The sequence below is a fragment of the Rattus norvegicus genome, chromosome 2 (assembly GCF_021556685.1).
Source record: "Rattus norvegicus strain SHRSP/BbbUtx chromosome 2, alternate assembly SHRSP_T2T, whole genome shotgun sequence".
Taxonomy (NCBI): Eukaryota; Metazoa; Chordata; class Mammalia; order Rodentia; family Muridae; genus Rattus; species Rattus norvegicus.
This window is the reverse complement of record NC_141535.1, coordinates 33,592,484-33,663,356: the sequence shown is the minus strand read 5'-3', so window position 1 is coordinate 33,663,356 and position 70,873 is coordinate 33,592,484. Positions and strand designations below refer to the sequence as shown.

Below are 70,873 nucleotides of genomic sequence, written 5' to 3'. Positions count from 1 at the left end.
GACACAAAAGGGGAAGTCATCCCGAAAGAACAGCAGAGATGTAAGCCCACCACTCGTGTTTCCTGACCTTAACACCATACTGCTGGCTTGATCAATGATTGGTGTGTTGAGTATTTTTAGAAAATGCCTCCATAAGTTCAACCTGTAGGGCATTTTATTAACCACTGCTTGTGGGTAGCACGTTCTAGACTTCTATAAGAAAGTAGGCTAAGCAAGCCATGGGGAAGCAAGCCAGTAAGCAGCACCCCTCCATGGCCTCTGCATCAGCTCCTGCCTGCATTCCTGCATCCCTGTTCTGACTTCCTTCAGAGAGGAACTAAAATGGGAAAGTGTAACCCAAATAAACCCTTTCCTCCCCAACCTGTTTTTGGTCATGGCATTTCTTCATAGCAATGACAACCCTAACTAGGGTAGAAATTGGTACGAGGATAGTAAGGTACTCTTAAGAGTTTATCTGGGGCTGGAGAGATGGCTCAGCAGTTAAGAGCACTGACTATTCTGGAGGTCCTGAGTTCAATTCCCAGCAACCACATGGTGGCTCACAACCATTTGTAATGGAATCCAATGACTTCCTCTGATATGTCTGAGGACAGTGACAGTGTACTCGCATACATAAAATAAAGTATAAAAAAAAAAGAGTTGGGGTTTGGGGATTTAGCTCAGTGGTAGAGCGCTTGCCTAGGAAGCGCAAGGCCCTGGGTTCAGTCCCCAGCTCCGAAAAAAAGAACCAAAAAAAAAAAAAAAAAAGAGTCTATCTCCCCCTGAGGATGTAGTCTCTCCACCCTCGGCAGAAGATGTACTCACACTCTGCCCCTTAAAATATTGTCTTTTGCACATTTAACTGGGGAAATTAATCCTTCACCATCTTTTTCTTAAGGAGATGCCACGCAAGTCAATACTGATGTTCCTCATGACCCACAAGTAGTTACCTCTAGACCTATAACCATAGTTAAGATTAAGCAGGAGGAGCACTCTCACTCTTAAGTCCATAACCCCCAGGTAGGACCCCATGTACTCTCCACTGACAATCCAAAGAGGGACCTACCAGGAGTGCTGCACAGGGCTCAGGAGCCGCAGGGCAACCTGGGATGGGACTCTTCGGGTCTCCATCTGGACCAAGAGCGAAGGCCTTGAACACAAAATCTGCCCACAGAAAGCTGGTCTACCAGGAGTGCTCTTCCTCTTAAGCCCACAGCCCACAAGTGGGACCTCACTTTCTGTACATTGACTGTTCAAGGAGAGACACACCGAGAGCCTACGGGGCAAGGGAGATGCAGGGCGCCCTAAGACAGGACCCTTCCAGTCTCCATCTGTGCCCAGAGCTGGGGTTGTACCACAGTTTTAGAACCCAAAACTTGCCCTGAGAGAGCTGGTCTCCCAGGAGCCCTCTCACTCCTAAGATCACAGGTTCACAGGCCCACAGGAGGGACAAGCTCCAGTCAGAGACAGCAAGACTTAACACTTGAGATAACCAAATGGCAAGAGGTAAGCCCTAGAACCTAAGCAACAGAAACCAAGGCTATTTAGCATCATCAGAGCCCAGTTCTCCCAACAAAGCAAATGCTGGATATCCCAATCCACCAGAAAAGCAAGATTTGGATCTAAAATCAAATCTCATGATGATGATAGAAGACGTTAAGAAGATAACTCCCTTAAAGAAATACAGGAAAACACAGGTAAACAAGTGAAGCCCTTAAAGAGGAAACACAAAAGTCCCTTAAAGAATTACAGGAAAAGGGGCTGGGGATTTAGCTCAGTGGTAGAGCGCTTACCAAGGAAGCGCAAGGTCCTGGGTTCAGTCCCCAGCTCCGGAAAAAAAAAAAAAAAAAAAAAGAATTACAGGAAAACAAACCAAACAGGTGACAGAATTGAATAAATCCATCCAGGATTTAAAAATGGAAATAGAAACAATAAAGAAATCACAAAGGGAGACAACCCTGGAGATAGAAAACCTAGGAAAGAGATCAGGAGTCATAGACGCAAGCATCACCAACAGAATACAAGAGATAAAAGAGAGAATTTCAGGAGCAGAAGACAACTATTCCACAAAATAGAAACAGAGGGAACACTAGCCAATTCTGGCTTTGAAGCCAGAATTATGCTTATACCTAAGCCACACAAAGACACAAAAAAGAAAGAGAACTTCAGACCAATTTCCCTCATGAATATCGATGCTAAAATACTCAATAAGTCCCACAAACCGAATCCAAGAACGTATCAAAACGATCATTCACCATGATCAAGTAGTCTTCATCCCAAGGATGCAAGGATAGTTCAATATATGCAAGTTCATCAAAGTAATCCATTATATAAACAAACTCAAGGAAAAAACCCACATGATCATTTCATTAGATGCTGAGAAAGCATTTAACAAAATTTATCACCCCTTCATGATAAAAGTCCTGGAAAGATCAGGAATTCAAGGCCCATACCTAAACATAGTAAAGGCCATATACAGCAAACCAGTAGCTAACATCAAACTAAATGGAGAGAAACTTCAAGCAATCCCACTAAAATCAGGGACTGGACAAGGCTAGCCTCTCCCTACCTATTCGATATAGTACTCAAAGTCCTAGCCAGAGCAATTAGACAACAAAAGAAAGTCAAAGGAATACAAATTGGAAAGGAAGTAGTCAAAACATCACTATTTGAAGATGATATGATAGTATACTTAAGTGACCCTATAAAATTACACCAGAGAACTCCTAAACCTGATAGCTTCAGCAAAGTGGCTGGATATAAAATTAATTCAAACAGATCAGTAGCCTTCCTCTACTCAAAGGATAAGCAGGCTGAGAAAGAAATTAGGGAAACAGTACTCTTTGCAATAGCCACAAATAATATAAAATACCTTGGTGTGATTCTTTTTTTTAAAGATTTTATTATTATGTATAAGTACACTGTAGCTGTCTTCAGACACACCAAAGGAGGGCATCAGATCTCATTACAAATGGTTGTGAACCACCATGTGGTTGCTGGGATTTGAACTCAGGACCTCTGGAAGAGCAGTCAGTGCTCTTACCCACTGGGCCATCTCTCCAGCCCCCTTGCTGTGATTCTAACCAAGCAAGCGAAAGATCTGTGTGACAAGAACTTCAAGTCTTTGAAGAAAGAAATCAAAGATCTCGGAAGATGGAAAAATCTCCCATGCTTCTAACTATTCCAGAATTGGCAGGATTAATATAGTAAAAATGGCCATCTTGCTGAAAGCAATCTATAGATTCAATGCAATCCCCATCAAAATTCTAACTCAATTCTTCATAGAGTTAGAAAGAGCAATTTGCAAATTCATTTGGAAAAGCAAAAAACCCAGGATAGCAAAAACTATTCTCAACAATTAAAAGAACTTCTGGGGGACTCACCATCCCTGGTCTCAAGCTGTATTACAGAACAATAGTGATTAAAAAAAAAAAACTGTATTGTATTGGTACAGAGACAGGCAGGTAGACCAGTGGAATAGAATTGAAGACCCAGATATGAACCCACACACCTATGCTCACTTGATCTTTGACAAAGGAGTCAAAGCAATCCAATGGAAAAAAAGACAGCATTTTCAACAAATGGTGCTGGTTCAACTGAAAGTCAGCACGTAGAAGAATGCAAATTGAGGGAGGGCGGCAATGGGGGGAGGATGGGGAGGGGAACACCCATAAAGAAGGGGAGGGGGGAGGGGGATGTTTGCCCGGAAACCGGGAAAGGGAATAACACTCGAAATGTATATAAGAAATACTCAAGTTAATAAAAAATAAAAATAAAAAAAAAAAAAGAAGATGCTCTATGTGCTACTACATACAATTTGATATGCCAAGGAAGGTCGATATCCACGGGAGTGGATATTCCCTGAGAAGAAAGAGAGGGTGGTGTCATCAAGGAAGAGGAAGTGAGAGTGAGGGACAGGGAGGAGAGGAGGGAGGGGAAGCTCTCATCAGGGTGTAAAATAAATAATGAATTAATTAATGAAAAAGAAAAGAAAATTGACTTTCTAGGAGCCATTAATTGGCAATAACTCCGTGGTGAGACATGAAGGTTTGTTTGACTCTCCTCACCATGCTGAGATTTAGTCTATGTTGGGTTCTTCGTGTCTTGTGCATGTTCTCACAGTCACTGTAAGTTCATATATGTAGATTCTCTGCTCACACAGAAGATGTGTAGTCATCCACAACAGCAGGCTTTCAGTTTTCCCCCTCCCTCTTCTTCAATGCCCCCTGAAACTTGGGAGGGAGTTCTGTAATAAAGATGTTTCATTTAGGGGCAAGCATCCCACAGTCCCTTGTTCTCTATACCTTAAGTAGTCGTCTGTCTCTGTTAATCAACGTCTACTGAAAATAGAAGCTTTGCTGATGAAGCCTGACCTCATCTATGAGTATAACAATAAGGCCATCAAAGTTAGTCCAATACTATGTCCATTTAGTAGAATAATAGCAGTAGGCTCTCTTCCAGGGCCAATGACCTCTGTAGCCACGGATTCTTTCCCTGGCAATTGTGTCATTTATGGGTTTCATCTTGAAGAGTAGGCTTAATTCTAATCAGAAAGTGGTTGGTCATGGCATTGATTTTCATGCCATTATTGAATTAGTAGGCATGTCTTGCCAGGCCAGTTGATAATCTAGCTTTCATGTTTTCCTGTTGGATTAAGATTGGTGTTGTCAGGGTAGGGAAATAGGAGGGAATGTGTGGGTGAGGGAGGGAGCACCCTCATAGAGGTGGGGGTGGGATGGGATGGTGGGTTTCTGGAGGGGAAACTGGGAAATGGGATAACATTTAAAATGTAAATAAAATGCAATTTAAAAAGATTGATGATTAGTTTTCTCCCCTGAGGTCATGGTCTCCTCTCTCTCCAGATTTGTGTGTGTCTTCCTCTCTCCTTCTTTATGGGTGTTCCCTTCCCCACCCTCCCCCCATGCCGCCCTCCCTCAATTTGCATTCTTCTACGTGCTGACTTTCAGTTGAACCAGCACCATTTGTTGAAAATGCTGTCTTTTTTTCCATTGGATTGCTTTGACTTGACTCCTTTGTCAAAGATCAAGTGAGCATAGGTGTGTGGGTTCATATCTGGGTCTTCAATTCTATTCCACTGGTCTACCTGCCTGTCTCTGTACCAATACCATACAGTTTTTTTTTTTTTAATCACTATTGCTCTGTAATACAGCTTGAGACCAGGGATGGTGAGTCCCCCAGAAGTTCTTTTAATTGTTGAGAATAGTTTTTGCTATCCTGGGTTTTTTGCTTTTCCAAATGAATTTGCAAATTGCTCTTTCTAACTCTATGAAGAATTGAGTTAGAATTTTGATGGGAATTGCATTGACCTCCACAGAAAACCAGATACACTGAAACTAATAGAAGAGAAAGTGGGCAAGAGCCTCAAACACAGGGAAAATTTTCCTGAACAGAACACCAATGGCTTATGCTCTAAGATCAAGAATCAACAAATGGGACATCGTAAAATTGCAAAGCTTCTGTAAAGCAAAGGACACTGTCAATAGGACAAAATGTCCACCAACAGATTGGGAAAAGGTCTTTACTAATCCTACATTGGATAGAGGGCTAATATTCAATATATACAAAGAACTCAAGAATTTAGTCTCCAGAGAATCAAATAATCCTATTAAAAAATAGGGCACAGAGCTAAACAAAGAATTCTCAACTGAGGGGTTGGGGATTTAGCTCAGTGGTAGAGCGCTTGCCTAGCAAGTGCAAGGCCCTAGATTCGGTCCCCAGCTCCGAAAAAAAGAAAAGAAAAAAAAAGAAAAGAAAGAAAGAATTCTCAACTGAGGAATAATGAAAGGCTGAGAAGCGCTTAAAGAAATGCTCGGGGCTGGAGAGATGGCTCAGCGGTTAAGAGCACTGACTGCTCTTCCAGAGGTCCTGAGTTCAATTCCCAGCAACCACATGGTGGCTCACATCCATCTATAATCAGGTCTGGTGCCCTCTTCTGGCCTGCAGGTGCATACATGCAGGCAGAAAGCTGTATGATGTATACATAATAAATAAATAAATGTTTAAAAAAAAAAAAGAAATGCTCAACATCCTTAGTCATCAGGGAAATGCAAATCAAAACAACCTTGAGATTCCACCAGTCAGAATGGCTAAGATCAAAAATTCAGGTGACAACAGGTGCTGGCAAGGATGTGGAGAAAGAGGAACACTACTCCATTGTTGGTGGGATTGCAAACTGGTACAACCACTCTGGAAAACAGTCTGGAGGTTCCTCAGAAAATTGGACATAGTACTACCTGAGGACCCAGCTATACAACTCCTGGGAATAAACCCCAAAAATGCTTCAACATATTACAAGGACACGTGCTCCACTATGTTCACAGCAGCCTTATTTATAATAGCCAGAAGCTGGAAAGAACTCAGATGCCCTTGCACAGAGGAATGGATACAGAAAATGTGGTACATCTACACAATGGAGTACTACTCAGCTATTAAAAATGATGACTTCTGGGCTGGAGAGATGGCTCAGCAGTTAAGAGCTCCGACTGTGGGGTTGGGGATTTAGCTCAGTGGTAGAGCGCTTGCCTAGCAAGAGCAAGGCCCTAGCAAGGCCCTGGGTTCGGTCCCCAGCTCCGAAAAAAAGAAAAAAAAAAAAAGAGCTCCAACTGCTCTTCCAGAGGTCCTGAGTTCAATTCCCAGCAACCACATGGTGGCTCACAACCATTTGTAATGAGATCTGATGCCCTCCTCTGGTGTGTCTGAAGACAGATACACTGTGCTTGTATACATAAAATAAATAAATCTTTAAAAAAAAAACAAACAAAAAACCAAAAACAAAAAAAAACAAAAACAAAAAACGATGACTTCATGAAATTCATAGGCAAATGGATGGAACTAGAAAATATCATCCTGAGTGAGGTAACTCAGTCACAAAAAACACACATGGTATGCACTCACTGAGAAGTGGAAATTAGCCCAAAAGCTTGGAATACCTAAGAAAAAATTCACAGATCATATGAAGCCCAAGAAGAAGGAAAATAAAAAAGTAGATGCTTCAGTCCTTCTTAGAAGGGAGAACAAAATACTCATGGGAGAAAATGCAGGGACAAAGTGTGGAGCAGGAATTAAGGAAAGGCCATCCAGAGACTGCCCTACCTGGGGATCCATCCCACATGCTGCCACCAAACCCAGTCACTATTGCTGATGCCAGGAAGTGCTTGCTGACAGGAGCCAGATATGGATGTCTCCTGAGAGGCTCTGCCAGAGCCTTACTAATACAGATGAGAATGCTTGCTGCTAACCATTGGACTGAACAAGGAGACCCCAGTGGAGGAGTTGGAGAAAAGACTGAAGGAGCTAAAGAGGTGTGCAACCCCATAGGAAGAACAACAGAATCAACCAACCAGACCCCACCAGAGCTCCCAGAGACTAAACAACCAACCAATGAGTACACATGGAGGGACCCATGGCTCCAGCCACATATGTAACAGAGGATGGCATTGTCTAGTCAATGGGAGGAAAATCCCTTGGTCCTCGGGGGTTTTGGGGGGGACATTTGAAAAATGGTGTGATGGACACAAACACATTTGAAGAGCCTTGTTGCCACCCTTCTCCTTGTGCCAGACCTTAGGGTTGGAGACGAGGTTAGCTCAGTTAGATGAACTTAAAACCAATAGGTTTAATTGGGTCCTGAAGAAGCAGGAGCCAGGTGGCAGCACTAAATTAACAAAGGCAAGGTGATCACACTTCTCATAACTATTAGAAGGTGTGGACTTATTGGAGGAGGTGTGTCACTGTGGGGGGTAGGCTTGGAGATACTTATCCTAGCTACCTGGGGATGCTCGTCTGTCCTGGATTCCTTTAGCTGAAGATGTAGAACTCTCAGCTCCTCTTGCACCATGCCTGCCTGGATGCTGCCATGCTCCCGCCTTGACAAGAATGGACTGAACCTCTGAAACTGAGCCAGCCCCAATTAAATGTTGTCCTTGTAAGACTTGCATTGGTCATGGTGTCTGTTCACAGCAGTAAAACCCTGACTAAGGCAAGCGGCATAGACAAAGCATCGCCCATAATCACCTGACCCATAACAGTCAGCACCGGCAAGGTCACTTTTATGATGACATGACTTGTATGACCCTTTGGTACTGGCTTACAAGCAGGGTGTTTCTAATCATGAAATAGATAAGAAGCCCACTGAAGTTTTGTCTGATTAGCAAAAATTTCTCAAACAAATGAAAGGAAGATTACGGGCTGGAGAGATGGATCAGTGGGTAAGAGCACTGACTGCTCTTCCAAAGGTCCTGAGTTCAAATCCCAGCAACCACATGGTGCTTCACAACCATCTGTAATGAGATCTGATGCACTCTTTCTGTGTGTCTGAAGACAGCTACAATGTACTCATATATAACAAGTAAATAAATCTTTAAAAAATTAAAAAAAGAAAGGAAGGTTACAGGTTGGAGAGACAACTCAGTCATTAAAGGCTAGGCTCACAACCAAATATATGAGTTCAGTTTCCAGCACCCATGGCTGTCTCTCCGGCCACCTTAAAAAGAAAAGAAAAGAAAAGAAAAGAAAAGAAAAGAAAAGAAAAGAAAAGAAAGGAAGTTTACATTGGATCATGGCAAAAAGAGAATCTCAGTCCATGAACCAATTTCCTGATTTTAGCTAGTTTGCAGACCCAGAACTCTTTGAATGAAATGATGGCCAAGGTTCCCTGAGGAAGGACCTTGGTAAAATACCTGACAGTTTTCCTCTTAGCCTTTCCCCAGTTCTTCCCCCAAAGCGTAAGTACACTGGGGAAAAGAGACAATCTGACTTTCCGGAGTCTATTGGATGCTGGTTCTGAATTGACACTGATTCTGGAAGATCCCAAGAAACACTGTGGCCCTCCAGTTTTAAAATAGGGGCTTGGGCCTGCAATGTCAACCTGAACAAGGGGGCACAACTGAGGAAGATTGGAGCCACTGAGGTCACCATGACCAGTGAGAGCGAGTCCGTCTGAAGAACATGAAGAAGCAAGCGACTTTGTTAAGTAATGGGTTCCTTCGTTGCTGCCTTCCCCTCAGGTAGCCTCTCTCCCTCTGTCCACTCCTGGGGGTGAGGGGGTTACCTCTTTCCAGTGTTTTTAATTCCTGTGGAGCACACCCCCAAAGTATTAAAAGTAGCTTTATAACTCAATGATAATAATAATAATAATAATAATAATAATAATAATAATAATGAGTTGTGGAGGTCAGCTCATTAATGGAGTTTTGGCTGAACTCTGACTCACAGTGGGTTCAGTGAACCCTGAACTCATCCTGTGGTTATGTCCCCAGTCCCAATATACAATGGAACTTAGAAGTTGGTGGATTCTCCCACTGTGTCCCTGGCCTGTGGCATGAGGACTATTATGGTTAGAAAGGCTAAATGGAAGCCTTTAGTGCTCCCTCTGCCCTTAAAACCACCATCACAGCCCCAGAGGAATTTCAGAAATTAGTGCCACCATCAAGAGCTTGAAAGATGCGAGGGCCGTCCCATCTCCTTTTAACTCTCCTACCTGTCCGGTGCAGAGAACAGATGGCTTGTGGAGAATGACTGTTGACTATTGAAAACTAGATCAGGTGGCGACTCCAATCGCAGCTGCTCTTCCAGATGTGGTTTCTGTCCTCTCTCGGATTAACGCAGCTCCTGATACACAGTCTGCAACTATCAATGTAACAAATGTCTTTTTTTCTCAGTGCCTGTCCATAAGGATCACCAGACACAATTTGCTTTCAGCAGCAAAGGCTTTAGTATACCTTTACAGTTTTACCTCAGGGATAAATTAACTTTCCAGTCCTGTGTCATAATTTTGTCAGAAGGGATCTTGATTATCTGTCTCCCCCCACCCCCCAAATATCACACTGGTGCACTGTATTGATGGAATTATGCCAATGGGACCAAATGAGCAGAAGCTAGAAACCACTTTGGAACACTTGATAACCCATACATGCATCAGAGACCGGGAAATAGATCCAACCAAAATTCAAGGGCCTTCTACCTCTGTAAGTTCTTACAAGTTTAGTGGTGTAGGGCATGTGGAAATATTCTTTCTAAGGTAAAGAGTAAGTTATCGCCCTGGCCCCTCCCACCACTGAGGAAGAACACAACATTTAGTGAGCCTGTTTGGATTCTGGGGACAACACATACCTCACCAGTTCATTCACCAGGTGACTTGGAAAGCTGCAAGCTTTGTGTGGGGCCTGTAACAGAAGAAGTCTCTCCTCCAGGTCCAGGCTGCTCTACCACTTGGCCTACATGATCCAGCAGACCCGATGGTACTTGAGGTGTCAGTGGCAGGAACCAAGAAAGCCTTTGGGACTCTGCAGCAAGGATCTACCGTCTGCAGACAACTATTCTCCCAGTGAAAGATAGCTCTACTAAGGCCTGCTATTGGGCTATGTGACCTGCGCTGCCTATCATGAGCTGGGTGTTATTTAGCCCACCAAGTCATAAAGTAGGATGTACACAGCAGCAGTCTATTATCAAATGGAAGTGGGGGACTGGCAGGTCCTAAAGGCACAGCAGGTTACGTGAAGAAGTTCAAATGCCTATGGTTTCTACTCCTGTTACAGTGCCATCTTCTGCCAAGCATGCACCTGTGGCCTCATGGGATATCCCTATGATCTGTTGACTGGAGAAGAGAAGATTGGGGTCTGGTTTACTGACAAGGCTGCATGTTATTCAGGTACCACGCAGAAGTGGACAGCTGAAGTCTCTTTTTTTTTTTTTTTTTGGTTCTTTTTTTCGGAGCTGGGGACCGAACCCAGGGCCTTGCGCTTCCTAGGTAAGCGCTCTACCACTGAGCTAAATCCCCAGCCCCGACAACTGAAGTCTTAGAACCCCTTTCCAAGACAATACCGAAAGACGCTGGGCAAGAGAAATCTTCACAATGGGCAGAACTTTGGCCAGTACACATGGTCATACATTTTGTTTGGAAGAAGAAATGGCCAGATATGGTAATTGTTCACTGGTACATAGGCTGTAGACAGTGCATTGACTGGATGGTCAGGGACTTGGAAAGAGCATGATTGGAAAATTGGTGAGAAAGACATCTGGGGAAGAAGTGTGTGGCTAGATCTCTCCAAATGGGCAAAGGATGTGAAGATACTTGTGTCCCATGTATGCTTATCAAAGGGTGACTTCATCTGAGGAGGAGTTCAGTGGACAGCCAGCCTCTTTCCCCAGCCATTCCTGTTACTGCCCAATGGGCACATGACCAAAATGACCACAGTGGCAGAGATGGGGGTTAGGCCTGAGTTTGACAACATGGACGTCCACTTACCCAGGCTGACCTGGCTACAGCTGCTGCTGAGTGCCAACAGAAGAGACCACCACAGAGCCAGATATGACACCATTCCCCAGGGTGAGCAGTCTGTGACCCGGTACCAGGTTGACCACATTGGACCACTTCCTCCATTAAAAAGAATGCTTTGTCCTTACTGGAGTAGATACTTATTCTGGTTGTGGATTTGCCTCTCCTGTATGTAATGCTTCTGCCAAAACCACCAACCACGGACTTTCAGAATGCCTTAAACTCTGTATTCCATGACTGGCAGGAGTTGGTTCTTTCCTGCTATATGGATTCAGGTTGTCAGGCTTAGCAGCAAGCCTCCTTATACCCCTCCCCCACCAGCCAGCTCACTGGCCTAAGAAAAAGCTTTGAAAAGTCAGTTGGCAAGCCATGTACAGTGGCACTCACCATTCAAGCCAGCACTCAGGAGGCAGAGGAAGGAGGATCTCTGCAAATTTGATGCCAGCCTGACCTACAAAGTTCCAGGACAGCTAGGGACACCTAGAGACTCTGTCTGAAAATGAATAAGCAAATAAATAAATAAATAAATGACTGATGACATAAATAGACCATAGTGACAGCAACAGCATAACTAAGGGTTACAACGCACTGTGAGCATCATGTTTTGATTAAAAACAAACAAACAAACAAACAAATCTTAACTAAAGATTGATTATTTCTTGGACAGAAGGAGACCCAGAGAGTGTTGCAGGATATTTGATCACATTGTGAACCTCAATATTGTGCTATTTGCTAGAGAAAAAAAAAAGTTTTCTAGTTGTGGTACGGCTCAGCCCTTAGCACACCTTTAATCCCTCTGACTGGAATACAGACACTCCCTTAGTACACACCTTTAATCCCAAACAATGAAGGCAAAGTTAGTTGGTAGAAGGAAGCACCTGTGTTTGAAAGTGATGTTTAATTGAGTGGTGGACAAAGTGATGAATCAGGGAAAGATTTGACAGAATAGGATTTGCCCAACTCTCACAAGAACAGAAAAGAAGGGGAAGCTACTTGAGGAGCCGTGAAGGGAGAGAGGCAGGCAGTTTTACCAGGAGAGTTTTACAGAGACAGGCTAAAGAGAGAACAAGCTGGGGTTGGGGATTTAGCTCAGTGGTAGAGCGCTTACCTAGGAAGCGCAAGGTCCTGGGTTCGGTCCCCAGCCCCGAAAAAAAAAAAAGAAAAAAAAAAAAAAGAAGAAAAAAAGAGAGAACAAGCTAGACGCAGGTGAAGATAGAATGAGACAGAGAATGAGAAGGAGCCAGAGGATTAGAACAGATTTCTAAGAGTTAGTCTGAAGCCAAGCAGAGCATTTCAGAGGCCACAACAAAAGCCAGACTGAATTGGTCAGCTTGGAGAGGAGTTTAGCCAAAACAGCTGAGTTGAACCAGCCCACGTTCAGTAAGAACAGAAAAGGCTGAGCTTAGTCAGCAGCAAGTCTCAGAGGCTGAAACCATTCTGGGCCTAGATTAGATCCTACAGAGGCTAGAAGCTTCTAGGACTAGGCCTAGGTTAGCAGATGGAGTGAGTAAACCTCAGAGATGACAATTACATGAGGTGAATAAAAGTCACATGGAGGAGAGAGGAGAGAGAGAGAGGAGAGTTGAGAAATGGTTGTAAATGTATAACTGAATGTGTGTATATCTGTGTGTGGGTATGTGGACGGATGGACAGTCACAGGTAGGGCATTAGATCCCTGGACTTACAGATGAGGTGCCGCACATGGATGGTGGAAACCAAACTCAGATTCTCTGGAAAAATAGCATGTGCTCCTAATCACACAGCCGTCTCCTCAGACTCTAGATTTTACTTTTCAGAAATTACTTTTATTTTTACCCATGTGTATGGGTAGGTCTGTGTATGGGTAGCACGTTCTCAGTGAACTATAACAAAATAAGCTTTTTTGCTATTGTCCTTTTTTTTTTTAGTGTGAATGCCTGCACGTGTGTGTGTCTGTCTGTCTGTGTCTATGTCTGTGCGTCTGTGTGTACAAACCGATGTGAGAATGTCTGCAGAGGCTGGGAGATGGTTTTGGATCTCCTGGATCTGGAGCTACAAGCAGTCATGAGCCAATCAACATAGGTTTAAGCCAACAGAAAGTCTTTATTAGCCAGTCAGTGGCGACACTGGGTGTTCTAGATCCGGTGTAGCCCCGAGCCTTTCTCAGGATGAGGTGTTTTGTTTTTAAGATTTATTTATTTATTTTATATATGTGAGTACACTGTTGCTATCTTCAGACACACCAGAAGAGGGCTTCGGATCCCCATTACAGAAGGTTGTGAGCCGCCATGTGGTTGCTGGGAATTGAACTCAGGACCTCTGGAAGAGCAGTCAGTGCTCTTAACCACTGAGCCATCTCTCCCTATTGTTTGGAGACAGTCTGTAACCCAGACTGGCTTTTGTGTAAGCCTCCAGCCTCAGCCTCCCACGTGCTGAGATTATCGCCAGATTATAAAATTCTGGGCTATCCTTTGGTCCTGTCTGTTGTGGTGGTGGGGACTGAGTCCAGCATCTGTGCTGTGCACACAGAAGCACACGGTGCATTCTAAACTCCGGCTTGAACTATTTAAAATCATAGTTTTGTAGCACACACTCATCCAGCACTTGTGAGGCTGAGAGGGAGTTCCAAACCATCCTGGGCTACCTAATACCCTGTCTAAATAAATAAAGCCTGTGCCACTGAGACAGCTTAGCAGGTAAAAGCACTTGCTGCTAAACCTGACATCCTGAGCTCAATCCACAGAACTGGCATGGCGGAAGGAGAGGACCAACTCCAGCAAATTATCCTCTCACCTGTACGCCGGCACTGCGATGTGAAACGGGAGCCTTGGAAATGCTAAGATAACCATATTCTTATTACCTCTTACACAAGGAAGTAATCTTTGGGGTCACGGAAAAGAAAAGTCCAAGAATGCAAGGAAATCAGGAGTGGGAGGGACAATAAAGGGTAATGAGGGATAGGTAGGATTACCATATCCTGTAGGGGGAATGGTACTAAGGGGGTGCTGCTCCCTTTCCAGCCAAGCGCTTTCAAAGCAGAAGCAGAGAGATCTCTGCTGAATTCAGGTCAACCTGTTCTACAAAGCAAGTTATTGGCCAGCCACAGTTACACAGGGAGACCCTGTCTCCAAAAAGTAGAGCATACTGAACATTTTCAGTGACAGTGAATGAGCAGGGCTCTGAAGCGCTGCCCTCTGGGTATGGCAGAGAGAATGCGATCGTGATATCCCCACCCCCACCCCACACCCCCACACCCCTACCCTCCCTCACTCCCACACCCACACACCTATCCCCCCCCCGCCTCACTCCCACACCCACACACCTATCCCCCCCCCCCCCCCGCCTCACTCCCACACACACCCCCAACTCCGGCACAGCTGCATCTGCTTTTGAGGAGCCTAGCAAGCAGCCAATCACTGACCAGGGAGGGCCGTATAGGACCCGACCCTTCCCGATGAACTGAACGGATAGCTACCGATGGACATAGGAGAGGGGCAGTCATTGTGTCCTTCCGTTGTGCACCACAGAGGAGCCCACTAGGCTCCAAGGGATCAACGTTCAAACCCATGGTCACACAGATAGTGCCTGATTAAACTCAGTAGGTATTTCTTTTCTTTTCTTTCTTTTTTTATTTGCTTTTATTTTATTTTATTTTATTTTATTTTATTTTATTTTTTTAGATGGGGTTGACTACATAGACCTGGCTGATCTGAAATTCACTGTGTAGACCAGCCTGGCCTCGAACTCTTAAGAGATACGACTTCCTTGCCTCCTGAGTACTGGGATTAAAGGTGTGCACCACCACACCTAACTTAAATTCAGTAGGTCTTTAAAGACAAAGCAAAAAACCTGACAACCACAATAAAAAATGCCAAGGATGTAAGGACTTGCAGGCAGAGGGGGGTGAGTAAGGCGGGAGGGAGAGCAAAGAGAAGAGAGGTTATAATATAATCAGAGTGTGCTTTACTTATGTATGAAACTGACAAAGAACAAACAAACAAACAACTCCCCCCCCTTTTTTCCTTTTTTTTTTCTTTTGTCCTTTTTTTTTTTTTTTAAAGATTTTATTTTATTTATATGAGTACACTGTAGCTGTCTTCAGACACACCAGAAGAGGGCATCAGAACCCATTACAGATGGTTGTGAGCCACCATGTGGTTGCTGGGAATTGAACTCAGGACCTGTGGAAGAGCAGTCAGCGCTCCTAACCACTGAGCCATCTCTCCAGCCCTCTTTTGTCCTTTCTTGAAAGATTACTTAAACCCGCTGGAGTCCATCCCAGTAATAGGTTTTCTCTGCCAATGAAATAAGCCAATTCTAGCCAAATTACGAGAAAAAAAAAAAAAAAAAAAAGAAGACCAGGTTTATTTGGGGGGACCTCTCTGGCAGGTTTATCAGTCCCAATGAACAGGGTGTGTGTGTGTGTGTGTGTGTGTGTGTAGCACAGGCAAGCAGGGAGAGAGAAATGGGGTGAAAGGGGGAAAGAAAGAGAAGAGGAGGGAAGGGGGAGGGGTAGGTAGGGGAGTGAGGAGGAGAAGGAGGAAAGGAGTGGATGGGGGAAACAGGGAAAGAGAGGGGTGGGGAGGGAAGGGGAAAGAGATTGAAAAATGTCTGGATTAATAGAGAAGAGCCTAAATTCAGGGCAGAGGGTGGGGTAAGGCAGCCACTCCTGGTAACAAGTAGGGATTGAAAGGTACTAGGAGGGGTTGGGGATTTAGCTCAGTGGGTGAGCGCTTGCCTAGCAAACGCAAGGCCTTGGGTTCTGTCCCCAGCTCGGGGGGGGGGGGGGGGGGGGGGGAGGTACTAGGAGAATCCGCCTTACTTTGATATGTTAAATATGCACCTTAACCACTGGTCCCAACCCCCAGCACCAAAGGAAACAAAATGAAACAAAGAAAACCCAAGTCTAAGTACTACAGCTCAGCACAAAGGCTAACATTACAAACTTCAGACAAGGATGTGAAATGACAGGAACACTTGTTTGTTACATAGACATGGAAGATGGCAGGCATGGAGCACTCAGGAGGCAGAGGCAGGAAGATTTCAGTAAGTTCAAGTCCAGCATGGTCTTACCTAACAAGCTCTAGGTCAGTCAAAACTGTTTAAAAACAAAGAGGCAATCAGCTAGTTGTCTTGGTGGGAAAAGAAACCGACTGCTGAGCGTAACTGACTGAGTTTGATCCACTGCACCAAAGGACCACACACAGGTACCCAGGGGGACCATTGGCCGTTCATGGCTGCAGGGAGAGAGGGAGTTGGTTTTGTTAGTGGTGGTGATTGGTTGTTTTTTTTTTTTTGTTTGTTTGTTTGTTTGTTTGTTTTTTTACTGCTTTAGCAGTGTAGCCACTGAAAAGTTGCAGATGCTTTTGTAAATAGCACCCTACCCACCCTACCCAGCAGCCCTGATTGAACTCTGTGAGTGGCACAGAAACAGACAGGAAAGTAGGCTTGAGAGTCCAGGGGAGGGAGAACTGTCCCAATGGAAGAGGGATAGGGATAAGGGAGAGTAATGGAGGTTAAATTTACTAAGATTCATCACAGACATGTATGAAAGAGTAACAACTAAAACAAACAGCGAACTCAAGTGGGATTTTTGTTTCAAACCAACTCACTGTTGAGAAGGCAAGGCTGATTGCATGACAGGCTTCAAATTGGCAGCTAGGGAGACTAGGCCTAAATCTCTGTTTCCAAGAACTGGGCAAGTCCAGGCCTCAGAAGCTGCCCTGCCACCTGGCATGAATGAGGCAAGGACAATGGATTAGCAGCAGTTTCCAGACCTCCCCAGAAACAGTTTCCAGACCTCCCCAGAAACAGTTTCCAGATGTCTCCAGCAAGTTTCCAGCTTCCACACCCTGGTAAAATGGACCCAACAGATTAACATAAAGGTTACCTACCTCAGAATTCCCTAATGTGCTTTAAATCAGGCCTGCAAGCTCACTCGGTTGTCTCTCTGTGTTGGTAACGGGAGACTCTAGCATGCTGGACTTGTGCGTAAACACTCTTTGTGTTTACATACGATTTGAGTATGGGGTATCATTCTTGGGTGAATCATGGACCTTTATACTGTTTAGGTCCACAGTCTACCTCAAAGGTCCCTGGATCTTATCTTCTCTTTCATTTTCTTCTATTTTTTTTCTTTTGAGAAAAGACCTTATAATAGCCCTTGAACGTGTTATATCCTGAAGACACCTCCCCCTTATCCTGGTATATTGCTCCTGCTGACCTTTAGTTATTTATCCTACCTCAGACCCTCAGTGGTCCCTCGAGGGAGGGAGGATGGGGCTTCATGAGCCCCGTGATGAAATACCGATAAGCCCAATCAGATGGTTTTGTACAGGTACCTGTAACTGCAGTGAGTTCGTGAGCATCATTTTGCATCACACCTGTTACGTGACTAAACACACATCCACTCACCCCAGATAGGGAGCTCAAGACAGACCAAAGTATGGATACCACCAAAGTCCAACTTGGTGAACCAAAGAGTTTTATTATAGTTTCTCGCGGAAGCAGAAATGACTCGAAGACAACTGCGTCACCTAGGCCCACCCCAGCATAGGTGACAAGCTCACAAACGCTGGGAAACCTGGAGCACAGTGCTTCAAGCAAGTGTGAGAAGTGCTTGTCTTAAATAAAACAAACCAGGTTCACACACACACACACACACACACGTTGGGGGATAAGGAGGCAATCCTGGGATATAGTATTTGCTTACTAAATATATTAATTTGCATAGCAATGATTACTAGAGGGCTAGGGATACCTCTCCATTGGTAGTGTTTGTCCGCCATGCTTGAAATCCTCGCTTCAATCATGAGTGTGACATAAATCCAGTGTAAAGGTGTATGCTGTACTCTCAACACTGAGGAGGTAGAGGAAGGAGAACAGGAGATTTAAGGTCATTCTCAGCTACATAGGGACTTCGACCTGTGATGTATTTTATAAAACCAAGGATATGTTTTACAGAGCACAGTATGGTGTGGTGGGAGGGAATACCTCAGTGGACCAATGCTGAAGCATATACCCTTCACACCAGATACCAGCCATGATGGGTTTAGTACAGAATAGTTTATTTGGGGGCATGGGAAAGGGAGTTGAGAAAGGAATAGAGACAGAGAAAGAGAGGGGACAGAGGACAGAGAGAAGGGGGAAGGGAGGGGGAGGGAAAGGAGAGGAGAGGAGGAGAGAAGCAGTTCTTTTTTTATAGCAAACTGGCCTATCTGGCTGTTGCTAGGTAACTGTTGGGCAGAGCATAGAAGGAATGCCAACAACCTGTGCTACAAGAGATCCTGGTCAACAAATAAATAAATCCTCATTGATGTTACTGAAATTTAATGTGGAAAAAGATTTCACTGAAGTTAATTAGCCTTAATAAGGTGTCTGAGGTAGAAGGATGGAGTGCTGCATTATGGATTCTTGTTAAATAGAATAGATTCTACAAAACTGTATTTTTGAAGTAATCTTAAACAGGAGCGAAATTAAGCATGTGGCACATTTTCTTTTGTCCCTGGGGCAGTAGCTATTGGGGCGATTGGTATGTTAATCTATTTGCTTAGGCTATAACTTCATGCTATAAACCTCAAAATCCATCCCAGGCAGCGGTCGGAACAATCATACTAAAGACTGTCTCTGCTTCAAAGCTTTCGCGAACTCTTAAGATAGTACTGGCACTTCTGTAGATGAGGATGAGAAACAGTAAGTAGGGGCTGGAGAGATGGCTCAGCGGTTAAGAGCACTGACTGCTCTTCCAGAGATCCTGTTCAAATCCCAGCAACCACATGGTGGCTCATTCATAACCGTCTGTAATGGGATCAGATGCCCTCTTCTGGTGTGTCTGAAGACAGCTACAGTGTACTTATATATACTAAATAAATAAATCTATTTTTAAAAAGAGAAACAATAAATAGGACAGCAAAACTGTTATGCGTGCTCCAGAAACGTGGCGGCCCCACAGTCATTTTCTTAAGGTCCAACGGAGTTGCCTTGGACAGCACACAAGTGGGCATTGCCGGCCAAGCCTACCTAAAGCAGGTGGCAGCAAAGAGGCGAGTGCGCAGGCGCAGAGCTTGACCTCACGAGGGGTGGGCGGTGCTGCCAGCTACAGCCTCGCTCTGGCCCCACCCCTCGCCGAACTTGGGATCGCGGGATCGCCCAGGAAACGCATTCTACGGGAACCCGCAGCACCAATGGGAAGAGAGCGAGTGCCATGAACTGACCAATGAGGAGGGAGCGGCCCGGGGTTTAAACCCAGGCCCGGCAGACTCCTCCCGGCGTGCTGTGGGGGAACGGCTGTTAGTGTTTAGGTGTGGGCAGCCAGAGGTTAGGGTGTCTTCTCAGATCGGCGAACCTCTGCTTCAGGAGGAGCCATGGCGCTCAGGGTCACTAGGGTGAGTCGGGCCGGGCGCTGCGGTCCTCGCTGTGGGAGAAGGCCGCGGCGGCCAGGAGGGGAAGGGGATGCCCGGAAGGTTCCGGCCAATGGAGGAGCTAAGGACCCTCCCTGGAGGGTGAAAAAGACTTCGGGACATATCTGGGCTGAAGGACTTAGAGGGAGTAGGGTGGTGTGCTTTTAATGATGAAGGCCCAGAGTGAATCTTCCCAGAGTCTGTCTGCCCAGAGTCTTCCCAGAGAGCTGTCTACAAGGAGGCTTTCATGATTACCTTTCCGATGTAAATTTCACCGTGTTTAGGATTGCTTGGGACTTAAAGGGAAATTGGATAATAGGTGAACGTTTTGGGTGGAAACCTGCTTGTCAGGGCTGGAGGATAGATCCTAGAGCCCTTGCTTTCCATAGTGGGGTCCCGCCTTAATTAACCCATGACTTCCTGGAGCCGCCATGGATCCTCTCTCAAGTGGTTCTTACTTCTTTCAGAACACGAAAATTAACACAGAAAATAAGGCCAAGGTCAGCATGGCAGGCGCCAAGCGTGTGCCTGTGGCAGTTGCTGCCTCCAAACCCCTGCTGAGATCGAGAACTGCTCTTGGAGACATTGGTAATAAAGTCAGCGAACAGTCAAGAATACCCCTCAAAAAGGTAACTTATCTTCCTGGTCCAGTTATCCTGAAAAAGCCCATCTTCTAGGTGTCACCGTTGGAAAAACATTCTGTTCTTTCACTTTCATCCACAGGAAACAAAAAAGTTAGGTTCTGGAACAGTTACTGTTAAAGCCCTACCAAAACCTGTGGACAAGGTGCCAGTGTGCGAACCAGAGGTGGAACTGGATGAGCCTGAGCCTGAACCTGTTATGGAAGTGAAACACTCTCCTGAGCCTATTTTGGTAAACTTAGCATTTTAAAAAGTGTATTCCTCCTCTCTGACTTCATTTCATGTTGATGCACACGACGGCATTTAAATATATTGTTTATTGAGTGGTTAGTGCATTTTACGTGCACTAACAGCTCTAGGGTAAGTATTAGCACTCTGCTTCAGATGGTGGCAGATAAATATGGTAGGGCTCTTGTTTTATGTAGACAGTCTCACTGTGTGCTCCTGGCTGGCCTGGAACATAGAGGTTTGCCTGCCCCTCGAGGCCTGGGATCCAGAGGTGGCATAATCATTTTCTTTTTTGTGTAACTGTATAGCTTCCGCTGTCCTTGAGTTTGAGATTCCCACCTCTCCAATGCTGGGGTGATATATTCAGGCTAGATCTTTTAATTGGTTTCTTTAAAAGGAAAAAAAAATCTCAGACAGAAATAAGATTAATTAAATAGGGTCCTTGGTAACACATCTTCCAATCCCAGCATTCTGGCCTAGAGGCAGGTGGGCCTCTAAGTTCAAGGCGGGCTGTGTATATAGTAAGATCCAGTCCAGACAGAGCTGCATCTAGTGAAACCGTTTAAAAAAAAAAAAATAGGGCTGGAGAGATGGCTCAGAGGTTAAGAGCACTGACTGCTCTTCCAAAGGTCCTGAGTTCAAATCCCAGCAACCACATGGTGGCTCACAACCATCTGTAATGGGATCTGATGCCCTCTTCTGGTGTGTCTGAAGACAGCTACAGTGTACTTATATATAATAAATAAATAAATCTTTAAAAAAAAAAAAGATGATGGATTAATGTTGATGGGTTAACATTTAAGCCCCAAATGGAAGTTTACCTGAGTTCGTAGCCTGTTAGATTGTGTTTAGCATAAGGATGCTCTGGGTTCAGTCCTTGAGTACTAAAACCACACACACACACACCGCCAGATTTTACTACTAGGTGTGATGGTGCATGTTTGTGATTTTAGTACTTCCTCTAAGGCAGGAGGGTTGAATGCTCAAGGCTAGCTAGGGCTCTCTGGGTTTGTAATCAAGAACTTGTATTCACCTGAATAATTGATTAATTGATAATTGAAGGCTTGGCATTCTTTTGAATTGACCTCACATGATGCTGATGAATAAATGGCTTTATTATCACTTACCTGCTCGTTTCCTTTGACTTGCCTTACATGTTAGTATCTATAGAGTCCTGTGTGTGCCCAATCGTATGTATCTGAAGAGAGACTCCTTTGGAGCTGGAGTAACAAGCATTTGTGAGCCACCCAGTGTGGATGCTAGGATCTGAATTCTGGTCCTCATGGAGTATCAAGGGCTCTTTAACTGCTGAGACAGTTCTCCAGCTCCCATGCTCTCTTGTATTTTGTGTGAGAATACACAGAGAAGTCAGAGACAGCTTTTTTTTTTTTTCCTCTTCGGAGCTGGGGACCGAACCCAGGGCCTTGCGCTTCCTAGGCAAGCACTCTACCACTGAGCTAAATCCCCAACCCCTTAGAAGACAGCTTTTGAGTCAGTTCTTCCACCATGTGGATCTCCTGAGGGTTGAACTCAGTTGTTAGGCTTAGCAACAGGTACCTTTACCCGTCTTGCCAGCCCACTTCTTCGTACTTTAAACTACCTGAATCTAAATTGGGGCTTATTTTTTTATGAGACCAGATCTTGCTGGCTTGCAGTTTGCTATGGAGACCAGGCTGGCTTCAACTCAGAGACCTGCCTTCCAGGTGCTGGGATCAAAGCTTATATTAACCATGCCTGGCTCTGATTGTTAGAACTGTTTTCTGATTGTTAGAATTGTTTGTCTTTTTTAAAGATTTATGTATGTGAGTACACTGCAGCTGTCTTCAAACACACCAGAAGAGGACATTGAATCCCGTTACAGACGGTTGTGAGCCACCATGTGGTTGCTGGGAATTGAACTCAGGACCTCTGGAAGAGCAATCAGTGCTCTTAACCTCTGAGGCATCTCTCCAGCCTGCCATTTTTTGTTTGTTTGTTTTGTTTTGTTTTGTTCTATGGTTTGTTTTTTTCTTCATGAGTGAGATATCAGTTTGCAATGAGTGCAGGGCCCAGGGAGATCTGAAGAGGTCGTCAGATATCCTGGAACTAAGGTTGAGTCACCTGGTTTTTTAATAGAAAACCAGCCCTTGGCAAAAGCAGCAAATGTTCTTTTACATTTATTCAGAATGACTTACTGAATTGGGGATGATGACTTTACGCTCCCATGATGTAGCATGTTTCATGGAGTCTCTTTTCTTCAAGGTTGATACTCCCTCTCCAAGCCCAATGGAAACATCTGGATGTGCACCTGCCGAAGAATATCTGTGTCAGGCTTTCTCCGATGTGATTCTTGCAGTGAGTGATGTAGATGCAGACGATGGTGGTGATCCAAACCTCTGTAGTGAATATGTGAAAGATATCTATGCTTACCTCAGACAACTGGAGGTCAGTATTGTCATTAGCGTCTGCCTTTACTAACTGCAGCTACCCTAAGCCCTTACTCTTGCTATTTAAGATCCTCCTGGATCAGTATTCCTGGTGCTGGAATTAAAGGGAGATGCTGCACTATACCTGGTTTATCCCTTTATGTTCTTTACTAACTAATTTAAAGGCTAGCCTGGAACTCACAGAGATCCTTCTGCCTCACTGGTGCTGGGATTAAAGTTCTGTGACATTCAATTCAGCTGTCAAAGAAATTTTTACTAACAGCGCACCTGACAATTTTTGACAATGAATATTATTTGTTACACTCAGAGCACTGTTGTTAGTTTTGAAACACTAAAAATAAAGTCACTAACCCCGTGAAGTGGACTTGCCACTTTGAATATAAAATGTCAGTGTTGGGAGATACCTTCCTAAAATAGACATACCATAGAGAGGGGGAAGTCCTACATGTGTGTGGTTCGAGAACGGGTTGGATGGTGCTAACAGACACTCGCTGTCCCACACAAGGCATTTTGTATCAGTGTGCGCTCGATTCTCTATCCAAGGTGGAAGTTGTTGGTCCCATCACCTCCACCTACTTGGAAAACTTTCTATCAATGGGACTTGCCCTTTTATCTTTTAAACAAGACATTCTATATAGTTCATGCAGTTTGATCAGGTTTAGACCCTCCCTGTCCCCCCAGTCCTAGGGACAATCCTTGTGCGTGCTAATCAAGTACTTTGCCACTCAACTATATCCTAGCATTGTCTTCTCAGGTTGTCATTAGTTTTTTGGGGTTTTTTTTTTTTGTTTTTTTATTTTTTAGTCTCTTTTGTAATAGTGTTTCCAAGTGTTGTTGTATGGGTGGGCACATAGAGGGGGTCAAATGACAACTTCCAGGGGTTGATTGCCTTGTGAAGTGGCAGCAGTACATGCCTTTAATCCCATCACTGAGGAGGCAAAGGGAGGAGGCTAGCCTGATCTACATAGTTCCAAAACAGCCAGGGCTACACAAAGAAACACTGTCTTGAGAAACAAAAAGACAAAAGAATTGGTTCTCCTTCTGCCTTTATGTGGGTCCTGGAGTGAATTAAAATTCAATTTAAGTCAGCAGGCCTTTCCCCATGAAGCCATTTTGCTGACACCCATTCTTTGTAGCTAGTGTCTGTATTTTCTAAAGTAATGTTTAGTAAGATTCCTGGTTCCAAACTAGCTGTCTTCCTTTTTCCTTGTTAATACTTTTTTTTTGTTGTGTTCTAACACTGCAGAACTGGGTTTCGTATTTGCGCTATGTTGGGTGTTTTGAGTGTATAACTTAGATCAGCTTTCCAGCAGAGTGAAAAGATCTGAGATGAGGATGGGTACAGGGTATAAGCTGCCGTCATTCTGGTTAACCGAACGAATATCAACAATATGAAGAACCTGTTATGACTAACCTAAACCTTGCTTTCTTGGTGAACTTCTGTCCCAAGAGCTACTTGTTTTGTGTTAGTTGACTGGCCTTTGTGGACACAAACGTTATATGGCAGGATTGTTCTAGAATAACTGGCATTTTCTTTTACAGGAAGAGCAGTCAGTTAGACCAAAATACCTACTGGGTCGTGAAGTCACTGGAAACATGAGAGCCATCCTAATCGACTGGCTAATACAGGTTCAGATGAAATTTCGGCTGCTGCAGGAGACCATGTACATGACTGTGTCCATTATCGATCGGTTCATGCAGGTATGTGTGCTCCAGCCATTTGCAGTTGGTTCTCTGGTTGTCTTCTCTGAGAGTCTCAGAGGAGGGGGAGCGGGCCCTGAAGGTAGGCAGGAACCTTACCTGCTGAGCCTGAAACACCCTTTTCTTGGGAAGTCAGGTGTATCAGTTGAAAGGTTCGAGGACAGACTGAACTTGCCATTGCAGGACAGTTGTGTGCCCAAGAAGATGCTGCAGCTGGTTGGTGTAACTGCCATGTTTATTGCAAGCAAATACGAGGAGATGTACCCTCCAGAGATCGGTGACTTCGCTTTTGTGACTAACAACACTTACACCAAGCACCAGATCAGACAGATGGAGATGAAGATTCTGAGAGTTCTGAACTTCAGTCTGGGTCGCCCTCTGCCTCTGCACTTCCTCCGTAGAGCATCTAAAATTGGAGAGGTACAGACTTCTGGAGGAATTTTTTTCTTTTCTTTTCTTTTCTTTTTTTGTTTTTTTTTTTTTTGTTGTTGTTTTTTGTTTGTTTGTTTGTTTTGTTTTGTTTTGCCACATGAGAAAATACAGCTGCTAACATTTAAAAATAAGGCTGATGACCTAACTACATATCGTGTGGTTACTTTGAGAGTTTAGTCCCAGGCCTTTGTCAGTTACTGCTAACGGCTTAGAGTGGTGTGTGGGTCGTCTGTTCCAGGTCGATGTGGAGCAGCATACTTTGGCCAAATACCTCATGGAGCTCTCCATGCTGGACTACGACATGGTGCATTTTGCCCCTTCTCAAATTGCAGCTGGGGCTTTTTGCTTAGCCCTGAAAATCCTTGACAACGGTGAATGGGTAAGCTGTCTCACCAAACTACCAAGCATTCGAATAAATTACTTGGTGTTAAGACCACTCTCCTGGTTCCTACCTAATATGGAAGGAATGTGAACATAAATGGTAACCCAAACATGCTGCCATCTTAGATTGGCTCCCCTTCTGTAGCCAACTTAATCTTTATAATAACAACCTTTTGAGGAGGGAAGCCACACCCAAGTGATTTAAGAAACTTAGCCACATCCTTGGAGATGCATTTCTCATGTACCGGGTGCTATCCTGACCTTCAGATAAAGAAGCCACAGTAATAATATTGTGCTTAGATTAGAGCTCGCGCTCTTCCAGAAGTACACATGGGCAAAGAGGTATGAGGGGTGATGACCAGACACTGTCCTCTGCCAGACATAGCATCTAGAACGCTGATGAAAGCCGCTGGTGTTTTAAGCCTGTTTTTTGTTCACTTAGACACCAACTCTGCAGCACTACCTGTCCCACACGGAGGAATCTCTGCTTCCTGTGATGCAGCACCTGGCTAAGAACATAGTCATGGTGAACCGTGGCCTCACAAAGCACATGGTGAGTCCCACCACCACAGGCGGGGAGAGGCCCGTCTGAGATCAAAGCCAGCCAGGACTCCATAGAAAGATTGTTTTCACTTTTTAAGTTAAAATAGAAACGTTTCTACCCCTCCCAGGCACACCCCCACTGGCATAATTCGTTTTCTTCCCTGATTGTAGTGCTCTTTTTCTCTTACAGACGATCAAGAACAAGTATGCAACATCTAAGCATGCTAAGATCAGCACTCTGGCACAGCTGAATTGTACACTAGTTCAGAATTTGTCTAAGGCCGTGACAAAGGCGTAACTCGAATGGACTACCTCGTCTGCAGATGCAGTTGGCACCATGTGCCGCCTGTACATAGGATACCATGTTTATTTGCTCTTCAATAAAGGTTGTGACTTTTTTACTTTGCATAGCTCAACTCATTTGAATGTGGTTGCTTCTGACTTTAGGATAACAGAAGTTGTCAAAGAATTTAGGAGTATATCAAAAACTGCTTCTAGTTTAACAGTGGATTCAGTTAATGTATATATGTGTAGCCTATATTTTATATACTTGCTTCACTTTGTGTGTCCTTATCATGTAGTCATCTGCCTAGCTCTGGGTTAAACTCCCAAGTCTACCAGCTAGTCCTGCTGCCTGAAACCACTGTCTCTTGAGCTGTCAACTTTCAGATCTTGAAACGAAGTGTTTTTGTTATGTAATTATTTATTTGTTCTTAATTGGAAGGTAGGATGTTCAAAATTAAAGGTGTCTTAAAATAATTTGCCCCCAAGTCTCAGTACCAACAGATAAGGGTGTATTCTTGTATATCCTGTATAGATATAATCATGCATTTATTGTCGAGGAGATGTTTTTATATGGGTTCATTTATCAACAGTATTCCTTTTAGCATCCTTCAAGGCCTATATTGCATTTCCTAGTGTGAATAAACGATGTAATATAGTCAATCGTTCCCTTAGTGATATTCAAGTGCATTCTCTCACTGCCTCTCCACAATGCTGCTTAACGCTGTTTAATACCTTGCCTGGCTCCATGCATAGTAGCTCTCCCAGGGGGTGTGCTTTCAATTCTGACAGCCAGATGAGTGCGGCTGGCACCATGCCAAGGTGCCACTTCTTTCTCCTGTTTTGTAACACCAACTGGAAAAAAATCCTGTCTCATTTGCTGTTTTAATTTATACATCTGATTCCGAGTTGAATAAAATTGTATTTCTGGAAAGCTTTCTTTCCCATTCACATTTGCCCTCTTGACTGTGTGTTGTCTTTTGCTATATGGAACCTTCTGTTGCTAACAAACATCTTCCATAGTTCTAGATTTTTTTTTTTTTATTCTTTTTTTTCTCGGAGCAGGGGACCGAACCCAGGGCCTTGTGCTTGCTAGGCAAATGCTCTACCACTGAGCTAAATCCCCAACCCCCTAGATTTTCAAATGCCTTTTTTTTTGGTTCTTTTTTTTTTTTTCGGAGCTGGGGACCGAACCCAGGACCTTGCGCGTAGATTTTCAATCATAAGGTGGGCCACACCTTGTCCCAGCACAATGGAGGCAGAGACAGGTAGACTTTTTATGGGTTCAAGGCCAGACCCTGTCTCAGAAAAAATTTTTTTCCAAAATGCTTTCTCTTAGGTGTACATTCCTTCCTTCGGTGAGTAAAGTCTAAGTGTATGACGATGTACGATGTATGTCGGTGATTAAGTGTACATTTCTGGTCTAAATGTTGGTTTTCCCCTGTAATAATAGTTTTTAAAACCGAGTTCCAGAGTTTTTGTGGCCACCTACTATGGCTTGACTGTTTTCAAGTACTTGGCATTGTCAAACATTTGCCATATGAACTTAAACAGTGTTCAGTTGCCAGTGCAAGGTTTTAACTGTTGTCTATTACATCAGCTTGGTGTAGAGCTGCGTGTATCTTGTTATTTAGAAACTTCTTGTTGAGCCTTCACTGTACAGTCCTGAGGTTCCTTACTTATGCTGGGGTGAAAACTTGTGAAAAATCAACTTCTTTGAAATTAAATTAAAATCTAATTGTGTAATTTCCCCTTTACTTTTCTTCAGCCTCTCCCATGGAACCCACCCTCCCCTTGCATTCTCAAGCTCATGACCTCTGGCTTTTGTTGATGTGAATATGTTCATAAGTATATAATCGGCACAATATGTTGTATGTATTTCAGCACTGACCCCTGTTACCTGTAGTTGTCTTGGATTGCCTCCCACCCCCATGAGTTTCCCCTTCTGGGTTGATATCATCTTTATTAAAGTCCTGATTAAACTTTATGGGTGTAATTCCCCTGACATCTCTAGAACTCACGACTTCAAGCAGTCTTTCTATTCCTCTGGCTCCTAATATCTATGCCTCCATTCCAGTTTTCTTTCTTGGAGGAGTTGCGTTGTTGATCCAGGAGCTGGGGTTGGGACAGGGCAAGCTCACTTGATAAGAGTGTGGCTTTCTGTGTGTCTAAGGATGTTTCCAGTACAGTACTTGTGTGAGCTCACTCGCTCTCTCTCCAGGTGGCCTGGATCACTCAATCCCTCCTCAACCTAAATGCTGGAATGCTTCACTCTTCTTGCCTTTGATTGGCTTCTGTTGTATGGAGGGGTGGTAGGGATTCTAAGTCACATATGCTTTTGTTACATGTTGAGATAACACTTAACGGCTCATGTAGAGGTTTTAAATCTTTAATTTTTATTTAAGAGTTTGGCATAAGATGTTTTGATTCTAATTTGCCACTCACTCCACTCCCCACCCCTCCAAACCCTTCCCAGATCCATCCCCTTCCCAACCCAACCCAATGTTGTGCTTTGGGTTCTGAGTTTTAACTTTTAAAAGGTGTCCGTAGTACTTTAATAACAGGACTGTATTAACAATAGACATGGGATGGTCAACTTGGGGAATAGCTGTGAAGGAATGCAGCCCTCCACAAAGAGCTGTTTTATTCTGCAAGGATGTACATATCCCTCAAGTGACTGTGAGAAGCTTACTAATGAATCAAGCATTTGTATGTACAGCATTTTCTCCTCTCCTTGACATCAAGGCTCCATTGTAACCTGTCAAGTCAGAAACTAGATACTTGGGAGCTCCCAATTCTCAATGTGATTTCCAATCCCAATTATACTTGCCACAACTCTCCAATAGGATCTCTGTCCTGTATATCCTAGGCTGGTCTCAAACTCATTACATTCTTGCCTCAACCTGCTGTTCTAGGATTGCAGATACCTTTCATTTCACTGATAGATGGAGTACCAGTGTAAGGAATTGAAAGGGCATGTTTGTGGCATGGTAAAGTCTGGAGAACATGTGCCAGCACTGCCACCTGGTTGAGGTATTCATTTCTTCATGAAACTGGAGGTTATGGACCTCAGGAACTGTAATAGGGACTAAGGATGTAGATCAATAGGGGTTGGGGATTTGGCTCAGTGGTAGAGCACTTGCCTAGCAAGCGCAAGGCCCTGGGTTCAGTCCCCAGCTCCAAAAAAAAAAGAAAGAAAAGAAAAAGAGGATGTAGATCAATAAGAGACCCTAGGTTTGTTCCCAGAACATCAAGAAAGTTAATACAATTCTGCAAGAGTCCCATGATTCTCAGCATTTGGAAGTTGAAGGGATTGGTAGATCAAGATCAGCTTGGGCTGCATGAGAGTCAATTTCAAAAAATTAGAGCAGAAGCTAGAGAGATGGTTCAGTAGTTAACACTGGTTCTTTTGGAGGACTCAGGTTCCATTCGTGGCCCCCATATCAAGTGGCTTACAACTGCCTGTAACTCCAGTTCTGGAGGGAATTTGATGCCCTCTGGCCTGTGCAGCCACCTGCGTCAACACGGTTCACATATCCCACCCAGCAGAGCAAACCTGTCCTCCATACCCTGACCCAGAGTGTAGTAAAAAGGGACAATTAACAGTAACCAGGAGACTATTGACATCTGTTTAAGCCAGAGCTTTTCCCGTTGCGGGCCACTCTATAAAGATATAGCTTAAGTTATAGCCTAAATTTTCTCCAATTACCGCCCTTGGCTCGGTGCTGGGTCGACCCCAAGGCACTAGGCATACTAGGTAAGCGTTCAACCACTGAGCATATTTCCATATATCCATCCCTACCCAAAGGCTTGGATTCGCTCGCGTGTGTTGGTCAAAAGTCCTAACTAGAAGCCTAGAAAAGGAACGCAGCGCGGTAACTACGGCAACCCGCTGCCCGTGAGAAGCAGAAGGTGGGACTCTGGGAGGAAGGGGCGGGACGGAGAGGGTAGGTACTTCCGGGAGTCAATTTCGTGGCGGGAAGAACTGCTGCGGTGTTTCTCCTCTGCGATGGAGCCGCTGCGGGAGAGGCCTGTGGCCGGGGCTGAGGCCTGCGGAGAGGAGCGGGGTCCGCAGGCCTCGGAGGAGCGGATCATGGACCGCATCAGCCTGCTGCTCAGGTGCTCCCGGCGGGCATCCGCCCTCACTCTGGGAGGCCTTGGGTTCGAATTCAGTCTAACTGGCTGACTCTTTGGCCCCAAGCCTTGCGGCACCATCAGTTTAACCGCCTTAGGCCAGTCAGTGGGGACGAGAGCCGCAAAGGATACTCTCGGCGCAGACAGGCTAGTGGGCTGAGGTGGGACATTCTGTGGGAGTGCGCAGCGCATTGCCCCTTCCCTAGCCAGGCTTGCGACCTGTCTGTCCTCCATCCTGTCTTACCACTGTGGTCCCGGCGGGCAAGTTACAGGAGGGAGAGGGAACACATCCCACCTTTAGGACTAAGATCCTTTGCTGTCTAGAAGCTTCCTTTGTTTATCATTCTGCTAGGACAATGATGCTCTCCAGTTAGCAATTTTTAGGGAAAATTTGGTGTCAAGGAACACCAAAGTCTAAGGCCTGGACCAAATCTGCTCTACTGCCTGTGGTGAATTCTTCCAGCTAAGAAATGGAGCGTCTGGTGTATGCTTAGTAAGCGCCATACAGCTCAGGTACAGCATAGTTTTTCCGTATTTAAATAGGGATAGGAACCAAAAATATTTTGTAATACATGAATTACAAATGTTAGTGTTCATAAAGTTTACTGGGACACAGGTACTTCTGCTACAGGGCAGAGTTAAATAGTTAAAACAGACTATATGACTCCCAAATCCTAAATTATTTGCTCTCTGGTTCTTTGCAGGAAAAAAAAAAAAAACAGTTTGTTTGTTTGTTTGTTTGCTTGTTTGTTTTGAAGACCTTTAAAACTCATAACAAAGAGACTTGTTTTGAATTTTTGAAACAGGGTCTTGTTGTGTAACCCTGGTAGGCTATAACTATGTGTGTCAGGCTAACCTTGAACTTGTAGCAATCCTCCGGCTTTTGCCTTCAGGGTGCTAGAATTATAGTCATTAAGAACCATGCCAGCCATACACAGACATGTTTATCTATAAACACGACAACTTCATCCCATTTCAGCCGAAGAACAAAGCCGAGAATCTCCAATTCTCCTGTAATCTGTAATAACTTGTCAAGGAAGGGGATTGGTTTTGGCAGTAGTAATGATTGAATCTAGGGCTCAACCATCTAAGTCGAGCACTCTTAAGACTGAGTGCCTTTTCACACAGCATGTAACAGCCCTTTTTGACTTTTTATCTTGATCTTGAATTTGATAAGTTGCCAAGACTGGTTTCCGAACTTACTGTGAAGTCCTGGCAGGCCTTCACTGACCTTTCTGTCCTTCCTCAGCCTTCCCAGTGACCAGGATGGCTAGCCCAGAGTGTTAAGTTGTTGTTTTCATTTGGAATTGTGTCATTGAAAGAACGTGATAGCCAGACAGTGGTGGTGCACTCCCTTTAATTCTGTCACTTAGGAGGCAGAGGCAGGAGGATCTCGAGTTCAGGGCCAGCCTGGTCAGGAGGATCAACAGAATCAACTAACCTGGACCCTTGGTGGCTCCTGGAGGCTGAATCACCAACCAGATAGGAAGATCAGGCTAGACCTAGGCCCCTGCTCATATATATGTAGTAGATGAGGAGCGTGGTCTTCATGTGGGTCGCCCAAACAAGTGGAGCAGGGGCTGTCCCTAAACCTACCTGCCAGGGCTGCATAGTGAAACCCTATCTTGAAAAAAAAAAAAAGAACTTGATTTTGTGTAAGCTTTCATAATCTGTCAGGTGTTTCTTAGCTGTCCATATGGGTCTCCAAAGACAAACTCAGGACTACGTAACAAACACTAGAAGCTGTACCATCTTTCCCAACTTCTTTCTATATTTACGTTTGATTTTGGATTAGGAATAATAGAACTGAAGAAAACAAACTACCAAACATTAATTACTTAGCTGGTCACAGATTTTTTTTTTTAAATTTTTTTCATATTTACTGAAATGTTTGTTAATATTTTACCATTTTTAATTTTTTAAGATGTATTTTTTTTTAAAAATCTTTTTATTTATTTTATGCATATGAGTACACTGTAGCTATCTTCAGACACACCAGAAGAGGGCATCAGATCTCATTACAGATGGTCGTGAGCCACCATGTGGTTGCTGAGATTTGAACTCAGGACCTTGGGAAGAGCAGTCAGTGCTCTTAACCACTGAGCCATCTCTCCAGCCCCTTAAGATGTATTTTTGACGCTGGGTAGGAGAGGTGCATGCCTTAAAACCCCAGGACTCAGGAGGCAGGAGTAGAAAGATATCTATTTGTTTGAGGCCAGCCTGATCTACAGAGTGAGTTCCAGACCAGTCGGGGCTACATAGAGAAATCCTGTCTTAAATAAAAAGTATTTTCATTATCCTTAGTGGGGGATCGGTCGGTCGGTCTGTCTGTCTGTCTGTCTGTCTGTCTGTGTCTGTGTCTGTGTACATGCAAGGGTATGCCCTTGGAGGAGAGAGAAGACAAATTCCTCCTGGAGCTGGAGTTAACAGATGATTGTGAATGGCTATTTTTAGTGCTGGGAGCCAAAGTCCCCTTACAAGAGCAGTACGCTCTCAATGGCCCAGCCATCTTTCCATTCCCTCCTGAAAGCATTACAATGTGTGTGTAAAGCTGGGAGAGTTTGGGGGCATCATCACTTTGTGCTACCCCCGTGGAGATGTCCTCATTAACCACATTTCAATCTGGCTGATGAATGTGTAAGAATTATTTCTTTTATTTCACGTATTGAATGATGATTGTAGCCACCGTCCATAAATACTTTTCCTGTCTGCCCTTTCTCTGTTCTCAGACTGAGAGCACAGACAAAACAACAGCTCTTGGAGTATAAGTCCGTGATCGACGCAAGTAAGTCCCTCAGTTTCAGATCGGCTTTGCAAGTTTGCTGATGAATGCTCTTCGTTTTAAACACTTTTTATTTCATGTGTATGTGCTTGGCCTGCTGCTTGTCTGTACTCATGAAGCCAAAGAGTATATTAGATCCCCTGGAACTGGAGTCAAAGAGGTTATGAGCTATCATCTGGGTGCTCTACAACCGCTAACCCCTGAGCCATCTCCAGCCCCTAGGTGAATGGTTCTCTGAGTCTGTTCTACTGCTGTGAACAGACACGATGACCAAGGCAACTATTATAAAGGACAACATAGGGGTTGGGGATTTAGCTCAGTGGTAGAGCACTTGCCTAGGAAGCGCACGGCCCTGGGTTCGATCCCCAGCTCCAAAAAAAAAAAAAATAATAAAGGACAACATATATGTGGGGCTGGCTTATAGGTACAGAGGTTCAGTCCACTATCATCAAAGCAGGAGCATGGTAACATTCAGGCAGGCATGGTGCAGGAGGAGCTGAGAGGTCTACATCTTCATTTGAAGGCGGCTAGTGGAAGACTGACTTCCAGACAGCTAGGATGAGTGTCTTATAGCCCATACCCACACCTACTCCAATAGGGCCACACCTCATAATAGTGCCGTTCCCTGGGCTGAGCATATACAAACCATTACAACGGTATTCTTGGGAAAGAAAATCAGCTTTACAAGAAGTGGTTTTTCTCGGGCATGGTGACTCATGCCTTTAATTCCCGCACTGGAGAGGTAAACAGAGTCTGATCTCCACTAAGTTTGAGGCCAGCCTGATTTCCATATTGAGTTTCAAGCTAGCCAGGACTATACAGTGAGACCCCATTTGGAGGGAAAAAAAAGTTGTTTGTGTGCATTCTGTGTAGCAAAACAGGTAAACAGATGTGCACGATAATTATGAAGTGTGGTAGGGTGGCAATAAGACTGCACAGCTGGTTCAGGTAGGTGCCTACAGCCTGGTGCCCTGAGTTCAGTGCCTAGAGCACACTGACTCTAGAAGAGAGAACTGGCCTGACAAATTGTCCTGTGACTGCCACATGTGATTCCCAATATGCATACACACTCACACACTCATGCGCACATGAGCACACGCACGCACACAAATATTTAATAAAACTGTTACTGACTTAAAAAAAAACTTTTTTACTTGTAGATGAAGAAAAAACTCCAGAACAGATCATGCAAGAAAAACAAATTGAAGTGTATGTCATATTTTAATCTTTTATTTGTGGCTTTTACTAAGATTTAGTTATATGAGCCGTGTCTTGGGGCTGTCTTTCTTTTCCTTTAGGATTCTAAATAAGTCAGGCCTAAGTTGGGAGCTTGGAGATTTGCAGTGGAGTAGTATTTGGTGCTAGGGGGTGGTGGCTTCTTTGCTGTGTGGTATGCCTTACATGGTCTAGACGCTTAGTGAGGAAGCTCAGCTCCCCAGCCCTGTAGACAGGCTCCTGTGTGGTGGGCCCTCGTTTTCTTCTGTTCTAATAAAGGTGTTCAACTTCCTCCCCAAGGGTTACTTTGTACACAGTTCAGTAACCACTTTGACATTGCTGAAGTTCGTTCATGTTTCTTTAATAGTAAAATTGAAGACCTGGAGAATGAAATAGAAGATGTAAAAAGTAATTTTGAAGTGAAAAGTCTCGCACTGAGCAGGTAATTTTTACTTTAGTATTAACATCGGGATGGGTGCAAGCCTGAGGGAAGGTCGGGCGTGAAGGGTTTAAACTAAGCTGAATTAAAGGATGATTAGAAGCCAAGCACAGTGACAAAAGCCTATGACCCCAGCACTCACAAGACTGAAGCTGGAGGGCCAAAGCCAGCCCTAGCTACACAGGGAAAACCTGTGTTAAATGGGGTGCGGGGGTGAGGGGAGCTGGGAGTGGTTGCTGTGCAATATCTTTAATCCCAGCACTCTGAATACAAAGGCACGGAGATCTTTTTGAGTCCAAGGTCAGCCTGGTCTACATAGCAAGTTCCAGGACTGCTATGTCTAAGTAGTGAGACCCTGTCTCCAAAAAGAGGAGTGGCAAGAAAAGGAAAGAGGGAGAACAAGAAAAGATGGTTAGGGGGTTGGGGATTTAGCTCAGTGCTAGCTAGAGTGCTTGCCTAGGAAGCGCAAGGCCCTGGGTTTGGTCCCCAGCTCCAAAAAAAAGAACCAAAAAAAAAAAAAAAAAAAAAAGAAAGAAAAAGAAAAGAAAAGATGGTTAGGCAGTGTTCCAGAGTCTTGGAGAGAAGTTGCGTTACTCATTAGCATCTTCCTTTGAGGAAGGTCTGTAAGAGAGGTGCTAAGGACCCTTCATGAAGCTCATGGACAAGTTTCTAACACATCGGCATTTAAAAGTGCAACAGATACGTTTGTTTCAGTAACTGTTGATACTTAGAAGAGTTGTCATAAAGTTGGTTTGGTTTGGCTTGATGGCCAGATGCCTAGAAATTGGTATGTGGTTCAGATTGACCTAAAGCTCCTGCCTCGGCCACCCAGGTTCTGGGACGACCAGAGAAGCCACTTCCCTTGTTAGGAACTTTAAAAGGTTTTTAGTTACTGGCTTTGCACTTGGATCTTGTGTTGTGTTTTGTGCTGTTTTGTGTTGTGTCTTGTGCTGTTTTGTGTTGTGTTTTGTGCTGTTTTGTGTTGTGTTGTGATCTGTGCTGTGCTGTGCTGTGCTTTGTTTAGAGATAAGGGCCTAGGCCTGGAGTTCATGGAGCTTCCTTGCTCCTCCCAAGTTCTGAGATGGCAGGCATACTGAGTATGTCTAGTTCTACGTTGGTATTTTCAGGTGTATTTGAACAGACGTGTGAATACAAATACAATATCATAAGCTCTGTAAGTACTGGTGTCCATGCATTGTGCAGGAATTTTCTTCAATGACAAGCTACATATATGAAAGTGGCGCTATCAAATCCTATCGCCTCGGGGTTGGGAATTTAGCTCAGTGGTAGAGCGCTTGCCTAGCAAGCGCAAGGCCCTGGGTTCGGTCCCCAGCTCCCAAAAAAAGAAAAAGAAAAAAAAAATTCTATCGCCTCGTGACGTGACGCTGTGGCCACCTTCCTTTGTGTACCCTGTACAGTATTCTCATGGTGATGAAACAGCAGACAATGAATAGCTTAGAGTGTGTCTATGGTGAATGATGCTTATTAACAGACAAGCATGACCCTTAAAGGTTGTGCTTTCATAACCTCAAATGAACGACTCTTAGAATTCCTACCTTGGGGGTTTGACCTTTCCAGATTACCTTAAGTTCTAAATTTAATTTTTATATTCATTTAAAAACCAACTGAAGCAGCCTGGGGAGGTGGTCTGGCAGGTGAAGGTACTGGATAACATATCTGATGACCTGAGCTTGATCCGTAGAACCAACATGGTTGACAGAGAACCAGCTCCCACAGGTTTTTCTGTATCCTCTTCACCTACGCATTCTGACATGTGCACAAGTGAGCGCGCGTGCGCGCACACACATGCATTCACATATACACGTATGTACACACATGTACATATATACACACAAAAGAACGTAGTAATTAAAGCTATCTTAACTAGTTATATAGAGAGGAAAGCAAGAAATAACTCTGCTACTACTGTAGACTTAATTGTCCAATTCTGCTCGTCCTCCAACTCTAGCTCCTCCTGCCTCAGACTCGGGAATGGCAGGAGCTATAGGCGTATACCCACTGTGCCTACCTGTTCCTTGTGTTTCTGTGTGTGTCAGAGACAGCCCAGTGCCTTGCACAAGCACACTGTGCCTGCTTAAAGTACTGTGCTTCAGCAGTTCACGGGAAAGTACGTACGTGGATAGAGGTAGAGGCAGGAGGACAGAAATTCAGGGTCATCCTCAGCTACAGAAGAGTTTGAGGCTAGCCTAGGCTACATGACACCTTCCAGAATCTTAGGGGGAAAGATGTAAAACTTCCGTCTGTGTTGCTGGCATCCTCGGCAGGCCCGTGCTGAGGTCTGTAAGGCCTCGCTGTTCCCCAACTCTACCACAGTGAATAGCTGAGGATAGATTCCAGTCCACGCCTCAGCCTGGCCCACACAGCCACAGGCCATAGCCTCTTCCCTGTTCTTTTTTGTTTCTTGTGTAGAGTATTTCCTGGGGTTGGAGTGATCTCTGGCCAAGAGCTCATACTCTCTTATGGAGGAGCTGAGTTCAAGCCCAGTCTGGCAGCTCACTGCTGCCTGTAACTCCAGCTCCAGTGGCTCTCACACCCTTGTCCTTTTCGCCCACATGCAGATATATACATTACTCATAAATACATAGTAATAAAAATATACTTTTTTTTTTTTTTCGGAGCTGGGGACCGAACCCAGGGCCTTGTGCTTGCTAGGCAAGCACTCTACCACTGAGCTAAATCCCCAACCCCTAAAAATATACTTCTTAAAAAGTGTGTTTCTCGGGGTTTATGGATGGGAAAGGGGATAACATTTGAAGTGTAAATAAAAAAAAATCCAATAAAAAAGTGTATTTCTCATATTGTGTTTTTAAAACACTGTTTTGTGTATATCTGAAGGGAAATGAACCTTTTCTTTCTTTAGGATGAAACTTTCAGCTGCCCTTCAGAATAACTTGGAGAACATGGGCCCTGAGAGTAGGTATGACTGTTTCTCCTGGATTTGTAACAATAGGAACAGTAAGGGATGCATGCAAGCTGACTTCAGACGTGACTCCTGTAAAGCTTGTCATGGCCCAAGGGTGGTGGGGACGCCTTTAATCCCAGAACTGGGAGGCAGAGGAAGGCAGAGTTCTGAGTTCGAAGCCCTCCTGGTGGGTATAGTGAATGCCAAGACAGCCAGGGTTCTGTAGAAAGAAACATGCTATCTCATAAAACTTTAAATAAAAAAGTGCGCGAGAGTGTGTGTGTGTGTGTGTGTGTGTGTGTGTGTGTGTGTGTGTGTGTGTGTCAGGACAGCTTGAAGGAGTTCGTTTCTCCTGCCATACTGGCCCTGGGAATTGAACTCAGATCCTCCAGTAACAACTTAATGAAATAGAAGGGCACCCCTTGGCTTTTCATTGGTAGAAATGAGCTTGTTTTACCTGCCTGGGCTACAGAGTGAGTTCAAGGATAGCCTAAACCACTTAAAAAGAGCCTGTGACTAAATGAAAAGTTTGGTTTTTTGTTTTTGTTTTTTTTTTAATTTATTTATTTTATATACACTGTAGCTGTCTTCAGACACACCATAAGAGGACATTGGATCCCATTACAGATGGTTGTGAGCCACCATGTGGTTGCTGGGAATTGAACTCGAGGCCTCGGGAAGAGCAGTCAGTGCTCTTAATGACTGAGCCATCTCTCCAGCTCAGATGAAAAGTTAAAAAAGAAAAGGAAAGGTCTGGGGACGCAGCTGTAACTCAGTGAGATGTATGGCATGTGAGGTCAGTCCCAGTATGAAAAAGATGGGAAGGAATCGAAGGAAGGAAGGTAGGTGCTGGTTCTGCTTACAGACTTTGTCAGGTAGTATAAGTAAAAGCACTGGGAATTATAAGAGTCCTACCTCCGGCCACACCTGTGATCTCTCTTCCCAAAACTCTAAAAATCTTGTGATATATTATCCTCTCCCATCAGCACCAGACAAGCTCTGAGATGGATCTGGGCACCTCTCCCATCGTGGTGTCCTCATTCGGGCTGATTTGTAATCCCTTGATATTACTGCTGGCTCAGATTACAGATCCTGAACTCTGAAGTTCTTAGGTCAGGTGACAGTACATGCCTTAATCCCTAGGGAGGCAGAGGAGGCAGATCTCTGGGACTTTGAGGTTACCTGTCTCAAAAAAATTAAAAGCAAACATTTTTAAACATACCTTTTGTGTAGGGGTAGGTAGATATTCACAGGAGTCATTTTTCTACCCTATTCAGGTCCCAGGGATGGGACTTGGGTCATTAGGCTTGGCAGCAGGTACCTTTGCTTACTCAGCCTTCTCACTAAACCTTCAGGCAGTTCCGTGGTGATGCTGGAGAGGTGGCTCAGCAGTTAAGATCACTGCTGCTCTTCCATAGGACCCAGGCTCAATCCCTAGCACCCACCTGGTTGCTTACAACTGTCTGTAACACCTATTTCAGGGGACCTGATGTTCTTTTCTGGCCTCTGCACACATTCGATGCACTTACATCCATGCAAGTAAAACACCCATACAAATAAAATAATCTTCTAAAACGCAGTTTCATGTTAAAGGAGCAAAGTTCAAGATAGACTCACCATATATATGAGTCCCTCCTGAGAGCAAAGAGCTCAGAGAGGCCAAGCAGTGTCTGTGCTGTGTTTTGAATAACTTGAATGGGTCGTCACTGGTGTGGACATCTCCAGCTCCTGAAGTGGCAGTGCCTCACATTCCTGTGTAAGCAAGCCAGAACCCAGCGTAAGCAGTACAGCAGTCACTTGAGCAGTCCCTGGCTCTAGCGAAGCCCTGAGCGGCAGGCCTGACCTGCTGAACTCAAGTTAGTAAATTTTGGCTGATTGTTGTTGTTGTTGTTTTGTTATGTTTTTTTATTTTGAGACAGGGTCTTTCCATGTAGCCTGGGATGTGCTTGAACTAGTTATGTGGGACAGGGTGGCATCAAACTCAGTCCTCCCGCCTCACCTTCCTGAGAGGGATCTGTGACTTGTGCCACTATGCCCAGCTTATGCAGTTGGGGATTAGACTAGAGCATGGTCCAAATGTTTATTCTAGGCAGGCACTGCCAACTAAGCAGTCTCCCCAGCCCCGAGGTTTCCGAGAGTTACTGGGTGCTTTATTACTTTGCACGGATGGGTGCTCATGGGTGTGTACAGGCAAGTCTACTGTGTTCATGACGTGCCCGCAGAGGCCAGAGGACATCAGACCCTGGGACTGGAGTTACAACTCCACTGTAACGGCGTGTCTGTCCTTTGCAGTCTGCTCACTGATGACATGAAGCACGTGATGCAGCTACAGAAGTTAATAATGAAGTCCCAGGAGGTAAGCTGGTGCCAGCTGCTTACGCCATCTTGCTGCCATCTTGCCAAGAGCTGTTGCACAGGATTGAGGTGTCTGGTGGGACTGGGCGACTGCAGATCGATGCCCTCAGTTGTTTTATCATAGACCTTATTTTTTACCAAGGTTACAAATAACAACATAATGTAAGTGGCTGTCTCCGTCCTTTGTGGAAACGGAGTAAACAGCCAGCTCTAGACCAGGTGTTGCTGTACCTGTGGTCCAGGCACTTAGGAGGCGTAGACGGGATCCGGGAGTTTAGTCGTTCTTGGTTCCGAAGTGGGTTGAAGCTAGCCTGGGCTATTTAAGACACCATCTTAACAAGATAGCTGGGTGTGGTGGAACACACCTTTGCCTCTAATCCCAACGTGCAAAGTTCACTGCCAGCTACATAGTAGACTTTTCAAAATAAAAACCACACAGACAGAAACAAAGAGAAGGGAAATTGGAGCCTAAGAAGATTTGACGGTCTGCAACTCAGTGACGTAAGTATTATAAATCTACCATTGAGCGACATCCTTTAATCTGCATTTTAATAACAGGAGTCTAAGGAACTGGAGAAAAAGCTGCTTGATGTCAGAAAGAAGAGACTACGTATGTAGAATATGTTCATGTTTTTCTTACAATTGTATGTTTGTGTGTGCGCAGTGCCATCCCACCCTCAGAGCCCTGAAACAGTCACTACATATAGGGCTGGGAGTTTATGTTCCGTGGTTTGGAGGCCACGGGCTGACTCTGGACTGATTAAATGTATAGATTGTCTCATTCACTAGATTGGAGTCCTCACAAATGCACTAAGTCAAGGATTCTCGATAAACCATTTCACCTGTAGATTGTGAAAACTGTGGGGATCCATACTGCTCTTTTATAAGAAAACTGCAAGAATATATCTATGTGGGAAAACAGATAGATACCTAATAATAAAGATACTGGGATTAGAAAAGCAGCCCTCATGCCAGGGAGTGGTGACGCACACCTTTGCCCCCAGTACTCAGGAGACAAGGCAGGCAAATGTCCTAGTTCAAGGCCAACCTGCTTTACAGTGCAAGTCCCAGGGCAACCAGGGCTACACAAAAGAAACAAGAAGAAAAGCACAAATCCCCCAAGGGATATTCTTCCGGTGACTATAACACTGAAAGTGACTAGACGTTTATAAGAACCAAGGACTGGAGATGTAACTTAGTAGAGTTTACCCAACATACAAGGAAGGGGCTGTACATTTGGACTGGACATTGTGGCACACACACATGTAATCCCAATACTTGAAAGAGAGAAAGAAGGATCGGAATATTTTTAATGTATGTGATTGCTCTGCTGTATGTACATCTGCATGCCAGAAGACAGCATTGGATCTCATTACAGATGGTCATGAGCCATCATGTAGATGCGGGGAATTGAACTCAGGACCGGAAGAGTGGCCAGTGCTCCTAACTAATAAGCCATCTCCAACCCCGAGGATCAGGAATTTAAGGCTAACTTGAGCTACATAAGACTCTGTCTCAAAAAAAAAAAAAAAAAAATCAGAAACATCAAAATAAATAACTTCACGAGTAGAATAACCAGGAAATATTTTGTTTTATAGTCTCTGGTGCATGGTCCCAAATTTGTAAAGTTGCACATGTCTGAGGTTGGTAAGTCTGAACTCCAGGCTAGCTAGGGCTACTTAGAGAGATCTATCTTTAAGGGGGGAAAAGGCCATACACACAGACACACATATCTTTGTTTTGTCTTTAACCTAACAGAACTAAAACAAGCTTCAAGAAGTAAGCTTTTAGAAATACAAACAGAGAGGAACAAACAAAAAGAGGATGTGGACAAGATGGAGAATTCTGAAGTGGTAAAGGCCATGAAAGACAAGCTACAGATGGAGATAAAGATCACTACTGTCATTCAACATGCATTCCAGGTGACGCTTATAAATTAAGAAAAGTGGTTGCTGGGCATGGTAGCACATACGTATAATCAGAACCCTTGGGGAAGGAGTTTAAGGCTAGCTTGAGTTACATGAGACCCTGCCTCAAAACAGAAACAGCCTGGAGAGTTGGTTTGGTGGTTGGGAGCGCTGGCTACTCCAGAGGATCCAGTTTCAGTTCTCAGTACCAGCATTGCAGTTCACAACTCTGCATGTAACTGTAGGCCCAGGGGATCTGACCTCTTCTAGATTCCCACAGCGATAGGCCTGGTGAGCAAAAGGCATGTAGATGAAAAAACCATACATATAAAATTAACTTTAAAAAGACAGAAAACAAAAAAAAAAAAAAAAGACAGAAAACAACAATTTCTCTGGGTTTTTCTGTATAGTCCAGCTGGCCTTAGAGATCTGCCTGCCTGTGCCTTTATTTTTGTACATAACAGCATAATACTTATTCTCTAAAATCTGTCTAAATATTGTAGTGAGCCACTTTTATCAAAATATGACCAAAATTTCCATTTATCATGATCCTTTTCATCTCTTTTGAAAATAAACACTGGCTCAGTGTTGGGAGCTCTGATTGCTCTTCTTAAGGACCCGGGTTCATGGACTGGAGAGATGGCTCAGCAGTTAAGAGCACTGACTGCTCTTCCAGAGGTCCTGAGTTCAGTTCCCAGCACCCACATGGTGGCTCCCGACCATCTGTAATGGGATCTGGTGCCCTCTTCTGGTGTGTCTAAAGACAGTGACAGTGTACTTATAAGTAATAAATAAATCTTTAAAAAACAAAAAAAGGCCCAGGTTTAATTCCCAGCACCAACTGGAAGGCAAGAACGCAACACCCTCCCCCAGACTTACAAGCAGGCAGAACACCAGTGCCCATGAAATTACAAAAAGAAAACGTATTAGTTATGATTAAGTTACTGCTTCACCATGAATGGATGAGCACGCAAAGGAGCACCGCAAGGCTAGCCCTGACCTCAGGCAGCAGCGCTTTCCTTCAGTCTGCGGTAGCAGTGCAGTCTTAATGAATAGAAGCTATCGGTGAACAGTAGGGAACTGAGAGTGGAGCACTCTTTCCTCGGGATCATAGTGTTCAGTAAGTATCAGATGATGCAGTGCAAGCTGGGACACAGCTCAGTCGATAGTGTTCATGTGGCAGGCACGAGTCCCTGGCTGTGACCCCAGCCCACGTGAACTGTCCACAGTGGCAGACCTCGTAATCCCAGCACTGGAGTACGTAGGGCGGGAAGATCTGAAGTCCAGGGCTATCCTCAGCTGCAGAGTTGGTGCACAGCAAGTTCAGGGCAAGCCTAGGCTACACAGGAACCAAAAAAAAAAAGTCAAAGTCTTGTGAAATTAAGTGCTTAGAATTTCTTTTTAATTACAGGGCCTTATTTTGGGGAGTAAAACCAACTGGGCAGAGGATCCTGCACTCAGAGAGCTTGTGCTGCAGCTGGAGAAGAATCTCACTACACTGTAATAAGAATCTCGCCTTGGCATTTTAAAATGGGTTTTGTGGCCAACCTGTCATTCCAGGATCAGAGTTCATGGGAAATGTAAATAGTGTTTTTAGAACCTTTCTCTGCTTCAGTGTTTGGATTCCGAGTTGATGCTATGGCACGGAATCTTTTGTTTTAAATGCTCAGTAAAGTGACTGGCATGCTCTGCAGGAGTGTGAACGTCGAGGCCTTGGAAAGAGGCCCCTGCTCATGCCACCACTGAATGTGCACATCTTTGCAGACGTTTTCCTGGCTGTCCCTCAGAATATGCTTATGCATCTGTGCACACTGGCTTGTCAGCCAAAAATTAGAACAGCGTCCGACGGGTAACGTTGTGTTTGTGAAGTAAGGTTCTTACTTTTTTCTCCTCTATTTAGCATGCATTTTACTTTTATAAGTTAAGGAATAAAAAGAATAAACATTACTGTCTTATTAACTAAAAGAGAAAACTTACAGGACTAGAGAGGTGGCTCAGTAGTTAAGAACACTGACTACTCTTCCATAGGACCCAGGTTCAGTTCCCAGCACCCACAGGGCTGCTTACAACCGTCAGTAACTCCAGTTTCAGGGAATCTGACACCCTCTTCTGGCCACAACCAGGCACCAGGCATGCATGTGGAGCACACACATACATGCAGCAAAACACACATAAATATTAAAAAAAAAAACTTAAAAATTAAAAATTTCCCTCCAAGTACCACTCATAAGATATCCAAAAACAGAAAATGGAGTCTATAAAAGAGAAATAAGAACCCCAGTCACAGTAGCTCATGAAAGACGTGTATATTTCTGTCTTTGTGAGATTGTATGGTCACTTAGGACTTGAGCTGAGAGAGGAGCTACAGTGTGACATATGCCAGGTAGGGACTTCTGGCAAAAGGCCACCACATGAGAACTACACAAGCAAAATGAACACTGCTTAGGGGAGGTGGGCCAAGCACCAGTCACAGAATAGACTTCTTTTTTTTTTTTTTTTTTTTTTTTTTGGTTTTTTTTTTTTTTTTTTTCGGAGCTGGGGACCGAACCCAGGGCCTTGCGCTTCCTAGGTAAGCGCTCTAACCGCTGAGCTAAATCCCCAGCCCCCAGAATAGACTTCTTATAGTTTTTTTAAAAACTTTTATTTCATGGGCAGTTGTGGTGCACACCTTTGATCCCAGCACTAGAGGCAGAGGCAGTCTGATCTACAGAGCAAGTTCAGAATAGCCAGGACTACTCAGAAATCATTTTGAAAAAAAAAATGTGTGTGTGTGTCTGCGTGCGCGCGCGCGCATGGGCGCATGCGTGTTTGTATATTCCATGTGTATGCAACAGGCTACAGAGCCCAAAAGAGGGTGTCAGATCCCCTGGAACTGTAGCTTCAGCCAGCTGTGAGCTGTCATGTGCTGGTAACGAGACCTAAATCCTCTGTGAGAGCAGTCAGTGCTCTTAAGTACTGAGGCATCTCTCTAGCCCCAGAAAATGGACTTTTTCTACAGTAGAGGAATTCTAAGTTTCTGAAGCATGTAAGAAAAATGGGCTTTTCCTTTTAAGTTTTTATTGCGGGGTAGTTCTCTGAATTTGAGGCTGACCTGGTCTGCATATCTAGGTAATAGTCCAGCAAGTTGGGATTATATAGTGAGACCCTCTCTCAAAAATAAAAATAAAAATAAAGTGATTCTTCTCCCACTGAGGCCAGACAAGGCAGCCCAGCTAGTAGACCATATCCCACAGACAGGCAATTGCTTTTGGGAGAGCCCCCATTCCAGTTGTTCGGGACCCATATGGTGGGTCCACATCTGCTACATGTGTGCAGGGAGGCCTGGGTCCAGGTTAGCTGACTCTGCTGGTCTTCGTGTGGAGTTCTCATCCCCTTAGGAGCCACAGTCCTTCCTCCTATTCTTCCATACGAGTCCCCAAACTCTATGTACTGTGTGGCTGTGGGTGTCTATATCTGTCTGAGTCAGCTGCTGGGGGGGAGCCTCAGAATGAGAATCTCACAGACAGTTTTCACTAGGAGAAAACTACTCTATCTGTACACAAACTAAAGACAACCTAGGCCAGGGACTTACATTGCTGGCAGTTTTCTCTGTAAGAACTTGTTACCTGGCTTCAGACCTCATTCATTGCATCCCTATTCATAGAGCAGAAGCAGGCACACCAATGGCTAACACTTCCAGTGTCGTTATTGGAGAAGATGCTCCAGTAGAAGGGATGTGGTTTAAGAAGGGGCTAGTGGCCAATTCATACACGAGGATAACGGGAGAATGCACACTAGAAAACAAACCACCAATCAAAAAGGATCAAGAGCAGAGCAGGCAGTCTGACGGAAGAGGACACCTAGAGTAGGCAGTCTGATGGAGGAGGGCAGTCAGTGCTAGCAGGTTAGTGTGTGAGCAGCTAGCACTAGCAGGACACAAAACTTTGCACTTTTCCCTCTTCAGTAATCCTCCATCCCCTGACATCACACACTGTTAACCCATTAGCCTGCGGAACTTGCAGCTTAAGCCAGCCACCCCCGTGGTAGCATTTTAAAATGTTAAACTACTCAACACCAATCGTGACTTTTTAATCAATAAACATTAATTTTAAAATGAAAAAAAGAGAAAAAGACAAAGAATGAAGTCAAGGACCTATAGTAGGTTGGGTGGGAAAGACCAAGGAACACATTCAGGGTAGAATAAAATACCAATTCAAAGATACTGAAGAATGTTCACGTGGCATGTTATGCAAAGTCAAGGCCTTCAAATGAGTGACCATGGCCACTGACTCAGGATGCCCTGTGACACGTTCCACTGTGACGGCGGTACATGAACCTGTAGTCACAGGACAAAAGACACCCTAAATCAGTGCCATTGCCAGATACCTTAGGTGGGTGTCAGGTGGCTGGCAGCTAATGGGAAATCTCTGCAGTTGTGGATTGAGTGTGAAATGTCCTTTGTGACCTCATGTATTTGGACCATGGACCAACAGCTGGTGGCACTATTTTGGAAAGGTGTGGAATTTTATTATATCTTTTTAATTTAATATGTATGACTATTTTGCCTGCATGTATGTATGTGTCATTGAAGTTCAGGAGGAGTCATCAGAACCCCTGGAACTGGAGTTAGGAGTGGATGTGAACTACCATGGTGGTGCTGGGAAATAAACCCAAGTCTCTATAGTAGCAGTCAGTGCTCACAACCACTGAAGCATATCTCCAGCCCAAGCCGGAGCATTTGTCAGGAGACGGAACTTCATGGAGGACCTGAATTTGGGACCAGCCTCGAGGTTTTATGGTCTGCCCTTACTTCCTGCAGCTCTCTGGTTCCTGCCTGCAGATGATATGTTACCAAGTGCCTCACACTCCCTCTGCCAAGTCTTCCTTATGAGCATGAACTATATTCCCTCAACAAACCCTTCCTCATTTCGATTGTTTCTTGTCAGGTATTTGGTCAGAGCAACAAGAAAGGTCACAAACGTGGGTGCTACCTGATTACATGCTCAGCTTTGGGGTTGGTCATTGCTAGTGGTCTAATATAGTTAATTATTGCATTCCAAAGATTTTACCAAGTAGTTAAAACACATTATTTCAGATAAGAAATGGGTGATAATGGCTGTTAAGAGAGCTATCCAGCTGGAGAGATGGCTCAGCTGTTAAAGGCTAGGCTCACAACCAAAAATATAAGAGGGCTGTCTTAGGGTTTTACTGCTGTGAACAGACACCATGATCAAGGCAACTCTTTTTCTTTTGTTTTGTTTTTTGTTTCTTGTCTCAAGCTTATTTGTAAAAACAACATAGGACTGGTCATCTGCAATAGTGTGTAGGTAGGTGTGTCACAGCAGTCCGTCTGTCTTCATACTGGCAGGAGCCTTTTCTATAGGGCCTTCCCAGGGGCCTGGGCTGGAGTTGAAGCCTAGGCCTTAGCTGGAGTTTTGGCCTCTGCCTTGGTTTGAACCTTGGGCTTTGGTTGGCAGAGCCTATGACCCTTGGCCATTTGGCTTCCAAGCTTGGGGTGAGCGATGAAAGCCAGATGGCTGAGTTTGTGGCTGGAGCCCTTTGGCATCTTGGGCTTGATGGCCTGAGGCTTCACCAGGGCCCTGATGGCCTCTGCTCGTGCACTCACTGCCTTTGCATTGTTGGCCTGCATCTTCTTCAGGCCTTTCTTGTGCTTCTTGGCAAAGTGCATGTTCCTCAGAAACTTGGGGTCAACTCCCTTAAGAGATTTGTATCTTTGTGAATGGTTTCTTGATGCCATTTCTGTGCCATATTCGGGACTGGTTGTGTGTGGTGTGGTTCTTGGACTTGGTCATGTCTGCACGGTAAGCTGCGGCTCCCGCAGCGCCTGGGACCAGAAGAGAAAGAGCTAGGCAACTCTTATAAAGGACAACATTTAATTGGGGCTGGCTTACAGGTTCAGAGGTTCAGTCCAGTATCATCAAGGCAGGAGCATGGAAGCATCCAGGCAGGCCTGGTGTAGGTGGAGCTGAGAGCTCTACATCTCATTCCAAAGGCAAACAGGAGAAGACTGTCTTCCAGGAAGCTAGGATGAGGGTCTTAAAGCTCACACCCACAATGACACACTTCCCTGGGCCAAGCACATGCCAACCATCACAAGGACTAAAGATAGCCTCGGATAATTTTAGCTCTTGGTCTACAGCATTCCAACTCTCCACAAACCATGGGGGCTCCAATCAACAGGACTGCAGAGCCTCGAAAATGGTGTGACTTTTTCAGGAAAGTCTATTTGTACCAGAAATGGAACATCTAGGTGGATGTTTCCAACGGTTTGAAGACCTGACTTCTCAGACCTTAACTCTCAGCCAAACAGCTGCTATCCCTTTAAAAGGCAGTGCCCATCCCCCCATCCTTCCTTTTGGTACACAGATGGCCGGAGGCCACTTAATCAGACATGCCATCCAACCCTGTGGCCAGTCTGATAACAAGACTCCTTCTGTATCCTGACCCAGGTATTCTCTACGGCACAGTGAGAGTTAGCTGACATATACAGACAGGAGACAGAAGATGCCTATAGAACTATTTCAAGGATGTTTTATTTAGAGAACCATGCCATGGGATTGTATTAAAAGGTGGTTTATGTGGGTGCCTGTCTTGGATACAAGATTTAACATTCTGCCAATGACATATACTAATACATACTGATACGGTGCATACATACTGATACGGTGGCTTCCAGAAGCCCAAAGAAATTATCTAACACTGAGCTAGACAAAAACAAGTATGGAAGAAGGAATTGAAAAGCCTAGAGCACAACTGGTAGAAGAATGCAGATCGATCCATGCTTATCACCCTGTACAAAGCTTAAGTCCAAGTGGATAAAGGACCTCCACATCAAACCAGATACACTCAAACTAATAGAAGAAAAACTAGGGAAGAACACATGGGCACTGGAAAAAATTTCCTGAACAAAACACCAACGGCTTATGCTCTAAGATCAAGAATCGACAAATGGGATCTCATAAAACTGCAAAGCTTCTGTAAGGCAAAGGACACTGTGGTTAGGACAAAACGGCAACCAACAGATTGGGAAAAGATCTTCACCAATCCTACAACAGATAGAGGCCTTATATCCAAAATATACAAAGAACTCAAGAAGTTAGACCACAGGGAGACAAATAACCCTATTAAAAAATGGGGTTCAGAGCTAAACAAAGAATTCACAGCTGAGGAATGCCGAATGGCTGAGAAACACCTAAAGAAATGTTCAACATCTTTAGTCATAAGGGAAATGCAAATCAAAACAACCCTGAGATTTCACCTCACACCAGTGAGAATGGCTAAGATCAAAAACTCAGGTGACAGCAGATGCTGGCGAGGATGCAGAGAAAGAGGAACACTCCTCCATTGTTGGTGGGATTGCAGACTGGTACAACCATTCTGGAAATCAGTCTGGAGGTTCCTCAGAAAATTGGACATTGAACTGCCTGAGGATCCAGCTATACCTCTCTTGGGCATATACCCAAAAGATGCCCCAACATATAACAAAGACACGTGCTCCACTATGTTCATAGCAGCCTTATTTATAATAGCCAGAAGCTGGAAAGAACCCAGATGCCCTTCAACAGAGGAATGGATACAGAAAATGTGGTACATCTACACAATAGAATATTACTCAGCTATCAAAAACAATGACTTTATGAAATTCGTAGGCAAATGGTTGGAACTGGAAAATATCATCCTGAGTGAGGTAACCCAATCACAGAAAGACATACATGGTATGCACTCATTGATAAGTGGCTATTAGCCCAAATGCTTGAATTACCCTAGATGCCTAGAACAAATGAAACTCAAGACGGATGATCAAAATGCGAATGCTTCACTCCTTCTTTAAAAGGGGAACAAGAATACCCTTGGCAGGGAATAGAGAGGCAAAGATTAAAACAGAGACAGAAGGAACACCCATTCAGAGCCTGCCCCACATGTGGCCCATACATATACAGCCATCCAATTAGACAAGATGGATGAAGCAAAGAAGTGCAGGCCGACAGGAGCCGGATGTAGATCGCTCCTGAGAGACGCAGCCAGAATACAGCAAATACAGAGGCGAATACCGGCAGCAAACCACTGAACTGAGAACGGGATCCCCGTTGAAGGAATCAGAGAGAACTGGAAGAGCTTGAAGGAGCTCGAGACCCCTTATGAACAACAATGCCAAGCAACCAGAGTTTCCAGGGACTAAGCCACTAACTAAAGACTATACATGGACTGACCCTGGACTCTGACCTCATAGGTAGCAATGAATATTCTAGTAAGATCACCAGTGGAAGGGGAAGCCCTTGGTCCTGCTAAGACTGAACCCCCAGTGAACGTGATTGTTGGGGGGAGGGTGGCAATGGGGGGAGGATGGGGAGGGGAACAGCCATAAAGAAGGGGAGGGGGAGGGATTAGCGGGATGTTTGCCCGGAAACTGGGAAAGGGAGTAACACTCGAAATGTAAATAAGAAATAATCAAGTTAATAAAAAAAAAAAAAGAAAAGAAAAGCCTAGAGCATCAGTTCTCAAGCCAGGGGTCACATGACCCTTTCACAGTGGGTGCATATCAGATATCCTGCATATCTTACATTTACATTATGATTGATAACACTAGCAAAGTTACAAAGAAGAAATGAAAGTAGTTTTAGGGTTGGGGGTCACACAACATGAGGAACTGTATTAAAGGGTTACATCATCAGGAAGGTTGAGAACCACTGGTCTAGAGAATGCTAGGGATTTACATCTGTTGGTTGGTAGAATGCCCACATAGCATGCACAAGGCCATCAAATCAATCCCTAGCACCGTGTAAACCAGGCTTGGTGGTGAACATCTATAATCCCAGCACTGAAGAGGAGCAGAAGACCAAAGCCATGCTCATTCACCTTCGTTGTAAGTTTGAGATTAACCTAGGCCACCAGACACCCTGCCTTTAAAAAGAAAGAAAGCCCAGGGACAGCTCAGGGAGGTAGTTCAGTTAAGTTTGAACATGGCCGCCCTTCTAGAAAGCCTGAGTTTGATTTCCAGCACCTAGCCATGTGTAACTCCAATTTCAGGAGGACCTAATGCCCTCTTCTGACTTCTGTGGACACCAGGCACACTAGTGGATCACAGATATAACGGGCTCCCAGATCCTAGTAGCACAGCTTATACAATGGTGGAAGTACTGTTCGGCCTTGGAGCCTAGCGGGGAGCAGCGACACTTGCCAGAAGGAGACCAGACCTCATCCACTGAAGGCCATCAGTCCCAGGACAGACCCTGACTGTACTGACCATGCTTTAGGTTCCAGGAGAGACCCTGACTGTACTGACCCTGCTTTGGCTTCTTTAGTTACTCTGCAACTGTTCCTGCTGGCTGAAGTGTGTCAACCCAGGATATGTTTTTGTTTGTTTGTTTTTTGCTTAAAAGCTCACCATGGGTTAAAAAACCTAGTATGAGGGCTGGAGAGATGGCTCAGCGGTTAAGAGCACTGACTGCCCTTCCAGAGGTCCTGAGTTCAAATCCCAGCAACCATGTGGTGGTTCACTAGTATGGTGGCCAGCCAATTAATAAAGACTTTCTATTGGCTTGAACCCGTGTCCAAGTAGTCTTCTCTGGAAGGTACCTCACAACACAGACATTCATGTTAAGTAAATCACTAAAATATTCAAATTTTTAAAGACTTTTTTTTATTTATGATTACACTGTAGCTGTCTTCAGACACACCAGAAGAGGGCATCAGATCCCATTACAGATGGTTGTGAGCCGCCATATGGATGCTGGGAACTGAACTCAGGACCTCTGGAAGAGCAGCTGAGCCATCTTGCCAGCCCTCAATTGTTTTTTTAATGTTTCAGAAGTTCAAGGAAATGGGTTTACTGGAGAGAATATACTTTTTTTTTTTTTTTTTTTTTTTGGTAAATTACTGTTTACCCTTGGCTGGCCTAGAACCAGGGTGGGCTAAAACTTAGATCCATCAACCTAAAGACAGGCCCCACCATGCCAGCAAAGCTATGCATTTTCTTGCCTTAAAAAGCAATTCCAGAACTTATAAGACTGATGATGCAGTAAGGTCTAAATGAGCATAAGCTACATAGCACAACTTTGGAAGGACCGGGAAAAAGGGTGGGAACAGGAACTGTGAAAAGACGGGAGCCACTGTGCCGAGAAATAAGCCCACGATGTGGTGCAACAAGTAAAGTAAGCACCACCTGGAAAGACTGCAAAGCCAGGTGGAAGGGCAGCACCCCAGGGACTCCAGATGCAGGAGACACAGGATCCTAGTCCTGGGCTCTGCCTGAAGCCTTGGGGCATGTGGGCCACTGCTTTAGGCATTACGTGTGCTAGGACCAGATAGTGCTTTGCCCCATGTCCCACTTCTGAGCTGGACAGGCCTGGTCTCCTTTGACTATGGTTCCGCCCCCCACGGGGAAGACTCATAGACTGCGTATTCCTCTTCAGGTGGGCCTGCAAGCCTCATCGTGGCACATCGATGCTGAGATGGATGGATCTCCTACACAGGCCTTAAACCAAGGAGCTCTGAGATAAAAAGGGCTCACTAAACCATACAGATTCTAGGCAAAGGTGAAGGGCCAGCCATGACCCAAATTGCCACAGCCACCAGAGGTACAGGCAGACAACGCACAGGAAAAAATCTACTAGGCAGAAAGGGTCATGGTGTTTCCTAACATATGAATGAAAAAAAACAACGAATGTTCATTTTCTATCAAACTGACTGTACATAAGACAAGCAGGACAATGGCCAAGGGGCTGTCCTGGAATAGTTTAATTCCTAAAGAAACAATTGTCGACCATCCCACTGTTCTCTGCACCCCAATCCCGTTGGGAAGAGAGCTGAACACCCAGGAGTGCAGACATCCTGAGACCACAGGACAGACTGCCACTTTTACACACCTCTGTCCACATCCAAGGGGAAACTGCACAGTGCCTCTGGATACAGAAATATTGGAACAGTCAGCCGCCAGTACCCACGGTTCTGGTCTATGCCCAGAACCAAACTAAACTGGTCAAACAGCTCCCTGCACCCAAATCCCATGGGGGAGAGAGCTGAACCCTCAAAAATGTAGATACTCCTGAGAAGTCAGAGGAGAATACCCTCTGCCCACAGGCCAGACCCAAGAGGGAATTGCAAAGTGCCAACTGTGTCCGATGGGTGCAAGGACCTAGGGGCAATCAGGGGTAGGACCCTTTGATTCCTGCCCATGCCTAGAACTGAAAGACAGTCTCCAGGAGCACGTACACACATGAGAGCAGAGCACCTGTTCTCACAAAAGGCTGAAAGAAACCAGGAAAACAGTTCTACAGCAGTGCTGACATAGAGGCCTACAGCAGAGTCAAGTCACTCTCAGAAACAGCAGGACAAGGAAACACCAGAGACAACTCAATGGCTAGAGGCAAGCTCAGGAACTTAAGCAACAGAAACCAAGACTACTTGGCATCATCAGAGCCCAGTTCTCCCACCAAAGAAAATACTGGATATCCAAACACACCAGAAAAGCAAGATTTAGATTTAAAATCACATTTTTTGATAATGATGGAGGACTTTAAGAAGGACATAAAGAACTCCATAGAGAAATGCAGGAAAACACAAGTAAACAAGTAGAAGCCCTTAGAGAGGAAACAACAACAACAACAAAAAAAAAAATCCCCTGAAGGAATTACAGGAGAACACAACAAAACCAGGTGAAGGAATTGAACAAAACCATTCAGGATTTAGAAATGGAAAAAGAAACAATAAAGAAAGCACAAAGCGGGTTGGGGATTTAGCTCAGTGGTAGAGCGCTTGCCTAGCAAACGCAAGGCCCTGGGTTCGGTCCCCAGCTCCGAAAAAAGAAGAAAGAAAGAAAGAAAGAAAGAAAGAAAGAAAGAAAGAAAGAAAGAAAGAAAGAAAGAAAGAAAGGAAGGAAGGAAGAAAGAAAGAAAGCAAGCAAGCACAAAGGGAGACAACCCTGGATTTGGAAAACCTAAGTAAATGACAAGGAGTCATGGATATAAGCATCACCAACAAAATACAAGGGATAGAAGAGAGAATCTCAGGGGCAGAAGATACCATAGAAAACATTGACACAACTGTCAAAGATAATGTAAAACGCAAAAAGCTCCTAGCCCAAAACATACAGGAAATCCAGGACACAATGAGAAGATCAACCTAAGGATAATAGGTATAGAAGAGAGCAAAAACTCCCAACTTAAAGGGTCAGTAAATATATTCAACAAAATTATAGAAGGAAACTTCCCTAACCTAAAGAAAGAGATGCCCATAAACAGACAAGAAGCCTACAGAACTCCGAATAGATTGGACCAGAAGAGAAATTCCTCCCATCACATAATAGTTAAAACACCAAATGCAAAACAAAGAAAGAATATTAAAAGCAGTGAGGGAAAAAGGTCAAGTGACATATAAAGGCAGACCTATAAGAATTATACCAGACATTTCACCAGAGACTATGAAAGCCAGAAGATCCTGGACAGATGTCATACAGACCCTAAGAGAACACAAATGCCAGCAGGTTACTGTATCCAGCAAAACTCTCAATTAACATAGATGGAGAAACCAAGATATTCCATGACAAAACAATATTTACACACAATATCTTTCTACAAATCCAGCCCTACAAAGGATAATAGATGGAAAACTCCAACACAAGGAGAGAAACCGTACAGAAAGCAAGAATATAATTTCCTTGCAATGAAACCAAAAGAGAGACACACAAACATAATTCCACCTCTAACAACGAAAATAACAGGAAGCGACAATCACTATTCCTTAATATATCTCAACACCAACGGACTTAATTCCCCAATAAAAAGACATAGGCTAACAGACTGGATATGTAAAGAGGACCCAGCATTTTGCTGCATGCAGGAAACACACCTCGGAGACAAAGACAGACACTACCTCAGAGTAAATGGCTGGAACACAACTTTCCAAGCAAATGGCCCGAAGAAACAAGCTGGAGCTGCCATGCTAATACCAAATAAAATTGGCTTTCAGGGACTGGAGAGATGGCCCAGTGGTTAAGAGCAATGATTGCTCTTCCAGAGGTCCTGAGTTCAATTCCCAGCAACTACATGGTGGCTCACAACCATCTGTAATGAGATATGATACCCTCTTCTGGTGTGTCTGAAGACAGCTACAGTGTACTTATATAAAAATAATAAAAAAAGTAATAAAAAAATTGACTTTCAACCAAAAGTCATTAAAAAAGATAAGGAAGGACACTTCATATTCATCAAAGGAAAAAATCCACAAAGATGAACTCTCAATCCTAAATATTGATGCTCCAAATGCAAGGACACCTGGTTCAACTGGAGCTCAGCATGTAGAAGAATGCAAATTGACCCATTCTTTTTTCTTTTTTCTTTTTTTTTTTTTTTTCGGAGCTGGGGACCGAACCCAGGGCCTAAATTGACCCATTCTTATCACCCTATGCAAAGCTTAATTCCAAGTGGATCAAGGACCTCCACATCAAACCAGATACACTCAAACTAATAGAAGAAAAAGTGGGGAAGAGCCTCAAACACATGGACACTGGGGAAAATTTCCTGAACAAAACACCAATGGCTTATGCTCTAAGATCAAGAATCGACAAATGGGACCTCATAAAACTGCAAAGCTTCTGTAAGGCAAAAGACACTGTTATTAGTACAAAATGGCAACCAACAGATTGGGAAAGGATCTTTACCAATACTACAACTGATAGAGGGCTAATATCCAAAATATACAAAGAACTCAAGAAGTTAGACCGCAGGGAGACAAATAACCCTATTAAAAATGGAGTACAAAGCTAAACAAAACATTCTCAGCTGAGGATTATCGAAAGGCCAAAAAGCACCTAAAGAAATGTTCAACATCCTTAGTCATCAGGGAAATTCAAATCAAAACAACCCTGAGATTCCACCTCACACCAGTCAGAATGGCTAAGATAAAAAACTCAGGTGACAGCAAATGCTGGCGAGGATGTGGAGAAAGAGGAACACTCCTCCATTGTTGGTGGGATTGCAAACTGATACAACCACTCTGGAAATCAGTCTGGAGGTTCCTCAGAAAATTGGACATTGAACTACCCGAAGACCCAGTATATACCCAAAAGATTCTCTAACATACAACAAAGACACATGCTCCACTATGTTCATAGCAGCCTTATTTATAATAGCCAGAAGCTGGAAAGAACCCAGATGCCCTTCAACAGAGGAATGGATCCAGAAAATGTGGTACATCTACACAGTAGAGTAATACTCAGCTATCAAAAACAATGACTTCATGAAATTCATAGGCAAATAGAATGAACTAGGAAATATCCTGAGGGAGGTAACCCAATCACAGAAAAACACATTTGGTATGCAGTCATTGATTGATAAGTGGATATAAGCCCAAAAGCTGGAACTACCCAAGATGCAATTCACAGACCACAGGAAGCTCAAGAAGGATGATCAAAATGCAGATGCTTGGACTGAAGAGATGGCTCAGTGGTTAAGAGCACTGACTGCTCTTCCAGAGGTCCTGAGTTCAAATCCCAGCAACCACATGGTGACTCACAGCCATCTGTAATGAGAGATCGGATGCCCTCTTTCCATATGTCTGAAGACAGCTACAGTGTATTAATATCTAATAAATAAATCTTTAAAAAATGTGGGTGCTCCCACTCCTTCTTAAAAGGGGAAAATGGAATTGATGAAGCTAAAAAATGCATACTGAAAGGGACCGTGGGGTTGGGGATTCAGTGGTAGAGCACTTGCCTAGGAAGCACAAGGCAAAGGGACTGGATATAGATCTCTTCTGAGAGACACATCCAGAGCATGTCCAATACAGAGGTCAATGCTAGCAGCAAACCACTGAACGAGAACAGGACACCCTTGGCGGGGGTGGGAATTAGAGAAGGATTGAAAAAGTTGAAGGAGCTTGCAACCACATAAGAACAACAACGGCAACCAACCAGAACTTCCAGGGACTAAACCACTACCACTACATTGACTGACCCAGGGCTCCAACTGCATATGTATCAGAGAATAGACTTGTTGGTGCACCAGTGGAAGGGGAAGCCCTTGGTCTTGCCAAGGTTGGACCCTCAGTGCAGGGTAATATGGGGGGCAGTAAGGGGGAGGGGAATACGGTATAAGGGAGGGGGAGGGGAAGGGGAAGGAGGAGAGGGAGAGGATGGGGGGCTTATGGAAAGGAAACCAGGAAAGAGAATAACATTTGAAATGTAAGTAAAGAAATATATCTAATAAAAAAATAAAAAAGAAAAAGAAACAATTGTAACTTCTTGGTTGTTTGGTTTCCAAACTAGAACACAATGTGGTGTTGATAGTTAGCCTCCAGAGCAAAGCACAGCTCTAGCTCCACAGAGAAGTAACCATGGCCAGAGAACACCAATTTGGGTTGCAATGGATAAAAGTGTTCCACGGTGGAGAAGTCACATGAACTTCTATAGTCTAGGGGCAAAAAGAGTCAGAAAGTGTTTGTGTAATACAGTGATGGGAACATCAGGGAGATTGTTCCAGCAAAGCTGAAAAGGCTTTGCTACAATGTCTCATGACCTTCTTGGCCTTGGTGGAAACTACGCATTACCTCATTCCCAGAGTCTTCTCCCATAGTCACAAATGTTTCCTCAGATACAGAGGCGTTATGCAGGAGGTTAGCTCTGGGAAGGACTGAGTAACAGGACATATGGATACACACCACACACACACACACACACACACACACACACACACACAGAGTCACACGGGTGGGCCAGCTAAATGCCTGGAAACGATTCAAAGATAATGATGGTGGTTGGCTGGTGGTAAAGATAAAGATAGTTCAATTCCCAGCAACCACACGGAGGCTCACAGCCATCTGTAATGGGATCTGACCCTCTCTTCTGGTGTCTGAAGACAGCTACAGTGTGATGCTCACATACATTAAATAAATAAATCTTAAAAAAAAAAGAATAAAGAGGATAGTGACCAGTCAAGTACAGATAGGCCAGCCCAGGCCAAGAAATAAGCTGTCAGGTCCAGTCTAGCTGGGCAAGATTGAAGCAACTTTAAGATCTCCCACGTGCAGAGAACTGTTACCCTTCCTAATGAGATCCTCACTTGCAGGCACGCTTAAGCCCTATGCACACTCTTGTATCTTATACATCTACTTAGACATAACAGGCAGAATTCTGCATTAAACCGGCTTCTGAGAAAAGCATACCTCTCTCTCAGAACCAGCCTAGAGTAGGGGAAGAACAGAGAAGAGGAATATAAAGCCCATGGCTGCCAGGGTGGAGACTGTTACTGGTGGTCGCCTGTTACTGCTCGTCGCAGCCTGCATTCTTTGAGGGCAGGGTACATTTATCTCTGTGTGTGTGTGTGTGTGTGTGTGTGTGTGTGTGTGTGTGTGTGTGTGTGTGTGTGTGCATGTGTGTGTGTACATGTCACAGCATGCTTTCAGAATCAGAAGACGGAAGTTCTCTTCTACCACAGGGGACCTGGGGATGGGATTGAACCCAGGTCATCAGACTTGGTGGCAAGGATCATTTCTCATCTCACCAGCCTCAAGCTTGTGCTTTTTTTTTTTTTTTTTTAAGATTGTATTTCTGTTTTCTTGCTAGTTGTGACTGAGCTCTTGACAGTTGTTCAACTACTACGTCCCATCTAAATTCCGTTTCAGGAACAAAGCAAGCCAGACTGCTGCTGGGTTGAAACCACCAACTTCTCTATAAACTATTAGTTCTCAACACGTGGGTCTGTCTCGACCACTTCGGCAAACGTCTACCTCCAAAAATATTTACATTACAACTTGTAACAGTAGCAAAACTACAGTGATGATGAAGCAACGGAAATAGTTGTATGGCGGGGGTCACCACAACGTGAGGAGCTGTTCAAGGGTCGAAGCACTAGCAAGGCTGAGAACCACCGCTATAAACAGTAATAAATGGCTACTTCATGGATTAATAACAGCCCAAGGTGTTCATGCTTTCTTTCAGTCATGAAGTCCTGGTGTCCATTGTCTGCAGAACCTTATATGTAGATGTGGCTTTAGGAAACTTCAGTGTACATCATAAAACCAAAAAAGAACATGGAGTGGTTTCCCTGGTTGATTTAACTTGAAGCTGTGAGTTAAGATGGGCTCTTATTGCTTTCTTCCCTACAGTTTCTGGCCATAAATTGAACTCAGGATGTCTCAGAATTATTTCTGATTCCAGACCATAAGAATACAGAGAGAGCAGCCATGACAGGTCCAAGTCTCACCTTCTGCCACCAGTTTTTCTGCTCCAACAGACCAGGCAGATAGTGGAGACGTCACCCATGATTGTACTGGGATGATTGTCCCAGAGTGTCCCGTGGAGGACTGTTCACTGCAGCCTTTCTAGGGCTTTGTGGGGAACTTTGTTCTTTCCAGCAGAACTCCAGTAAGGCAGTTACTATGTTTAACCTCTGCTGATTTTAGGAGACCAGCCTGGACTACATAGTAAATGCCAGACTAGGCTGACCTACTACAGTGTGAGCCCTGACCAGTGTGGTAATGCACACCCGTAATCCCAGGTCTTGGGAGGTGGAGGCAGGAAGATCAGCAGTTCAAGGTCATGCTTGGCTACCTGGCAAATTTGAGGTTGGCCTGGCTTACCTGAAACTTTTTCTTGAAAAGATGAAAGGAAGAAGGAGAGAGAGTAGGAGAGGGAGAGAGGGAGAAACGGAGGAGAGAGAGAGAGAGAGAGCCAGCCAGCCAGTAGAAACAACTTTGTGGAGTAAATGCCCCTGACCTCCTATTCCTTTCCTCCCTGCTTTCTCTGTTCCCGCCTCTCAAGGGTGGAGCACATCTGTACTTCCATCCCTCAGAGACAGATGGCCGGCTGCTCTCTAGTTACACCAGCTAGGTCTACATAGTGAATCCTGGGCCATGAGGCTTGACATGTCTCAAGGAAAACCAAACAGCCCAACTCAGAGCTCAGATCCTTTCCAACAGAGCTCGGGGGGCCAGAACTAGGAAGCACTGTGCTCACCCCGCAGCATGTTGTCTAATACAGAACTGGGCCAAAGTACAAGGCTGCGTCAAGGTCGAGTGCCCGAAGGCTGCCAATGCTTGGCTCAGCTCTACTCTCAAAGGGGAAAGTCTTTGCTCTCTACGCAGGAGATCCAGCTGGGTGAGCCTAAGGCTTAACTTCCCTCCCATATGTCTTGTCAGCGAGGCTCTGTGAAACCCCACCCACTTCTTCTTGCAGGACAGAAGTCCTGCAATATAGTCCTAAACAGGTAGGGGGTGGGGGAGGGAGGGATGGAGAAAGGAGGGAAGGGGAGGGAAGAAGAGAGGCAAGAAGAGAGGAAGGGAGGGAGGGAGAGAAGGAGAGCGAGGGGGGGTTGCAGGGGGCGGGGGTGTCTCTGGTCTAGGCTGGCTTGTTCCCACCTAGCACTGGATTTACATGTGCACAGACCACGCCTGCTCTTTAATAGAGTTGTAGGAACTGAACTGGATTTTTCATGCTTACATAGCAAATACTCCTGGCTGAGCTATTTCTTGGCCCTAGGGCAGGGCAGGGTGGGGCAAATATATATTACTTTTTTAAAAAGTGTTTTAAATTTTATCTGTATTGGTGTTTTGCCTGCATGTATGTCTGTGCATCATGTTTGTGCCTGGTGAGAACCAGGGGAGTTAAAGACAGTTGTAAGCAACCATGCTGGTGCTGGGAATTGAACCCAGGTCCTCTGGAAGAGCAGTTAGTGTTTTCAACTGCCAAGCCCAGAAATATCTTTGAGTGGCTGGCTCGCCCACCCTCCTGATTTTATTATAGAACTTAGGATACCAGAAGTGTTTGGAGGCGTAGCTCTTGACAGTCTGCCCTCCATATCTGATTCACAAGTGAAGAGGTAAAAGGAAGGCAATGTTTAGGACGTAGCTGCTGTCTGCACTTATATGCAGTCCTCGCAAAGACCTTCTCAAATAAACTGGTTAAGGAATCCCTTAAACATACCTTGCCTTGCCCTGACCCACCCCGGCCCGCCTTCTCTCTAAGCAGGGTCTCAGGGCCTCACTACTTGTCTAGACTGGCTTTGAATTCAAGATCTCCCTGCCGTAGATTCAGAGGGTGGCTTCGCTACGCACAGTTTAAGTGTTTTTCCCCTTAAGGTTCTTTGTATATAAAACACTTCCGTACTGTTGGTGGCGGTGTGCATCTTAAACCTAGAACTCGGTAGATGGGAAGAGGCAGAGTTCTGTGCGTGTGTCACAGGCCGGCTCGGGGTACATGAAAAGACCCTTCCAATGTAGAAGGATGTTTTTAAGACAGAGGCATATGAGTTGGGACTCACCTCAGAACAGCACTTCGGGCAGGAGGCTCTGCTGCAGTTCCAAGGCCTGGCTTTGTGTGTGTGTGTGGTATATGTGTAGTGTATGTGTGTGTGTGTGTGTGTGTGTGTGTGTGTGTGTGTGTGTGCATGTGCCCAAGCATATCTCCTGAGGCCAGAGGAGGATTTCTGTGTTTGCTTTGTCACTCACTGCCTTATTCCTTATCTTTGAGACAGGGTTTCTCACTGAACTTGCAGCTAAATTGGCGGCCAACCAGCCCCAGTGATCTGATCTTCCAAACCTACACAGCACTGTGGCTATAAGAAGGGAATAAAGATGTAGAACACACACATTTCACACCCGGGAATCTCATGAAAACATAAAACATAAAACCAGAATCATATATATATATATATATATATATATATATATATACATATATATGTGTGTGTATGTGTGTGTGTGTGTGTGTGTGTGTGTGTGTGTGTGTGTGTAGGGCCAGTGTACACCCTTTTTCAGCTGGAGGACCCCATTTGGTGCATGTCCTGTGCATGCTGCCACTGTCTTTGTAAGTGTTATGTGTGTGCTGGCTCATTGTATCTAGAAGGTCTTGATTTTCTGGAGGCCTCCACCCATCCCCTCTGTCTCTTAACACCTTTTTCTCATACTCTTTTGCGGAGTTCCCTGAGGGGAGGCATTTAATGGAGATATTCCTTTTTAAGGCTGAGTGTTCCAAGGTCTTTCATGATGAATATTGCCAGGCTGTGGGTCTGGGCATTTGTTCCCATCTGCAGCAGGAGGGGACTTCTCTGAGGATGACTGAGCATGGGACAGATCTATGTAACTTCCAAATTTTAATGAAACTGTTCGTGTTAGGAAGTCATAAGAGTTGGTTTCAGATTAAATTTTGGACTGTACTGAAATTAGAAACTAGCTACCTAGGAGGGAAATGGTTCTAGATAATTTGGGATGATGAACCAAATAGTTCAACCGTTTGCTGCACAACCTCATAATTGAAAGGGCCAGAGGTGAGTGCTCGGGCGGGAAGAGGGGCGGGGCGGGCGCAGAGGGGTGGAGCTGGCCCTTATAGCTCCTCAGTGACATCACACAGGCTCCGCCCCACGCTACCCACTCTCGATACTTCTGCCGCTCGCCTGCGCCCCGGAAGCTGCCCCTACTCGGGGGTCATGATGGGCAGCAAGATGGCTTCCGCCACCAGGGTCGTGCAGGTAAAACCTGGGCCGCTCCCGCGCTTGGAAGGGAGAGAGGGATGGTGCCGACGCAGTGGCAGCGCCGGGAGGAAAGGCGGTGCCAGAGAATGCGCGGTGACCGGGGCCCTGAGGAGGGCCAGCGGGTGTGTGTGTCTGAGAATGGAAACTCCGGCTCTGGCTCCGGGGGTAAATAGGGTCTGGTGCCAAGGGTTCGAGGCCCGCGGCCGGTGGTGGCCTCTGGTAGTGTCTGCTCGTGCTCGTCGGGGTCGGAGGATTCCCCGGCACCTCATTAGCTCTAGTAGTCTGCGGACTACGCTGCTCCAGCAGTCCGGCCAATCGCCGTTTAATGTTGTTCGCCAGCCAGCCAATCCGGAGGAAGGCCCTAGCGGGGCGGGGAAGGAAGCAAATCCTGGATCTGACCTGGTGTCCCTTCAAGGACTTGGGAATGGCCGGATAACCGGCCCCTTGGTCTGCTTCCTCACCTTCGAGCTGGTTAGATCTGATCTTTTCAGGCATCTCGCCTAGAGATGCAGGAATGAGTAAAATACCATACTGTTTAAATTTATTACTTACTATTATGTGCGTCTCAGGGTTGGTTTGCCAAGCCTTTCTCCACTGTGCTTAGATAGGCAGCTATGGTAACATTGCTAGTCCACTCATCAATTACTAACTCCTGACAGCTTTTATATCTGCTCCTCCAGCTGTGGTCTCTAAATAGGAGCGGTAAAAAAAATTCATGAGTAAGTGGACAGCCTTTTGTAATTAGAGAGTTTTAAAAATTCTGAACGTGGAGTGTTTTCTGATTAATCTTCACTTTTGATAAATGCTTTTTTTTTTCCCCCACAAACACTTTCCTTTGAAGTTGTCTGAATGATGACCTTTGGAAGCACTTCACTGAATAATCCTCGGTTACTCATTCGGTTGGTAGGCACGGAGCATTGAGTATGGTTCTGCAAGTACAGAATAGCTGGCAGTCTGTTATCCATCCTATATAGCCTCTTATATCAATAATGTGTATATAACTCAGTCTGGAGTGGTAAAGGAGCAGACGTGGTAGCACACACCATTAATCCCAGCACTCAGGTAGCAGAGGCAGGCAGACCTCTGTGAGGTGGAGTCCAGCCTGGTCTACAGAGTGAGGTACAGCCAGAGGTCTATAGTAAAACTGTATCTCCAAAAAAAAGTTGGTGTGTATGTAGGAATTGACACAGCCAAAGAATATAGCCACTGGGGTGATAAGCATGTGAAGAGATGTTTGGAAATCCTTGTCAAGAAAATACAAATTAGGTTGGAGAGATGGCTCAGTGGTTAAGAGCACTGGTTGCTCTTCCCGAGGTCCTGAGTTCAATTCCCAGCAACCACATGGGGGCTCACAACCATATGGAAAGGGATCCGATGCCCTCTTCTGGTGTACTCATGTACATAAAATAAAAATAAATCTTAAAAAAAAGAGAAAATATAAATTAAAACCAGGCAGGTACTACACAATCACCACAATAACTAAAGTGTACTTTTTATTGCTGTGGTTCGGACCTAGGGCCTCATAGCCTACATCTGAGCTACACATAGCCCTTGTTATGAAAAGATTGACAATACCAAGTGGTGATGTGGTCAGAAGGCTCTGAAACTCATATAGTATTTACTGCTGATTTATTATCCAAGAGCGTCCCTACCTTGTCTGAAAATGTTATGAGAGGGCCGAAGAGATAGCTCAGTGGGTAACATGCTTTCTGCACTGGCCTGAGGTCTGATCCCAGCCCTACGTAAACACTGGCTGGAGCGGCAGCCTAGAGAGTGAGAGACGGAGACTGGCAGGTCTCTACAGCTCGCTGACTCCCTAGACTGGTGAGTGAGTGAGTCGTGACTTCAGTGCGACTGAAGGAGGAGATCCCATGTTGGCTTTTGAGCTCCCCATGCATGTACACACCACATATGCACACAATTACACACCTACACAAATGCACACACAAGCAGAGGCAAGTGAATCTCTGCGTTTGAAGCCAGCCTGGTCTACATAATGAGAGCCAGGGCCATGGAGAGAGTCCCTTCTTAAAGAAAGAAAAGAGAAGAAGAGAAAAAAGAGGAGGAAAGAAAAGAAAGAAGGAAGAATATTGCTCTTGGTCTGGCATCGGTGCTCAGGGATGGAGGGGACTTGTTTCTGATGACCTAGGTTTGGTCAGGGGGTGGAAGGAGGGAACCGACTCCTGAGAGCTTATCCTCTGGCCTCCACACGCGCACACACACAATAAGTAAGCAAAAATATTTTTTAAATGTTTTTTAAAAATATACAGTTCTGTAGATAAAGGAAAAAACTGAAGTGAAGATTAACTATTTTAATGGATTTATAGGCTTGGGAATTACAGATGTTCTCAGCTAATTTATATTTTTCTACTCTTTTTTCCCAGTTTTTACACTGACTGGGGAGCCAGAACAAATGTTTTGTTGCTAGTTTTGTCTTTTAATTCTTGCTGACCTTAACAGTTGTAAGACTTTGTTTTCTCAGTAGTAACCAGTAACAGTTAATCATTAGGTTAGGTTAAAGTCTTGTTCCATAGAAAGAGCTGTATGCTTCTGAATAGAAGGATGGTTGCATAATGGCATTCTTTTTCTTTCCTTCGGGGAGCTGAGTCTGAGCTATAATTTAGAATAGTACGGCGGTTGGTTTTGTTGCCTTTACTAAATCATGAATTTTGAAATATCTTCAAAAACTGGACAGCAATTAGAGCAGCTTTGCTTTTGTGTTTCGATTTTCTTGGTTGTTTTGTTGTGCTATTTTTATAGCAGGTCTGTGTAATTCTGGCTGTCCTTGAACTTTCTGTGTTGTCCAGGCTGACCTTGAACTCAGGGAGATCCACTTGCCTCTGCCCCTCTTCAGTGCTGGGGTTAAAGGTGTGCTCTAAGACCTGTCTTAGAGCAGGTCTTTTTAATTGCCCAGTGTTTGCCATGAAACTTGAGTAGTAACAGAACACGGGAAGTCATACTTGATACAAACCAGGAAATTTCCGGGTACTTCCTTATGACTCTATATGTCAAGCAGCACAAGGTCGCGTTGTCTTTACTTGCTTGTTTTTATTATTATATGTACGTATGTTTGCCTATGTGTGTGAACCTGGAGTAGGCATCAGATGTCCCAGGGCTGGAGGTACAGGTCCGTGTGAGCTGCCTGCTGCTGCTGGTGGGAACCAAACTCGGGTTCTCTGCAAAAGCAGAAAGTGGTCTTCGAGCATCTGCCCGTACAGTCCACTGCGGAATTTGTTTTTTAAGATTTTACTCAGTATTGTGATGTGTATGGAGCTCTGAGGACAGCTTCTGGGAGTCAGTAAGGCTGGCTTGGCAAGGGCTTTTATTTTTAATTGTGTGTGACATTCCTTGTGAGTGCTGTTACCCAAGGAGGCCAGAGGTATCACATCCCCCTGGAGACACAGGCATTAATTATGTGTCTGTGTGTGTATGACATCTGAGTGAGTGCTGTATCCAAGGAGGCCAGAGGTGTCACATCCCCCTGGAGACACAGGCAGTTGTAAGCCGTCCTGATGTAGGTGCTGGGACTTGAACTCGGGTCCTCTGCTAGGGTTCAGTACATGCTCCGAACAGAATGAATCATCTCTCTACTCCCCAGTAGTAGTTTATTTTAATGAAGGTGTTTAATTATGAGGACTGGTGTGTTGTTGCTCTTGTGGTTAATGAGGTCATGTTTCCCCACGTCTTATTTTCCTTCAGGTAGTGAAGCCACATGCTCCGTTAATAAAGTTCCCTAACAGAAGAGACAAACCTAAGCTCAGTGGTAAGTTGTTTCACTTAGATATTATTTTAGACATGGCCATCAGATTTAGAATGTACATTAGAGACAATATTTCTCCACTTCATAATCAGGCAGGTTGGTGTGGTTTAGTTCAAAATATTACCCAAGTCGTATACAAGTCATTAACTTTGGAGGGGTGGGGGTGGGGGGATATAGAGTCTTACTGTGCAGCTCTGGCTGACCTGTAACTGGATAGCTAGACCAGGCTGGCCTTGATCTCACAGAGCTCCTCTGCCTCTTAGTGCTCTAAGGCATATACCACCACATCCAGCTAATAATAATAATAACTATTATTATTGTTGTTATTGTTATTATCGCTGTTACATTTATTTGTTTTATTGTATTTCTTTTTCTTTTTTTTTCGGAGCTGGGGACCGAACCCAGGGCCTTGCACTTGCTAGGCAAGCGCTCTACCACTGAGCTAATTATTGTATTTTTTAAAATAAATTAAAAATTATGAGTATGATTGTTTTTCCTGCACGTATGTTTTCTGTACAACACACATGACTGGCATCCACAGACCCTAAGAAGGCATCAGACCTGGAGCTGGAGTCTTGGATGGTTTTGAGTCACCATGTGGGACCTGGGAATCAAACGCAGGTCTTGGCACTGAGCCATCTCGCGGTCCTAAAGGGAAGCTGGGGGACAGGCTTGGACGATGTGGATTCTGGGGATGCTTATGTCCTTTGGAAGATGAGTATGACTTCCAGTGGCTGAGCTGTCTCTCTGGCAGTCATTTACTTCTTTAAAACTTTTTTTACTTTATTTGTTCTGTGTGTGTGTGTCTGTGTGTGTACATTAGATCTGGAGTGTGCACTTGTTACAGTGCACATATGGAGGTCAGGACAGCTTGTAGGAGGAGCCAGTGCTCTCCTCCTCCCTCAAGAGTATCAGGGATCAAACTCAGGTTGACAGGCTTGGTGGCAAGTACCATTATCTTCTGAGCCATCTCGTTAGTCCTAATTTACTTTCTTTAAACTACGTTGCTGGGCGTGGATGGAGGCACCCATTTTTAGTCCTAGTTACTGAGGAAGCTGAGGCAGAGGATCAGTTGAACCCAGGAATCGAAGGCCACCTTGGCCAACATAGTGAGAACTCATCATACAAAGATAAAATGAGAGCTGTTGCTGTGACATGGTGATTGTTTGCCTGGTGTACAAGGACCTGGGTCCAACCCCATCACTGTCCGACCTAAAGCAAAAGAGATACTCAAAAGAGATACTATTTCTTCCAAAAAGAACAGTGTGTGTGTGTGTGTGTCTGTGTGTGTCTTTGTGTGTGTCTGTGTGTGTGTCTCTGTGTGTGTGTGTCTGTGTGTGTGTGTCTGTGTGTGTGTGTCTGTGTGTGTGTGTCTGTGTGTGTGTGTCTGTGTGTGTGTGTGTCTGTGTGTGTGTGTCTGTGTGTGTGTGTCTGTGTGTGTGTGTCTATGTGTGTGTGTGTCTGTGTGTGTATTTGGGTGTGTCTCTGTGTGTGTGTTTGTGTGTGTCTTTGTGTGTCTGTGTGTGTCTGTCTGTGTGTGTCTGTGTGTGTGTGTCTGTGTCTGTGTGTGTCTGTGTGTGTCTATGTGTGTGTCTGTGTCTATGTGTGTGTGTGTTTGTGTATTTGGGTGTGTCTGTGTGTGTCTGTATCTCTGTGTGTCTGCGTGTGCGTGTGTGTCTGTGTCTGTGTGTATCTCTGTGTCTGTGTGTGTGTGTTTGTGTGGGTATACACACACATACATGTTTATGTGTATATATTACATATATATTTGTAGTAGTTCATAAGTTATTTGAAGCCATATACACTTAGAATTTTAGCACTCAGACAGTTGAGGAGGACGAGGATTGTTAAAGCAGATTGAGGAACGGCATGACTTATTTATTTAATGAAGTGTTGTTTATTTAATGTGTATGGGCATTTTGTCCGGATGTATGTGTGTGAATCACACATGTGCCTAGTACAGAAGAGAGTATCAGTTCCTCTGGAACTGGAGCGACAGCTTAAACTCCCCGTAGGTGCTGAGCACTAAGCCTCTGTCCTCTGTCAGAGCCAAGCGCTCCTGACTCCTGAGCCATCTCATCAGCCCCAGTGACTTGATTATTCAGTAGTAGATAAATAAAAAATAACATTTAAAGATGCCTGGATAAAGGGTTGGGGATTTAGCTCAGGGCCCTGGGTTCGGTCCCCAGCTCCGAGGGGGAAAAAAAAAAAGATGCCTGGATAATTCTCTAATTAGTATTTTTGTTTTTAATTTCAGCTTCAGACACTTTGAGATCTGCTGCGCTACCCTCCCACTCCTCTGTAATTTCCCAGCATTCTAAAGGAAATTTGTCCCCAAATTTACTGATGCATCAGGGGCCACCAGACACTGCAGAATTAATAAAATCATTACCTCAGAAATACAGGAGGAAACCTATGTCTCAGGAGGAAATGGAATTTATCCAGGTACGTCGCTGCTCTCTAGCACAAGGTTGTGCACAGTGCCTGTGACATTTTGGGTTTGCAGTTTCCTCCTTTTGTTTTGTCAAATGGGATCATAACTAAGGGAGATGAAGAGAAAGGCCAGGGCTGTCAGGCACAAATCACGCTCAGGGCCATCAGTAAGTATGGAGGATATATGAAGAAATAAAACCATACAGGGGGTTTGAGATGTAGAACTCCTGCCAAGCATGTGCCAAACCCTGGGTTCAGTTCCCGCAAAACATAAAGCCATATGAAAAAAAGCCCTTTGGGTAAAGGGTTTGTAATTTTTCCAAGTATAAAGGGCTTCTGAGACCATGGATAAAGTTGAGGGTAACTGATGTCATCAATTATCTTTTTTTTTTCCTTTTGTTTTGAGACAGGTTTGAGACAGCTCTGGCTGTCCTGGAATTTGCTAAGAAGACCAGGCTGGCCTCCAACTCAGAAATTCACCTGCCTCTGACTCCCTGGTACTGGAAGTAGGATTAAAGCCACCACCGCCTGGCGGCGGCTTCTTTTTTTAAATTGGGCTGGAGAGGTAGATGATTCAGTGCTTGAGAGCACTGCTTTTTTTCCCAGAGGACCTGGGTTCAATTCCCAGCACCCGCTGGGAGCTCACAACCATCTGCAGCTCTTATTCCACCGAGTCTGTTACCCTCTCATCTGATATTCTACGTAAAAATAAGATTAAATGGATTGTTAAAGAATGACATCATCAGTTTTAAAAAGATCAAAAGCTGTCTGGGATTGGTGGCTCACAACTAGTCTTCACTAAGAAGGCTGAGGCAGGAGGATTGCCATGATTTCTCGGAGGCCAAGTCGGGGCTGTGTACTGAATTCTAGGCCAGCCTGGGTTATAGAGTGAGGCCTTGTGTCAGACAGCCAGAACTGGAAGGTCACTTTTTACTGTGTAAACAATGGCCAGTTTTGTACTGACCTCAGTGCCTTGTGTTTCTCTTTTCAGCGTGGGGGTCCAGAGTGATCGTCGTTGTGGCTGCTGCTTGTGACCAGGCAGAAGGATTAGCTTTACAATAAAGGACTTCCACAATGTCAAATGAAAAGTCACATATTAAACAACCTTAATAAATGTTCTGTAAGCAGAATGAAGTATAGAAACTCCAGGCGGTCACTTGAATCTCCTACCTTATGTATCTTGGTCACTTCCCCACAAGCTGGCCTATACACTTACGAAAGTCTACATTTTTAAATGCTAGCTTGTTAACTTACTCTTGATTATGAAGTGTTACCGGTGATGAGCTATTAAAAGCACATGGTATCTAATAAACGTCCCTTTTTCTGTTTGTGTAGATGTAGAGATAATTTATGAAACATAATCTCTGCTATAAGGAAGTCTTTTTTTCCCTGAAATTAAGTGAGGATCAGTGAGATATTTCCACTCTTAACTCCCTGATTTTATTTTCATTTACAAGGTTATCTGGGTGTAATGATGTAACCATACTCTGTTCTAAGTAATAATAATGCAATTTAAATAAAACTTGGCAGTGAGGATTAAGACTATGAAGACTAGTTATAATTTATAACTTATAAAAGGTTATGTTACCTATATTTAGAAAAAGTGTCTGTTCTGTAAGGAGCAGGGAGCCTTCTGTGAGCGAAGCCCGCAGGACTGAAGCCTTACCCAGGTAGGCTCAGAGGGACGGATTATTAGTGTTTATGTATGACTGATTGATCAGTGCATACTGAGACTGGCGACTGCAGCGTCTTCCACCCTGATGGTTTTCCAACCTGAGAATGCTGTCCTATCTCCTATGAAGACTAGCTGATGTCTCCCCGAGTTCGTGCCTGCTAAGCAGACTGTGTTTTTGGGAGCAGTAAGGGCACCCTACCTGATCCCAGCTTGAGCGTGTATCTGCCATTTCATCATTGTCTCGCTGCTGCTAGTCAGGGTTCCAGAACCCAAGGCCTGTGGGTCATAGCAGTGTACAAAGTGGAAAACATTATAGATGAGTATAGCATAGGAACAAATATTTCACTAGAAATCGCCACTTGTAGTTTGGGAGGGTTCTCCTGTATCTTACTGTTGGGTTGTGATCATGTTTGCAAATCCTGATAATTAACTTCCACGTCTAACTTACTGGGCAACCAATGACATTACAGCGGGTTATCCTTCCAGTGGTCTTCAAAAGGC

At 44.6% G+C, this 70,873-nt stretch overlaps 3 protein-coding genes and 1 pseudogene across 5 annotated transcripts; 3 read left to right on the top strand and 1 right to left on the bottom strand.

Moving 5' to 3' along the window:
• The first annotated feature begins 19,516 nt into the window (after positions 1 to 19,516).
• Positions 19,517 to 28,274, top strand: Ccnb1 (cyclin B1). The gene is given in 10 exon segments (NM_171991.3): positions 19,517 to 19,638; positions 20,121 to 20,282; positions 20,377 to 20,526; positions 22,764 to 22,946; positions 24,491 to 24,649; positions 24,833 to 25,069; positions 25,320 to 25,460; positions 25,905 to 26,015; positions 26,196 to 27,423; positions 27,500 to 28,274. Coding segments are annotated over 9 exon segments (1,272 nt in total). The 5' UTR covers positions 19,517 to 19,617; the 3' UTR covers positions 26,304 to 27,423; positions 27,500 to 28,274.
• Positions 28,275 to 30,240: 1,966 nt separating this feature from the next.
• On the top strand, positions 30,241 to 44,007 carry Cenph (centromere protein H). Of its 3 annotated transcripts, none has more exons than XM_087633569.1 (9): positions 30,241 to 30,934; positions 33,151 to 33,206; positions 34,364 to 34,412; positions 34,786 to 34,860; positions 37,739 to 37,795; positions 40,073 to 40,136; positions 40,694 to 40,745; positions 41,894 to 42,057; positions 43,454 to 43,989. In XM_087633569.1, the coding sequence occupies exons 3-9, from the start codon at positions 34,390 to 34,392 to the stop codon at positions 43,544 to 43,546; spliced, it is 528 nt and encodes a 175-aa protein (XP_087489695.1). In that variant the 5' UTR covers positions 30,241 to 30,934; positions 33,151 to 33,206; positions 34,364 to 34,389; the 3' UTR covers positions 43,547 to 43,989.
• Positions 44,008 to 47,437: 3,430 nt separating this feature from the next.
• On the bottom strand, positions 47,438 to 47,779 carry LOC147996028 (large ribosomal subunit protein eL29 pseudogene; annotated as a pseudogene).
• A 14,603-nt stretch (positions 47,780 to 62,382) lies between these two features.
• On the top strand, positions 62,383 to 70,237 carry Kgd4 (alpha-ketoglutarate dehydrogenase subunit 4). Its single transcript, NM_001191605.3, has 4 exons — positions 62,383 to 62,501; positions 66,204 to 66,267; positions 68,522 to 68,709; positions 69,689 to 70,237. The coding sequence occupies exons 1-4, from the start codon at positions 62,460 to 62,462 to the stop codon at positions 69,704 to 69,706; spliced, it is 312 nt and encodes a 103-aa protein (NP_001178534.1). The 5' UTR covers positions 62,383 to 62,459; the 3' UTR covers positions 69,707 to 70,237.
• The last annotated feature ends 636 nt before the right edge of the window (positions 70,238 to 70,873 follow it).

Bases quoted from the DNA above. Each gene is read 5' to 3' on its own strand.
- Cenph (XM_087633569.1), top strand. From the start codon at position 34,390: ATGCAAGAAAAACAAATTGAAGT. The intron at 37,796-40,072 runs GTATGACTGTTT...TGTCCTTTGCAG, and splicing joins AACATGGGCCCTGAGAGTAG to TCTGCTCACTGATGACATGA. The intron at 42,058-43,453 runs GTGACGCTTATA...TTTTAATTACAG, and splicing joins TCATTCAACATGCATTCCAG to GGCCTTATTTTGGGGAGTAA.
- Kgd4 (NM_001191605.3), top strand. From the start codon at position 62,460: ATGATGGGCAGCAAGATGGCTTCCGCCACCAGGGTCGTGCAG. The intron at 62,502-66,203 runs GTAAAACCTGGG...ATTTTCCTTCAG, and splicing joins CCGCCACCAGGGTCGTGCAG to GTAGTGAAGCCACATGCTCC. The intron at 66,268-68,521 runs GTAAGTTGTTTC...TTTTAATTTCAG, and splicing joins AGACAAACCTAAGCTCAGTG to CTTCAGACACTTTGAGATCT.